Genomic DNA, 72,089 nt, shown 5'->3' on the forward strand with positions numbered 1-72,089 from the left:
TTCCATAGCAATTCGTCTGGTCTTAAACAGACAGGACCTTCTGAACTCATATTCCCTTACGTCACTGCTTCCGTTACATAGAGTGGTTCTTTTATTATAGTAGGGATCGAGTAAATCTAAATAGAAAAGGAAAAGACGGAGGTGCTTTATTGTAACAAAACATTTCAAATCAACGAAAATTCAAGAATGTCATATTTGTACAATAGAGCAATTTCCGGTAAGACACTTGGTCGAAACAGTGTAACAGCTTTTTCAGGCCATCCCCCCTGAGAGGTTTTTCCTGGGCTTTGCTCATTCACATCAGACAAATGTCTACCTAAAGAAGAGGTAACAGGCCGCTTTCTTAGTTTCCCCAGTCCTTTCTTCCTTCCTCCTTTCCCAGATAATGTACTTGTTGAGAGATGTCAACCTCCCTAATACGTTACGAGCTTAAGACTATACATACCCATAATGTTCAGAAATATGTATAAATAAACAAATTACACAATAGAACACGCTTTATGTCAGTTTACGTTTTAGTTTATATATGTGTTAGGTTGGTGCAAATGTAACGGCTATTTGACTTTTGGTGGAAAACTCGCCTCAACAACACAAACAAGGGATAGACTAAGCCAGAACGTCTAACGTCAAAACTCAGTACACATTCAGCAAATAGATTGGGGTACTGAGAAAGTAGAGACTCAATTTGTTGTTCAGCAGCGTCGAATGAATATGCACTATGGAAAACACGGAATTGAGTCTGATTTTTATTTACAAATCCCTCCAACAGAGACACTCTGCTCAGGAAGCGAAAAGAAAGAAACAACATTAAGGGGCCATCCACATATTACCTAACGCTATTTTTGACCAATTTTTATCCTCTCCCTCCCCTTGTGACATTCCGTAACGCAAGGCGGAACTCCTCCCCCTTTGTTACGTAACACTTTTTAATTGTTCTTTTTTTCACCGATTTTGCTTATTTTGCGGGTTATTACAACAAAAATCTATGTTTAATGGTAGAACTTTTTATTACAAAATGCTTGTATTCTGAATATATTTCTAGTGCTTTTCGCCAACAAATCAAAGCATTAGAAAATGATAGTACCGTAATAATATTTTAACCTCATAAGGTTGTTTAAATAACCAGCTTTAATTCTTCGAAATTGCATAGTGTCGTTATCCCATGGAGATCGCACCCATCCTCTTAGGTCACCAAAGAATGGCAAAGAGAAAATACTGCCGAAAAATACAGGTGAAACAGAATCTAAATAACTGACATCGACTTCATTTTCCGGGATCCAGGATGCTTCGTGTATTTGAAGTTCCCCAGTGTCGACGATGCAAAAAAAAACTCTTCCTCGTCGACCACAGATTTGAAGTGACTGCACAAATGCAGAAGCAGGGAAATCTTTGAGAACAAGTTTCGAGCATATTCTTTGAACTTTGGACTTCAGTTTACCTCTTTTCAAAATCTTCTTGTCCTAAATCAGTGCCAGAATCCAAATAAATTCGATTTCACCAGAAATATTCAAATCCAAAAGTAAAAAGAATTAGCACGAGATAAATATCAGACGAATTAGGTTTCTAATCCACGTTTTGGTCCAAATCGTGTATTGTTCGGTCGCTGAAAATATTATTTCACGCACGCGAAACCCCTTACTAGAATAAAGTGGGATAATGATTCAAATCTAAAGTTTTAAATAATATTCTCAGAAATAGCGATGCGAGTGGGAACGCGAGGGCATTTTCCAGAGGTGGTTACGATCACCAACAACTAACTCCAGAAAAGCGTATGCCGTAAATGCAATTTTACGATAGCGTCGAAACGGAGTTTATTGTATTGTAATACACGAAGTATTCGTCACCACTTATGCTGGCGTCTAGTAGCGTCATCGAATCCCTTCTGCATGGTTCAGTTTATCAACATGTACGGCAGTGCATGGCAGCCAAGTTCCGCGAATAAAATCAAAACTGGCCTGCACTGCCGTAAGCATAACCCTATTATACACGAACAAGAGTTTTGGGTAAAATCGCCGATTTCAAGCTTTGTAAAAACGATTCTATTAAGGGTAGAAACATGAAATTTAGAATTTAAGGAGATATCGGAGAGATGTACTCATATGCCAAATCTCAAATTCCTACCTTCAACCATGTTTGAGTACTGGGCCCTTAAAATATGCAGTTTTCAGGCTCACTGACTCACTCATCAAATTGATTAGGCACTTTCCAATGAGATAAAGACGAGAAACTTCTCATAAAGATACCCTATAACAACATGAGTATGGGAAAAGTCCGAAATCTTAGGAATGTGCTATGGGAATTTTTTATGTGCAAAAAAACTGTCCTTAGCCAGGAAAAAAAATAGTTTCACTCACTCACTCATCAAATTGATTAGGTACTTCCAAATGAGACAGAGACGTTAAACTCTGCACAAAGGTATCTTATAACGACTTGAGTATGGAAAAATTCCAAAATTTGCGGATTGTGTAATGGGAAAGTTCTTATGGGCAAAAAACTGTCCTTAACCAAGCAAGAAATCGTTTCACTCACTCACTCATCAAATTGATTACGTACTTCTCAATGAGATAGAAAAGTGAAACTTTGCATTTAGGTACCCTATAATGACTTGAGTGTGGAAAAAGTCCGAAGTTTAAGGAATGTTCTATGGAAAAGTTTTAATGAGCAAAAAACTGTCCTTAGCCAGGAAAAAAATGGTTTCACTCACTCATCCAATTGATTAGGTACTTCCCAATGAGACAGAGACGCGAAACTGCGCACAAAGGTACTTTATAATGACTTGGGTACGGGAAAGGTCCGAAATTTGAGAATTGTGCTACGGGAATGTTTTATGTGCAAAAACTGTCCTTAGCCAAACAAAAAATCGCTTCATTCACTCACTCATCAAATTGATTAGGTACTTCCCAATAAGATAGAAACCTGAAACTTTGCACAAATATACCATATATAAATGTGAGTATGGAAAAGTCTCAAATATGAGGAATGTGCTATGGGAAATATTTATGGGCAAAAAATGGTTTCACTCACTCACTCATCAAATTGATTAGGTATTTCCCAATAAGATAGAAACCTGAAACTTCGCATAAAGATACCCTATAATGACGAGATTATGGAAAAAGTCTTAAATGTGAGGAATGTGCTATGAGAAATTTTTATGGGCAAAAAATACTTTCACTCACTCACTCATCAAATTGATTAGGTATTTCCCAATGAGATAGAAACGTGAAACTTTGCATAAAGGTACCCTATAATGACTTGAGTATGGAAAAAGTCCGAAATCTGAGGAATTTTGCTATGGGAATTTTTTATGGGCAAAAACTGTCCTTAGCCAGGAAAAAAATCGTTTCACTCACTCACTCATCAAATTGATTAGATACTTCCCAATTAGACAGAGACGTGAAACTCTGCACAAAGGTACCTTATAATGACTTGAGTATGGAAAAATCCGAAATTTGAGGAATGTGTTATGGGAATTTTTTTGTGGGCAAGAAACTGTCCTTAGCTAAGCAAGAAATCGTTCTACTCACTCACTCATCAAATTGGTTACGTAATTCCCAATGAGATAGAAATGTGAAACTTTCCATAAAGGTACCCTATAATGACTTGAGTATGGAAAAAGTCCGAAATGTGAAGAAGAGCTATTGGAGTTTTTTATGGCCGACAAACTGACTTAGTCAAACACAAATCGGCTCATTCTCTCACTCATCAAATTGATTAGGTACTTCCCAATGAGATAGAGACGTGAAACTTCGCATAAAGGTACCCTATAATGACTTGAGCATAGAAAAATTCCGAAATGTGTGGCGTGTGTTCGGAGAAATTTATTTAGTGGCGAAATATTTTCTTAGCTAAGCAGAGATGGTTCATTCTCTCACTCATCAAAGTGATTAGGTACTTCCCAATGAGATAGAAACGTAAAACTTTGCATAAAAGTACCCTACAATGACTCGTGTACAGAAAAAGTCCGAAATATGATTAATGTATTATGGGAATTTTTTATGGGTGAGAAATATTCCTTAGCCAGGAAAAAAATCGCTTTACTCACTCGCTCATGAAATTGATTAGGTACTTCCCAATCAGACGGACACGTGAAACTCTTCGTAAATGTATCTTATAATGGCTTAAGTTTGAACAAATTCCGAAATGTAAGGAATGTGCTATGGGGAATTTTTCATGGGCAAAAAACTGTCCTTAATAAAACAGAAAACTTTTTATTTACTCACTCATCACATTGATTTGCTAGTTCCCAATGAGATAATGACGTGAAGCTGTGCATAAAGGTACCTTATAATAACTTGAGTGTGAAAAAAGACAGTAATGAGAAGAATGTGCTATGGGAAATTATTCATGGATTATTTTTCATGGGAAATTTAAGGAATGTACTATGGACGAAAAACTGTTCATAGCCATTAGGTACTTCTTAGTGAGATAAAGATGCGGAACTCTTCATAAAGGTAACCTATAACGGTTTGAGAATGAAATTTGAGGAATTTGCTATGGAAAATCTTTCATTGGCAAAAAAAAAAAAAAAAAAAAAAAACTTTTCTTACAATCAGAAATCGGGAACGATTCCGTTATTGAACACATCATGTGTATAGTGATAATGTTGTCAATCGTCCGAGTTGTCGAGTTGGTGCCATTCTCGCTGGTCTATTGGCTACCACGTGCGCCGTTGGTGTATGGGGCCCTGGGTTCGTTTCCCGGTGGATGAGCCTTTGCAATCTTAATTCTCCTCGATGTTTCTGTGTTCGTGTCCCTGTCGTTCTAGGTTAATAGGAAAACGAGCTAAGGTCACTGAGAAAAATTCGCTACCCGGACAGCGTTATAGGGTACACATATACGGGATCCTTATGTTTACTACAGAAATCAATACTTAACATACGTTATCCATATGCTACATACGTACTGCCCTGTTTCCCGCTTAGATGTTACACAATGTCGTTGCAGAATGTCTGACATCTAACAGTCTTCCGAACATTACGTACGTCAGCTATAAGTTACATACGGCCATCTGTATGTGAGATCATGACCGCCTTCATACAGTTCTTTCGTTCGTGCGGAAAGTACGTTTATTCGGAACACTTATACGGAAAGTATGTTTAAAATATACTTTTTCAGTTATACGTTTAGTGTAGGTTAAGTCCAAAAACTACAGGACTTGCACATGTAACCAACGTTTTTACGTACGCCACACATTTTTTCTCAGTGTGCGAGTAAAATAAGTGAAAGCTATTAATAAGTAGTTAAGCAAGTTAATAAAGCATGTTCTGTGAATCAGTTAACTTTTAAAAACGTGAGCTAAGACACGTACATACTGCCGTAAATTTCGTGGTTGGAAACCCAGACAAGGAAAACCAATATTCTTTTTCTTTTCTGGGTGAAGATTTTTCCTTTATTGCAGTCGTTGGTATTAAATAGATATTGAAATTAATTTGAAAGTAAGATAATGTTGAGGTGAGAATATTTGAAATTAATGAAGTTTTCGAAGAAATGGGAAATCCAATTGTTCGAATTTATGTGAGTCTAGCAACAAAATGTAACCGATTTCGTAAATATATTGGTACCACGAGTTATATTATGGTTACCACAGTCGTTATGTAAAAATGTACTTGATGCTTCGTGTCTCTATCTGTGAACAGTGTGCGAATCTCTTTCGTATCAGCCTTTTCATCAACAGTGATTTTCGTGCTCTTGCTCTTCATATTTCCTGAATTTGCCCTCCGGGGGTTCGCCCCCACACCCCCGCCTTTGCTCGGCCTACTTCCTCACACCTCTTAAGCTCAAAATTCCCGAATTTCAAGTTTCTTTTCCTATTTCAACTATCTAAAAGGTAAGATTTTGTATTCCAGGAAAACATCTATTTAAATAACATGGGGATTTCTTCATCTCCCTTTAGACTCCTTAAAAATTAAAAACATTGACTTTTAGCAATTTTTCTGTAGGTTAGTCTCGGGAGGCTACAATCGTGCCAAATTTCATCCTTCTAATCCTGCCAGAAGTGCCTAAACATTTTGGGGTGTAGAAGACGTCCAATATAAATAACATGGAAAAAGTTTTTCTGTTCCCCATAAAACCACTCTACAGTTGGAAATTTTTATTTTTATTGACTTACTTAGGTAATCCTAATGAAAACGTTCAAGCACATCGAATTTTACGTTTGTATTGCAATTTCAAGTACCGAAAATATAAGGCCAAAAATGGCTAATTTAAATAGCATGGGGAATTTCTTCATCTCCCCTTTAGACTCCCTAAAAATTAAAAAATATTCACTTTTGACAATTTTTCGGTCGGTTAGTTTCGAAAAGCTACAATCATGTCAAATTTAATCATTGTAGCCCTACAGGAAGTACCCTATAATTTTGGGGTGTAAAAGGTGTCCCATATAAATACCAAGGGAAAGATTTTTCTGTTCCCCATAAAGCTACTCTAAAGTTGGAATTGTTTATTTTTACTGATTTACTTAGGTAATACTAACGAAAACGTACAAACATACCGAATTTCATTTTTTTAATTTCAATTCCAAGTTCCTAAAACATGAGATTATAGGTAAAAAAAAAAAAAAGACCTATTTAAATAACATGGGGAAATTCTTCATCTCCTTTCATCATTTCAACTTTCCACGTCAACCGGAAGCACCCCTTTAATTTATGTCAGTCATTTAGTTTTATATACAATTAGGATATGTTGGTGGCAAATATAATTAAGATTACAAGCTTTTTGAAAGGTGTATATCATTGGAAAGGAACCCCGAGGCAGTATGAAACTGCACAACATGCGCGTCACGTAATGTACTCAGTAATTTCGCAATGTGGAAAGGTAGACAACAACTAAGTATATTGTAACACGAGCTGTAACTAGTGATGTAACAGCGAGGATTCAGCATCCAGAGTTTTGAGCCCTGTTGATACTCTTCGTATTTAGGTAATGAAAAATGAGATATTAGTGATCGTGATTTTGCAGTTCAGGTAAATGAATTAGAATCTCGTTTGGACATAACTCTCTGACAGATATTAAATATAATAAATCCTCCCCACTGTTCTAGTGGCTAGCATATGCGTCTTTCTTGTACAGGGTCTTGTGTTCGATTCCCGGTGGGAGAGCCCTTGGGAACTAATGTTGCATGTGACACATTATGACTCCTTTTAAAATGTACAATTTTAAATTTAAATCCAGCAATATGCCACAATTGAGAATCCCAATATACGACATTGACATGGTAAACTAGAAAAAGAAGTGAAATATCAACAAAAACACCAGAGGTGCAAAAAGTGCAGCCAAGTTCGTCAGCCTCAAAAAGTGTTGAGATGAGGATGGATGAGTCAAGTTCCTTGGTCACTACATCTGAAACGAACACTGGAACTTGGCGCGAAGTGTCAAGGAAAATGATGTTAAGCAACCTTAGGGGTAGTGGTGGTGGGCGTGGTGAAGAAAAATATATATATATATCATAGAATTAGATTGTTTTTGAAGGAGAAAGAATACAGATAAAGTGTAAAGATCAAATTTTCATGCTATATCAATTATTCCCCTGTTAAACAAATATAGTATTATTCAGAAAGTGTACATATGTATGTTGAGCTAGGAAGTCTTTTCGGGTGTGTCCGGCGGAACCCGGTGGAACATCGTGGGTGCACCTCTGTTTTCTAGCTACTTCTTTTTAAGTATTCTTACTTGGTATTCAATCTGTGTCTACCGAACTAAAAATAACGCACGCCAATTACCACAATACTCAGCAGCCTTAAAAGTATTTATTAGAAATACTCAATTCATGTCACACATGTCTCTTCAGAAATTGTCAACATAAAGAGAGCACAATGCAATAACGAAGGTTTTCTTTGTAAGGTGGAGATGCTTCTCTTTGTTTGACTATTTGATAAAGCAACAGTACTGCTGGTATACAAGTTATAAGAATCTCAGAGGAAGAATATACTGTATATCGGCAGCAATAAAAAAATATGTATTGACAATATAGTAGACACCCTCAACATCACTAAATCTGAACGTCTTGTCCGTTTTCATATTGTTTTAAATTTTTAGCGTACGATAATGATTTTGTATTGCATTTGACTTAAAGCACATATTACATTACTGCCTGCTATTCTGTTCTCTAACCAGAGGTAGTCGTTAGGGAGGAAGTAAACCTCGAACAACCTCGTCACCAATAATATGATATAATTACCAAAAAGTTTCCTGTTCGCAAAACCTCTTCGATACGAGCAATGAAGAACTATTAAAAGCAAAGAGTTCACTTTCCTTTGAAGAAAGGGAACATAGACACAGACTTCGAGGCAAATTAAGGTCTAAATGTTCACTTTGAGAAACCTAAAATTACTGCTGTGGAAACCCCTCATGAAGCAATAGAGCTTCCTCGCAAATATACTTTTAGAATATTCATTTCATATACATTTTCAGAGAAAAAAATAACGGTATTTTTTTTAATTGTTAACGAATTTCATTAACAATTATTAATTAAAAATTAACTCTTGGAAAATTTAATAGATTAAATTAAAATTAACAATCATCATCATCATCATCATAGGTATTCTGCCTTTATTGGCAGGTCACTTGCCGCAGCTGAGAAGCTTCCATGCTCCACGGTCCTCCGCTAACCTTTTCACCTTCGCGTATGATCTTTCTGTTTTAATATCATCCATTAATTGTAGTCTCCTTCGCCCCCTCCCTCTCTTTCCCGCCACCATACCCTCTAGGACGTCCCTCATGATACAATCTCTTCTTAGGCAATGTCCCAACCAGTTTCTCTTCCTCTTCCTAATAATATCTAAAAGTGTTCTTTTCTCACCCACCATTTCTAACACTTTCTCATTCGTTTTCCGCTCGACCCAACTAATTCTTTCCACTCTTCTCCACACCCACATTTCGAAGGCTTCAAGTCGATTTTCATCACCTTTACGTAATGTCCACGTTTCCGCCCCATACAGTACAACACTCCACACGAAGCATTTTATGAGTCTTTTTCTCAACTCTTTGTTCAAGGTCCCACAAAACAGACTTTTCTTTCTTTTAAAGGCTTCTTTCGCCATTCCTATCCTTGCTTTTATTTCACTTTCGCATTTCATGTCATTACTAAGAATACTACCCAGGTATCGAAAACTATTCACTTGTTCTATTTTCTCCCCTCCTACTTTTATATTTGACACAGACCCCTTCGTTCCAATCACCATGGCTTTTGTCTTTCTAACATTTATTTTCATCCCATATTCTTCAAAGCCCTTTCTCATTTTTTCTAACATTTTATTGATTTTCTTTTCAGATTCTGCAACAAGCGCCATATCGTCTGCAAATCTTATGCATCTAACCATTCTACCTCCTACCGAAATGCCATCATCATCATGTAGGCTCTTTTTCACTATCTCTTCTAGATAGACATTAAATAGTGTTGGCGAGAGGCAGCATCCTTGTCGAACTCCCCTTCCAATTGCACTCTCTTCCGTCAGTTCTTCCCCTATCCTAACACTTACTTGTTGGTTCATGTATAAGTTTCTTATGAGTCTACTATCTTTCCATTCCAACCCCATCTTTGTTAGAACTCCCAACAACAATTCCCAATTCACGCGGTCAAAAGCCTTTTCTAGATCAATAAATACAACATACATCTCTTTCCCTTTTTCTATAAATTTTTCACCGATCACCCTTAATAATCCAATAGCATCTCTTGTGCCCTTACCTCTTCTGAACCCGAACTGCTCTTCCTCAACATCTTTATTTGTTCTTCCATATAACCTTCTGTTCAGTATTCGGAGCAGAATTTTAGCTGCATGAGATATGAGACTAATAGTTCTATAATCTTCACATCTCTTTGGGTTCGATTTCTTAGCCATCGGTATCATGATCGTTTTCAGAAAGTCTCTTGGCCATTCTCCTGTTTAACATTAGGCCATTGACCCCATTAAAATTAACAAAAATCTTAATTAATTAATTTAATCATTAACTTTTTAACATCTTAATAACGAGTCTGATGTATGTATCTTTTCATATCAAATACTGCCTCTTTTGCTTTTAGTTATTGTTTCCTATGAGGTTTAGAGGTAGCTTTGTAAAGCTATAAAATTTTTCATTGTTTTCTTCCCACTGTGGACATAAACTTTAGTGTATGCCTCTACGTTTATCATATAATCGGAGATAATTGGATGCACCCAGAAACGTTTTCTTTGTCTTTTATTTTCCTTCTTTGATAAATTAACAATTTTAACCTTTAAACGCCTATTAACACAACCCTGTGTCATGGGTTTAAACTTTCATAGCTCAGACCCTAATTAACGCACAATGATAATTTTGATATCAATGTGTTCGTAAAAGATGAAGCTTTCCACGGACATGCACTTTATAAATAATATAAGGGTAACAATTGTAATGAAACTTTCAGAATTTAGCATTGATTTGTTAAACGTTATAAACTCTTTGTTTTCTTGATAAATTAGGTACAGTAAAACGTGTTGATTGTTAAAATGTCGAATTATGGGTTCTTAAGATTAAAATGTCACTTACTGCATCCTTACAAAGATGGTCATGTGAAAGTACAAGCCATGCGAGTTGTATTACGAGATTTTCTCTTACAGAAATTTGAGCAGCATTATTTTATTTCTCAATGTTGGTCTCTGTCGATTTGTATTTTTAAATCTCGAATCAGTTTTATGTATCTCTTATGAAATAGTAACTCTGATGATTCTAAGGTTACTATTGCATGGAAAAATAAAATATTAACGTGTGCTACAAATTTCAAAGTGAATTAACTTAGTATCTTAGAAACTTTTTTATGCTTGGGGGCAGACCATAACTCATCTAAAATTTGTAACACCGTATATTAAGACAACTCAAGGATGCATTTTACTAATCTTCTTAGGATAACAAATGAAATAATCAATTTCTTTTGGATATGTTCGACATCACACCACAAGCTATCACGACTCGAAATGGTTTTAATTATAAAAATCTCCTAAATCGTAATGGCACAGAAACTTGACCATTATGACTATCCAACATCGTAAATAAATGTAATACTCACAGGTAGTTCAGCTTTGATAATCTTCAATCGATGTATTTTCACTATGCGATCTTAATTCCAACTCCCGAGTCCACCCTCCGTACTCAACCAGCATAACCCCTTTCTGGGATTCAGATGCTTCCTGGTTATAGCGTAGAGCTTAGCTCAGGTCTATTTATGAAATGCCTAACTTCGTTATTTCCGTATAGGAAAACTTCTTATAGCTTTGCTGTGATGCCTACGTTATCTATTTTTATTTTCCTAAACAAATAGTTTGAGTATCGCTTCTTTGTTTTACAATAAACAGAATAAATTTACAAAATACATGTTAGTATTTTGGGTACTTTACAATATATTACGATTCTCAATAAAAAATCGAGAATTTGAAAACTATATAGTAAGATTTTATTCGAACTGTAACAAGAATAAGAAAAAATAACAAATAAACTAAATTAGGGATCCCAATGACATTGTTTGGACATACTAGTTATTGTTAAGAATAAACATCATGATATTTTTATTACATCAAAAGATATAGTGACGTATTTTTATCTGTACAGTAAATACACACCGGGGCTATTACGAACTCATTTCATAGCAATTTTGACATATACGGCGGTTTATTTCCCAGGGTTTAATTCTTTCTTCTTATCAGTTATTTTGAGGAAAAACGATATCGCTCGTATTTTACTTTTATTGAAAATGTAGTCTATTCCATCATTACAGGTAGACAACTTTCAATACTGAAAAGAGAGTCCGTAGAAGAATGGAGTTCACTTAGCCAAAACAATTTTCGAAGGAAATTTTAATAATGATGAATCTCTTCGTATGATGAATCAGGACGCCACTGAATGTCTATATTCAACGTTATGTGCGTATCCTTACTCTGTTGATGAAAGCAATTCTTTTTTTTAGATTAAGTTATTCGTATCACGCAGCTATTGAATTGCTTATGCAAGAGGATTGCCTACATAAGTAAATGTATATTTACCTGAAGACGATTTATGGGGATGTTATAATAGTCATTAGGAATGTTTTATGTTTAGTAAAAACGATTTCCTACGTCAACATCGGTGACTGATAAAAATCCTCAACGCTTGAACATTGTTTCAACACAATTGATGATTACAGCTCAGAATATTGTTGAAGCATGAACTTGTCATTTGAGTGTGCTCAGGTAGCAACTTTTAACTTGGAATACCGTAAAGTTGCCCGAGGAGAATTCCAAAATAGTTTCCAGTTATTGATTAAAGAAGGTGAATTGAGATGTATACGATAGGGCTACATCCAAATATGGTTGTCAAATTGCCCAGTATTTTTGCCAGGCTCAACTGTATATTTCAAGATTTAAAATACAATTATTCTTTATCTGTTTCGAGGATTATGAGCGGATGCAGATAGTTTTACTTTTCAGAGTTGATTACCCTAAACCCAAGGAATGGAGTTGCAGTGGTTCTTCATATTCTAGTAGCTATTAGGTCAAGACAGAATGTGATTTAAGATACACTGAGTTTCGGGTTCCATTCGCGCTTTCTGTATGGGTAATAATAATGTCCGGGACACTACATGTCACACACTAAATGAGTTATTGGAAAGAATAGTCAATGGAAAGGTATTCATTCCATTTAGAATCACTACGATAAAGCATCGCAAGGCCATTGTCCTTCATAACCCAAATGAACGATTCGTGGTGCCTTGTCCGCCTTTGACCCCTGATTTGACCTCCGTGAAAAGTATGTTTATCAGTGGCGGATCTAGGGGGCGATCGGGGCAATGCCTCCTCCCCCAGAAGAGGAAACTTTTTTTTATTTTATATATAAATAAAACCCATCCCAGAGTTTGGAGCTCTTAAAAGTAGCTCTAAGTAGCAGTATTACAACCCACTGTCCCCCCCCAGAAGTCCGTCCTGGATCCATCCCTGATGTTTATCCCATGAAGATCAGATTAAGTGGTTTTAAATCCATCGGCTTGGAACAAGTAAACAAGTTGTGAAGTCATGTGCATGACATGAATGTTGGGAAAGTTTCCAAACGAGATTTCACAATAGTATCAAAGTATCGCTTAATAAATTCGCATTTACAAGATCTTGAGCTAAAAGTAGGTATGTCTTTTTCATCAGTTGACTGTCAAAGTTATAGTAACGGAAAAAAATGTTATTTGCTCTCTCCACCTAAGGTATACAAGAATTAAGTAAAACCACACGTGTTTCGATTTTTCGAATCACAGTTATAGAAAACCATTTTGTAGTCTATCTTAACAAAATAATAAAACTAGAAAATATCTTCTGGGTAAATATATCTATCCATATTTCTTAAAATGTTATGAAGTTCTTTCTCTTTTCAATGGTTACCGATTTGTTTATTTAATTTACAAATGGTGAATGCAGTTCAAATAACCTATAACTATATAACCTGTCAAATATGACTAAGCTGGAATAGGACAATTATGTTGTTCAATATGACTTAGAAGACTGGACAGTTACTTTGTTGTATCTAGATTAACTTATCTATTTCTTTAGAAATCTAAATAAAACTCTTTTGTGAAATATAAATTAAAATACGTTTTTATTTGCTTATTGATTTCAATTTCGAAACAATCTCTTCGCAAAATAACAAATAACATAAATGACCTATAAATATTTACTTCTATAATTTATCACTTTTTCTTTTTTCTTTTAAACTGCATCAAAAGTAGTTGAACAGAATGGCAAATACGGAGTGTTTCTCAAACATTGTTTCCACATTATTGAATATCGTATCCAAAATTTTTGCTGTGTCACCTTTGTTTGAAACACAAAACCGTTCTTCTGCTAGGTACTATGCAATCTGTAATAACATTTATCCGTTACTTTTGTTCATCATCATTTTATCTTTCGTAGGTAATCTAACTATCTATTCGTATGTTATAATAAAATCTGTAAGAAAGTTAGGGATCTCGACTATGTTCATATCGCTTATTTTAATAACATTACTATGTTTCAGCAAGCTCATTTCTGCTGTTGGATCTATGGTATTTTCATTGTGGAAATCCTCACAAGTTAGTACAATTACTGATAGACTCGACAAAATAGGTTGGAATTTAGGATATCGTAATAAGCATAGAAGAAAATTTTGTTTCTGGTTTAGCACTCAAGTAGTAATTATTGTGATGTTTATTATTGGTTTCTCTGTGTTTGAGTGGTTAAATATGCCGAATAGTCCACTTCTAATTCGAATTCAGTATGCTTTTACCAATATTGTGGTATTTCAAGGAACTATTATATACTTAAATATCTTTAAGTTGCTATCAGAAATTAAACGACATTTTCAATACATCAATAACAAACTCTTAGCAGCAGAGAATATTAAAAAAATATCCAAGCAAAAATTGTTCTTTATTAGGTATCCACAACACTCGTCTAAATTCTCTGCAACAGAAGTTACTAAGGATACACTCATTATAAACAATTTTAGGTTTCTACGTAGCATCCATGATGAATTGTGTGATGTAATTGTTTCATTTAATTCTTGTTATGGTTTTCTATTGCTATGCCATTTCACTGAAATATTCTTCTACATTGTGTGCGGATTACACTATATTATTGTCGCATATCAAAGTTATGGGAAATATGGCAACACTGCACTCATTATGATTTGCGCTTGGTTAGCGCTTTGTACCTGGAAGCTAATAAATGTAACACGGATTTGTTCTGCAACTGTTAATGAGGTAAGTGTTATTACAATAATATTACTAACTAAAAAAACTAACTTTATGTTCTATGGAGCCCGGAAGTTCAATGCTGCGTTCACAAAAGCTCTCCACTGACTTCTATCCTTAGCCAACTGGATCCAGTTTCTACTTTGTATTCCTATTTCTGGGAGATCCATCTTAATATTATCTTTCCCTCTACGCCTAGGTCTCCCTAATGGTCGTTTTTCAATTGGACTTCCAGTTGAAAGTTTGAAAGCGGTCCTACTTTCTTTCATTCTGGCTGCATGACCTGCCCATTTGAGCCTCCTAGATTTGATTACCCTAACAATATTTGGTAAACGGTACAAATTATGTAGTTCCTCGTTAAGAAGATTCCACCGTTCTCCATTCCCGTTCCTCCTGGGTCCGAATATTCGTCTCAGGAAATTGTTCTCAAATACTTTCAGTCTATGTTCTTCCCTCAGAGTAAGAGACCGTATTTCGTAACCATACAGAACAGCACATGATTATGGTTTTATATATTTTAAGCTTCAAATTCCTTGACAGAATTCGCAACGACAAAAGATTTTGAAGTAAATAACAACGCGAACTCTCTTATTTTAGTCGGCATTTAATTTCTTCGTGAATATGATTTTGGTCTGTTAATATTGATCCTAGATTCAATAATACTACTCCATATGTAATTAATTTACGACTAAAGAATACCTCAATACTTCTAATCGCTGCTGAAGAATCAATGTACTGTTTATACCGGAAAGTACATCTTAGAAGTAGTGATCTGAAAGCATAGATATGTTGGATCACAAGAAGAACACATTTAACATAATTAATATCACTACAATATACAGTATGTCACCACTTATCGTAAGAGGAAATAATTACAAACAACAGTACATTTCTACATGAAGAACATAAATTATAGTAATATTTCTCCTCAATTCAGTGCTATTGATTCAATGTTGCAGTGAATTATTATACGAATAATCTTCAAGAAGTGATCAGTAAATGTCCCCGCGTATTCGCTTCCCTTTCTCCCTTCTTCGTAGGCTATACATTTACATGAATAAGTACAAGTAAATGATATATTTGTCTTCTCTTATACAAAAAAACAACCATATACCAATTTTCGCACTTTATATTAAACAGTTAGAAACAAAATGTGCTAATAACTACAGTATGCGGCAAGATAAACAGTACGGAAATTCGCGTACAGATTGTGTGCAGGTGAAAATTGGTATGAACTATGAGCGCCAGATTGTGCTTATTTGTGTGTGGACTAGCGTAGTGTGCAGTTGGCGCGAAGGTAATGTTATTCTCAACAGAGAAAAAGGTGTTTGTTGTCGAGCACTATTTCCGCTCATACGATATGGGACAGTATCTCACTGCAGGAGATAAGCGCACACGCCTACTGTATTGCTCTGGAGCTATGGGATATAAAGATTTTATCAGCATCACATAATTCAATAATGAAACCCATGTGTACCTTGATCGGTACATTAATCGAGAGTTGATTATTGGCCCATTCTTGTATGATTTGTGCGCGTCTTGCCGCACCAAAAATCTGTCGTTACAACAAAAATGAATGCAGCAAGACAAACTATTGCCCACACTGCAAATGAGTCACTTGTCCTTCTGCCCACGAGAGATTGGACATCTCTTGATTTTGCGTGAAATGGATTTTGCATATCCTTCCCACTTATCTGATCTCACGGCTTTAGATGACTATATGTGGGGTGCTGAAGGAAGTAATTTTCCGAATAGATAACTCCTTACCACTATACTGGAATTAAGAGAGAAGATTTTATCATTTGTTTTGTCGTTCCAGCAAAACACTGCATGTTTATCAATCTACAGTACTGCTATGAGGACTTTATGGGACATAATTGTCAATATATTGAACACATGATTTACAGGCACGATTCGTTTTAAATTTCCAATATGTTTTGAATAAGATTTAGTTGACATCCATTTGACAACATTTCTTGCATTTCATTATCTTATACAACAAATACAAAGGTTTTATTTTTAGTAATGGCAACACTGCTATACATGTACTCGGGAATAAATCAATCCATTATAATTCATACCAGCAGTAGATTACTTGCCGACCCTCCCTCACAACACATGAACTCACCTGCCCTCCCCTCCATGCGCGAGCAGCGCCAGCAGTTAGAAGGCAATTCTGAGTGAGTGCTCGTGTATTACGGTCACGCTGCGTGAATTCTCGAGGAATACAGTAATGATTACGAAGCAAGATCAGAGAAGCTCGTTAAGAATTGGATGCACTAGAGGTAGGGATGCAAAACAATGCTACGAAGTATTGAAAGATGTTTGCGGTGCAACTGCATTACCATACCATACAGTAGCAAGGTGGGTCAAAGCCTTTAATGACGTACAACAAAATGTCACAGGCATTCATCGCTCCGACCATCCTCCTGTAAGTGAAGATGTGCAGAACGTGAACGCGTTAGTGCTAGCGGATTGGAACGTCACGATTCGTCAATTGACCAATGATACAGGACTAGCACATTGGATGGTACTGAAATTCTGAAGACAAACCTGGGATTGCGTAAAATCGCCTCAAGTTGGGTTCCACATAATCTGATTGAACAACACAAGTGGCTGCAATATGATACCGCTCGAACACACTTGGAGCGGTATCAATGTGAAGGTGAGGTCTTCTTGCAGCGGATCATTGCTATTGATGGGACCTGGACCAGAGCGTATGAACCACTGCTGAAACGGCAATTAAACGAGTAGCGTCATCCTCGGTCACCGACAAAAACAACAGTTTGGAATACCCCAACTAATGTGAAAGCTATGCTCATCATTGCATACGACTGAGATGGTAATCATAAACCACACCGTCCCCCAAGGACACATCGTTAGTGCAGAGTACTACTGCAATAATTTGAAAAACAATCTGCGAGCAGCTGTAAAGACGAAAACGACGCCACTTCCTGACGAACTCACCCAGCATTCTGCATGACAACGCAAGGGCACATTCAGCAGGTGCAGTCACTAATTTGTTGCATTGTTGGGGCTGGGAAGTGCTGTATTCCCCCCTGTATTTTCCAGATTTAAGTCCCTGCGACTATGACCTCTTCCCGAAGATGCCCTCCGGTCCCAACCTGACAGGATTGTCTTTCGACCACTGTTGTGCTTTGCAGATGTCGTTTACCCATGAATTGTGTATGCCCTCGTGACACAGTGCCTTTCGATAAACCCACAATGTTCGCCACTATTGCCACTCAAGCTCCAACCAGACGGGCACCAACGATCATGCCTTTTTGGTAGTCTGTCAGGTCGCCCATTTTACCCCACCATTTTCACAGCACGACACTCACAGGTGAACTGGTTACTGCTGACAGAAGAGGAAGGTCCACTTGACACATTGAAAACAAAAAAGCGATCGGCAACCGCAACACGTGTTGTACGGTGGAGGGCCAAACTTACGTGTCCTGTATGAAGTGTTACAGTTTTTTGTTTACCCCTGTATATATATATATATATATATATATATATATATATATATATATATATATATATATATATATATATATATATATATATATATATATATATATATATATATATATTGCAGGGGATAGACAAAAAATGAAAGTGACTATGTTTGTGACCTAATGACTCTTGAACCACTCGACCAATCTCGATAAAATTTTCAACATGAGGTTAGGCCAGGGATGTTTTTTTTTTATCATTTTTCTTTGACTGTACAACGAAGGGACGGGGGAGATATATAAAATTGACCGAAAGTGGCCGATATTAGTGTCGAATCCTTAGTTTCCGCGTTCGCTGAGACGAACGGTGACACTTCCAATGCCGTTTAAATCCAAATTCAGCCCCCAATAGTACTCCTAAGGGGGGATGGTGACGTAAAAATAATTGAAAATGACCAATATTAGTGTCGAATTCATAGTTTTTGGGGTTCCTAAGTTGATGGGCGACAGTTTTGGTACCCTTTAAGTCTAAAATGCATTATGTTAGTAACTGATAAAAAGAAAAGCGTTATGAAACAGGTTTGTCATGTTTTCCAAGGAAACAAAACAAACACTAGGAAGGAAACAAAACAAACAGTAAGAAAGCGTAACATTTGCACAAAAAAAAAAAAAAAAGATACAAGAAGTTATAGCACGTGTTTATCTCATGACATTTATCAAGTAGGTAATAAAAATTAGAATTCCCAGTGTTATAAATAAGAATAACGAAACGACAAAGTGTATTATTTCATCATTCTCGTTAGACACTTTGTTCTCAAGATTCAGTTGATACTGTTCGTATGTGACATTTACGAATTAGTGTGTAACTTGCGAGAATATCACTATCGATTCGTAACAATTTCTGTTGTAACATTCCATGTAATGTAATAAAGGACTGAAGAATGAATACATAGAGAAACCTAAACAACGTTCAAGTTCCATTCTGTGAAGCTTCTTTGATCTCTCAGCAGTTGTTCGTGGAAAGAGTATTTGTATAATTTGTCTTTTTATTCGTCAATGTAATTTATTAATCAATTGTTTGTTCTTGATTCTGGTACGTAAACACAGTGGTTGATAACGAATCTTAAAGACATATTTGCAGAAAATGAACGTTAAAAGAAAATAGGTAAAAATTGGTACTCTAGAAATGGCAGACAATGTGTTGAAAATTCGTTTCTACTACATTTCATTGTTATACTACGTTCTGAAAACACTGGGGATTCTATCTCATTCTAGAGTTATTTCCGAAAATGAATTCTGCTTTTCTTCATCCAAACTTTCGAAACTCTATTGCTTATTATTGTATACTGGTGTCGCTTTTCCAATTGTTTATCTCTTACAGGATTTATTCTCTGATATGACACAGATAACTAAAGACGTTAAGGATGGTTCCCTTACTTACGCTGTAGTTGTTGTGCTCAATTTTTTATCTGCTCTCATATCTGCTTCAGGGACTTTGGTTTTCTCATGCCTACGTTCGCAAGATTTTCCAAACATCTTTGTCGCTTTGTCTAAAATAAAACAGAGGCTACATTGCAAGGCTATCCCAAGAAAACTATATTTCTCACGGTTATTCTTCCAAATAATTATACCTACCGTTGTTATGCTTGCTCTGGGCATTTCCGAATATTTAGTTTATATGCCTGGCTTCAAGAATACAATTAGGCGAATTGCACTAGCCTCGTACTATATTTTTCAATTTCAAAGCGTAATGTTTGAAATATTTCACTTGAGCGTTGTTCTAATGGCAAAAGATTGTTTCTCAGCTCTTAATAATCAGTTATCTCAACTGGTAATTATGAAACGTTTAATTCCTTACGCACAAAAGGAAACACGTCGACCAAGATTCTTTACCAGAAGATGGTATCTCACCGTCTCTCCACCTGTTTCCGAAACAAATTTGAAAATGCCAAAGCCCTATAGTATCTGTTTTAAGTTGCAGCACTTTCGAGAGCTCTATGGCGAGTTATGTGAGACAATAGCTACAGTAAATGAGTGCTGTGGAGTTACTCTCTTATGTCATTTCGTTGAAATCTTCTGTAATACCTTATGTTATTTATTTTACTCATTTTATGTTTCTATCAAAATGGATCTGCTGAATGAAAATACTATCCTATTTTTAAATAGTGTCTGGGTGATTGTATATTTTCTTAGAGTGACTGCAATTACCAAAATGTGTGAAGCAACAAGTAATGAGGTAGGTTTTCAATATTTATGGAGTTTCATGATGTAGATTGATAAATGCATGATATACGTACTTAGATAGATAAGTACTGACTTACCCAGGAATACAATTTATTCCTGTCAGTAGTTCATAATCAGACAAAACTTTCACGCAATAGTGAATATTTTCAGGTTTCTGTCAGTAGGATCACCATTTTGTATTTTGCTGTGTATGTGGTGCGCGCGTTTCTCACCATTGCCACAAATGTACTCTCATACTGACTGATTGATCAATGTTCAGGCCGAACTGATTAAGCTAAAAACTTGGTTATCAATGATATTAAAGTTACAAATATTCCGACTTCTCTCTAACGTATTCGAGAATATTGAACGGAAAAATTCCATCACCAAGACTAAAGTACTCTTTGTTGATATTTAAATTAGAAACCACTTACGCTATATTGTATTTAGTTATATATATGTAAGTGAACAAAATCGCCTCAGATGTTTCTAAAAACTCGTAAAAAAATTATTTACGTAATGTAAACAAAATCATATTCGTCCAATCATGCAGAAAAAACTTAAACCGAAGATTACGCTACCCTTTTCGATTTCCCCTAGAAAAGCGACTTATACCATATTATAAAGTATCCAAAATTGAATCGCAACTTTTGTAATTTTATTTTGGATACTTCATAATATTATAGAATTGTTAATGATATGTTGATTCATTAAACAGCTTACAAAGAAAATCGTAAGAACCGTTTTAGAGAAAATAGCAAATTTTAATTTTCACCTTCCAGTAGCCTACTCTTATGTTGGTGGTAGGAAGAAAATTCGAAAAGTGATTCTAGAGTCTTATAAAAACTTTGGGCCTTATGGAGAATCGTTCTGAAGGGTGATTAGTACCACACTAAAGAGTTCGACTAACATATGTTTCCTGCAATAGTCAGGCCTTTAGTAGAAGGCCCTTTGAGTTTAAAATTCTATCTGCACATGTTGAACGAGATCTAGGCGACTGTACATACATAGGGACTAACGAACGGATGAATGAACCGACAAATAGAAAATAAAAAACTTTTTTCCTTCATATAGGGCCATAAAACATGCAAATCATTTTGCTTTGTTATTTATAATTTTAGTTTAATTCATATCGTATTTGTAAGAAGGGAAGAATGCTTTATCTTTCTTTACTTTAACCTCCTTTTCTTGACCTTCCTTACAAGAATTACCTTTCTGATATTTTCTATATACCTAAAAATGAAAACAATGTTGTCTGTATCATCATAACGAGAAAATAGCTGAGCTGTGTAAAGTGAATATTTCAAAATAGTTAGCACATTGGCTTGCGTCGGTGTTTTTACTTTGATTAAGACGTGTATACTAAAAAGGCTAAGATGGCTCAAACTTTATGCCAAAAATAGAGTATGTCACAAGCCCCTCAACTTAGAAATACAAATTCGGTATATAGGTTTCTCATTAAAAATGAGTGGACACGTATCCCAATGTTATCGAAAATTGCACTTTTAAGGAGCGAAAGAGTGATATTTCTACATTTTTTACATTCAAATCAAGGTTATGCGTCTCATCAACATGGGAAAAACTCAACCTTTGAAATTAATTCTTGTATTGTATGTATGGTATGTTTGGTATATTGACTACTGTATTCACTTCAACAGGCGCGTATATCCTATACTACAGTAGTATAGCTTGAGTAACACACCTACTTGTAAAGTTTCGACTCCTTCTCGGTTAAACTCATTTTCTTATTCAGTCAATATCCTAGACACAGAGACCATCATGTTTTCCACACATTAAATTTCATATTCAAGTCCTAATTTTTCTCTTCACCTTATCCTTTACATCTCATGTAGTACGCTCGCTCCAGCTACTTTTGTTAGCAGAAGATTCATTGAATGGCTTTTGTTTATGATGACTGGATAGTTTGATGTTTTTGGGACCCAAATCTAAATGTGAGCGGAAGAATATAGTAGTGTACTGCGTTGGTCCTTACTGGGAGAACTGATATCTAAATAAATAAATGTAGCTTCCCTAAGTTCCCCATGCTACATGTTTTGTGCAGAACACCAGGTATACTTAATATAAGTACTTACTGTATTATTCAAATTTAGATCATATATTCAATTTTTCACTTTCCTATCTTTAAACATTTTTCATCAATTTCAGGCTAATAGAACTGGAGTACTTGTACATAGATTGCTGAGGAGAGATATGCATCCAGAAGCAAAAGAAGAGGTAAGTATTTAATCTTTAAACCAAGATTAGAAAAGCACAGCTAGCTATTAAAATTGTAATCTAAGGGATGTGAGGATTTACCAACGGCGAACTTGGTATTCAGATATTTTATAGTAAAAAATTGGGTTGATCACATTTACCACTCTGTGCGATGGGCTTCTTATTGGCATATGCGTGATGCCCATTTACAAACATCAAAAGTGAAACCAGGATAGGTTCCAATACATCCAGAATGTGATGGCATCTTCTTAAGGTTCCATTAATTCAGATTAGATAAAAGTGATAATTTGATCCAATAGAATTCCATCGATGCAGAATGCATGCCTTTCCCTCTTTATCGCAGTCGTATCAATAAATAACGATACCACCATCATGGTGCTACTGACTAAAGTCAGATTGGGCGGAGAAAATTCTAAACTTCCATTGAGCCAGTCATAAGCAAATTTCTTAGGATCATTCCAAGTTCACAAAATATCCTCTCGATTGGAGTTATAGAGGAATTTTGGGGATACTTGAAGTCAATGTGTTTCTTCTTCCTAGAACCCCTGATTCCCAGCTCTTACCACTATGACTACTTTATAATCAACACAAACACCTAATTCTCAAAAGGTGCTCTAGCTCTGTTATCCTGCAATTCACCCACGATCCAAGATGGAAACCTGCTGATAAGGCTGCTGCATGCGCCAACCAGGTATATTTCAATCGTTTGAAATAACAATAACGGACAAACGCACTTCCACCACGTAACCGCAGCTACCTGTTGTTAATTTTGTAACTGTTAGTAGAGGCCCTAGCCAACTCATGTGATGCTCGGCAGAAATGCGCTTCTATTTACATCACCATAATTCCATATTTTAGGTATTCCTTCTAGTGTATTTAATTTTCATGGCTAGGGTGTATAAAGTAATTTCTGATGCAACGGAAATAAAAAAACAAACGGAAAGGAAATTCAAGATATGCATATTACAGTAATCCAAAAATATGTGAAACAATATAAATTGGGACAAATGAGGTGACTACGGCTTAGAAGGGACACAAACGAATAGTTGCATCAGAAGAACATTCCATTTCTTAAAAATGTGAAATACAATAAGAAGTTAGTATTTTAATAGACTTCGAAACAAAGAGATTTTCAATTTGATCCATTTATATATACACCTACATCTGTCTATTGAGACCGTAGTGGGTTAATGGTAGAGCTCTCACGGTTTCCGGTTTGAAGGATCTAGGTTCAACTTTTTGAACATAGTCTCTGGAAGGCAGAAGTGACTAAAAGTGTACAAAATTGCATCTGCTCGCTCAGAAGCGTAGAACAGATACGTATAAATAAAACAAACATTTGCAATTACACATGGCCAATGAAAAATCAGACTAAATACTCTTACGTTATGTGGTTCACCATTTGTTATCTGTCACAAGTCCAGGTTTTTGTTGGCAGAAATGCCCAATACGGGTGTAGTTATCGTGAACAGTTACACAGGCCACAGAGCATGCACCTATCCTGCGGATTAAACTCTAAAGCAGCTCCTGTAGTAAAGCATTCTTTAAGAAGCACCCTCTCCGTGGTGGAGGCGTCAAAGTTGCAATTCGTCGTCTCATGCATGATCCCAGGGCATCCCATGCATGATCCATAGTATTGAGATCCGGTGACCGCACTGGCAACTAAAGACGTGTAATGATCTCATGCTGCAGGTAATTCTTCACCAATTGTGCTCTATGTGAACGTGTATTGTCAACTATAAGACGAAAATCAGTCCACATGCAGCACAAAACATATGGGCATAGTGTTCACGAATGATGTTCCTGTTGATTTCGTATGCTTCCGTCCGCTTCTGGACTACATAAAGTAGTGTAGAGATACTAGCATGATGCTATGGTAAGAAGGGCTTTATACCTGTCTCTTTCAACATTTTGGTGGTGATAACGTGTTCCTGGTGCCTCTAAAAAACAGATGGTGAGAATTAGTCTCCAAATTGAATCGTCACACGTCATTCTAGAGTATACTATTACACTGTTCTGAGGTCCAATCACTGTGGTTTATACAACAGAGTAGGCATGCCTGGCGCTGCTATTGTGAGACAGGTATGCACCTGGCGGTCCCGTCCGCTGGGCATACAATGTTAATTCGTGTAACCACTGGTATACGGTTTCATGTGTTACATGGATCCCAGAAGCAGCTGCAACGTCTCGAAATAGTGTACCTGCTGTGGTGTAGTCGTTGTACTCTTTGTAGTAGTGTATTCTTTATAAGGCATTTAAGAACATCACGGCACGCGGTGTTGTTGCAAGTCGGCAACCTAGAACATGCCGACTTTCAATGATTTTACTAGCCAGGAAACGACTCCACAGTCGTGACACAATACTGCGAGGAACACTTTTAAGTCCCTATCCATGCCCTGTTGACTGCTCTATTTCTAATCTATTGATGATACGACTGCGCATTCATCATTCATATGTATTCTTTGAGTCATCATGAGTTCCTAGGACACGTTCACCATGACCGATATGCACTGCACACTCCGTAAACCACAATGCACTGATCACTGTTCTTCCTAATACGGACATGCTTCGTGTTATCGAAGTCATACAGGGTTTCTCTGTCGCTAAAGAGTTTGTACCTACGTCATTTCAGTCAAGCGGGCCAGACGGACTCCTGAGATTCACAGGATTAATACGACATAAATGCTATCTTTCATAATTAGAATTTCATTAAGTTTTGTACTTGATTGTATTTATGGGCATAATACACTTATACATTAACTCTTTCAAACTGCGACTACATATGTCGGCGTTATCAATTGTCCATTTTGCATTTTCCATGTCATGTTCGACGACAAGGCATGTGATGCCGTGTAACAACGATTAAACCATAAAGCGCCATGCTCGACGTGACATCTATCATCACAAATAACGATAAACGACTGCACTTACGTGAGAACTATTCATCATCGGGAATTCCAACTAACAGTTAATTATTCTGAAATTAAACAATAAACATTTAAATGATATAAAATACACCTTTAAATGGTAAAAACGGAAAGTGTATTTCTCCTTCGTAAAGAAAAAACAAAGTATTAAATCACAAGTAAGGTATTGAATACTATTACATAACTTAGAATTTTTATCTCCTTCTCAAACCAAGTACTAATCTGGAATTTTGCCATCATTATTCAGAGAAAAGCTACAGTATGATCCTAAACTCGTGGGACAATCTTCCATTGTCACAAGATGGAAGATTAGTGATCATTATTTATGGAATGGCAATCGTATATCTGATTGATGAAATTAATACCGCAAAATACATTTGTGTTGGGTAAGATGTGTTTAGTGTGAATGTCCAAATACACTGGCTACTATAAAAAGAAAGCCTGGTAAAGTTTCCTGTAGAAACAATGGTGCTACTAGTTGAATTATCATCGCAAATTATACAAGTATGGTAGATTCATGGACAAAGGTAACGAATATATAACGAGGCAGTTTGGCAATAATTTCTACAATGACTAATAGCTTTTAATTACATATTCTGTGAAGATTCTCTACATTTGACAGTTCTTAATGGTATATTTTTAATGTGTTGTAGTTACATTCACGGGCGGTCCTTTTATAGTATGACAATTTGAATGAAACGTATTCTTTCGCGCATATGTAATGAAGCATCTTGTTCATTTAAATAAATGTGATATGTAAATAACACAGAAGATATATGATAATATATGCATCTATAAATTACGAAGCGTACGGACCTTTTATATGGAAAGAGAATGTGACGTACAATGAATCATCTCCACTTTTTAGAATGTTTAAGAAATGCTAATTTGACAAACAATATAATTTGCCTTTAGAAATAAAATATGCAGATCACACACGTGTAAGATGTTAATATATTTTTGTTGAATTTATATGCATGACATCTCGCATAGTATACTTCACAGCATGGCTGCGGTTGTTCGAATGGGGCAAAGAAGTTCTAGGAGTTTCGAGGTTGCTCTCAAGATTAATAGAGTTATATAGATACCGATTCATTAGCATGATCTGTACACGTACGAACAGCACTAAACCTTTTGCTTAACAGACTTTGTTACTTATATGTAGCTATAAATTGTGTAAGACGTATAACAGGTATTTATAAAGTATATGCTAAGAAGGAAGTTATATGGGACAGGGAGCCATGACACTACCGGGAATCGAAGCAGGAATGTTACACGTTGAAAACTATACACTAATTTTTTATGCTCCCACTGTGGACTTTTCAGTTATACGTAATTAAAAATGGTATAAACTTTACTGTGTAAGAACAAACTTATATTCAACAGGGAGTCAACAGAATCCAAGCCGGGAATAGAATTTGTTTTTCACATGCAAAGCTAATGCGTTACATATATGGTTGGGAACGTTAGTGCTACTTTGAATATTATATTTTATATTTTTGTAATTTGAAAAGTCGTAATACGGTAAGTAACTATTTGCATTTTTGTTTTTTTTCTTTTCTACGTCGTGAATTAAATATAAACTGTTATAATCAATAGAAGCACTGGAGAATAAAAACCTATTTTCCTGAATTGTTTGCTGTTGAAATACAGCGGAGGTTTTTAGCGTAAAGGATTATAGATTGGTTTTAAAACATGGATTTAGCATAATCTTTGAAGCTTAGTACAATTGATGAAAATTATTTATCATCTTTGCCGAGGACAGAATTTTCAGCATTGCTGGAAGTGACCGTGCAATTTCCGCCATTGGAAACAAAAGTTAGCCCGTCTAAATTGGATTTATTGACATCTTTGCCGGGAGATAGAGTTTTTACAATTGTCGGAGGTGACTCCAGAAATCTTTGCTACCGGAAAACGTTTTTACAGCCCAAATTGGAAGCACTGGCATTTTTACTGAGGGAACAGAGAAGTTATGTTGCCAGTGGTAACCGCGCAACCGAAGGCACTGGAAATATATACAGGGTGTTTCAAAACAACATCGACAATATTTGGGAGTTGATTCATCACGTTAAGATAAGACAAAAATATATAGACCAATCTGGATGCACAAATGCTTCCTTTCAAAGTTATAGGCTGCCGAATACAGGAAAAAATGAACTTTAAATGTCCATACCTCCAAAACTATGGGACCTACCGTAGTCGAGTCACGACTTTACTTAGGAAGTAATATGTGCCCTATCCAAATATCCACGTTTCAGAATCCTAACGTACTTACGCAACAATTTTTATAGAGGGAGTTAGGCAACGGGCATATAATTTGAAATACTCACAAACTACCTCTATAAAAATTGTTGCGGAAATACCGCAAGGTTCTGAGACATGGATTTTTGAATAGGGCACATACTAGTTCCTAAATGAAGTCTTGACCCGGCTACGGTATGTCTCATACTTTTGTAGCTATGGACCTTTACAATCCTTTTTTCCTATTTTCGGGAGCCTATAACTCCGAAAGGAAGCATTTGTGCACCCAGGTATACTTCATGTGTTATCTTGGTGTGGCGAATCACTTCCCAAACTTTGTCGGTGTTGTTTTGAAACACCCTTTATATCATTTTTGATACATTTTCATAGTGGAGGAGTTCTAGTTGCGTAATTGTTTGGTAGAAATTAGCAGATTTTGTATGTTCTTTGCGGAATTTCAGATTTATTTTGTTGCGTGAAATGACAGCACTTTAGCTACATATAGTATTTGTGAAGAATTATAACATTTAACACAATACCTAACTGTAGTGTTCTAACGTGATACATCATAGTAATTTGCCTTTCTTGGTTGGAAGAGAGGAAAAAAACTTGAATGAATTGAGTCTTCTCTTCTATAGATGTTCGACATACTTAAAACAAGGATGTATTTCGTTTCAGAAGTGACTTATTTTATGGAGAGTACTATTTACTATTTACGAAGATTTGGTAAAGAACATTTTATAAGGAAAGAAACATATTGTAGGTAAATAATGTTGCCAGCGAAATATGGTAAAGTTAACGGATGAAATTCTGAATATGGAATTAATTTTTTTTATAGTAAATACCACCATAGTCGCTTAGTTATATATATTACGAAAACGGAAGAACTCCGGATGAGATTCTGAATATGGAATTAAATTTTTATCTAATTGCATACAAAATACGTTAGGTTGAAGGAAATGGATCGAAAATAATTTGTGTTTTATTAATGAAGTTGATTGTTTGACTGAAGGGTATTTCTTTTAACACTGAAAACCTTCAATTGTTTTCCGCTGAGAGTTTAGTAGCGACTATGCGTATACAAATAGTAGATTAGTAAAGGAGATATATGTAATAACAGGTAATGCACGTTAGAACAATTTTGGCATCATCTGAACACTGTAGGTAGTGACACTAATAGTCCGTTTGTTTTTATTAGGATTAGCTTTATATACAAATTGAAATATTTGATATATAATAAAAGATACCACTTGGAACAGTATAGCTTTTTTACATTGTTTGACAGCGTCAGGTAGAAGGCAAGCAGCAGCACAATTGGCGACAATTATTAGCATGACTGTGAACTAGGCGATTAGCCTGACGGAGGGACCGGTAAGTTTTGTGTATATAATAATGAGTATGAATATTTGACTTTGGCACCTAGAAGATTATGCAACCGACAATTTGAAAATGTGTTGAGGGTTGCATATGATATTTACAGACAGCCTGATACGATTTTGTATTTTACTTGAAGTGTAATGAATATTTGTGTGAACTAAAAGTGTATTTTATTTATAGATGTTGTTTCTAAGTTAGAAAAACAAGAAAATATTCTTCTAATGGTGTTACAGCCGCTAAAAGCGAAATAATTTAATACCTTCTATTACCGGTAATAGCTAATATGTCCTCCTTTTTCAGTTGAAATAGGTGTGTCACTTTAGTCTTTCTTTATAAAAAATTTCTGAATTTCGACAATTTTGAACTTTATTGTAATTGTTACAAAGGCCTTAGGAAATAGTATTTTAATGTTTTAGTTATCTGCATATACAGTATAGTTATATTTGTGAGTGAATACATGACATACCGTTATAACAGATCAGAAGTGTTGTACTCACGAAATTAGAACCTCCTAAACCTTAAAGTGATTATATTGTGCAGTTTGCACTTACTGAATTAAATTTGGTAATTTAAGACGAACTGTTGTGGTCTTTACCCATTGCAATTGTATCGAATCGAAATACTGAACTTACTATTTTCTGTAATTGGGGAGGGCTGCTGTTTAAAGTGGAATTTGAGCCATTACTATTGGTTGTAACGAGAAAGTATGTCTATTGAGAACTGTGGATTTCCTTTTACGCAGGTGAAAAGTAGCCTGTGTTTAAGATAGCATTACGAAAACGAATGTTTGTACAAGGAATTGAATAATTGCTCACACGAATGTCCATTTTAACTGTACCTGGGACTTGAAATAGATAAGTAAATTAGTAAATTATATTTTCAAGTGGTGTTGAGAAGATTTTATTTCGTATTAGGTTATCGACTACATGTTTGGATTCATTTTTAATTTTATGTTTTATATAACAAGATTATAAAGAATGGCATATTAACAGTAATATCGGTTCCGAACCACAATAGGGACAACTCCAATGCAGTTGATGGGTATATGAACTGTTATAGAAGATTAGTATCAAGCAATAGTATCAAGCATTTTTTATATTATCGTAACTACAAGAGAACTGTATTATACGATTACTAGTATTTTATGATAAATTACCTGATATAATGCCGTAAGTGTCAGTTTTCGGACACAGTGAGGCATTGGTCTACTTACCTCTGTTTTAGACTATTATATTAGGTTACAATTTAACGAAACATCTAGTTAGCAGTTTGAAGAATACGCCATAGTATATTATTTGACCAATTCAATTGTTTGTAAGTCTTCAGCCGTGCAAAATAATATGTTAACTTTGTTAAATGTTTAAAAATGGATTACAATCGTAAGATCAATTGGTGTGATTACATTGATATTTAGTTTGAAAACTGAGTATTTAAAGTTTGTTAATTTATTATGTACTGTACACAGGCAAATGTTTCTATTCATACTATTTTAAAAGTATTCATAATACAGTTTCCAATGATAAGAAAAGTTAATCAGAAAAGTTAAAAACAATATGTAGTATAATTTCCTGCTTCAAAACCATCTGGAATGTAGTTTGACAAAAAGAACGTTAATAGCAAAATATTGTAGTAAGAGAAATTAATGCAAATTTCCTTTGTATACTCCTGCATTTTAGTGTACCAGCAAAGTTACGAAAAAAGTGTGTAGTATTATTTCCAGCTAGAAAAAAGTGGTTAGAATTCATCTTTGCTAACAGAGCTGCTTTGATGCGATATGGAATGGAGTCACAGAAGTCGTAAGTGGTAGAAAGTGAAATATTACACTATTCCGTGCGCACTGCATTATTTAGTTTTATGAGAGAGGATTGAGGCGGAAATTACACCGGACTCATGTTTTTTTTAACTAACCTCACAGATGATTAATTATGTTCAAATCCGGGAATTAGGCTATGTTTAATTTTATCCAGATGTTTCTCAAATCGCATCGTAACAGTTCCAGTTTTGTGAATGGACATATCTTCGTGGAAAATGGTATCATTACTCGAAAACAACATCTGGATTAGTAGATGCACATGTCCCCCTAAAATGGACATAACCATATGCACTGACGCAACCGGTAAAAGTTAGCACAGGATTTACTGAAAACCATGATATTGCATACCACAACATTACAGAGCCGATGTCATGTTTTATGGTTGGACGGAGACAACGCGAATCGTATTCTTTTCAGGGAGTCTACTATAAATAAACAAGACTTTGAAATAAGGTGAGCAATGATTGTCCGATTATATTTGAGAATTTCCATCAATTACCGGCCCATTTTTTGTATGCCCGCAGCACCACTGGAGCTTTCCTAGAGCGAGATGATTCCATATTAACGGTTTTGTCATTGTAATCTAAATCCTTATATTCGTGTCACGTAACACACAATTGATGAAAGAGTGTGGACGATAACACTAGGGTTGATTACATTTAATTCCACCACAGCTGCAGGCTTGATGTAGTGACAATTAGTCTTAAATGCTTAGCAGGACCTGTTACTGATGTTTTTTTCTACCACTGTTTCTCTTCGTTGATGCGGTTTTTTGTTAACTTTTGCTACTAAACTCTCGGCGGAAAACAATTGAAGGTTTTCAGTGTTAAAAGAAATACCCTTCAATCAAACAATCAACTTCATTAATATAACACAACTTATTATTTTCGATCCATTTCCTTCAACCTAACGTATTTTGTATGCAATTAGATAAAAAATTAATTCCATATTCAAAATCTCATCCGTTAACTATACCATATTACGCTGGCAATATTATTTACCTACAATACATTTCTTTCCTTATAAAATGTTCGGTACTAAATCTTCGTAAACGGTAGTGCTATCCATAAAATAAGTCACTTCTGAAACGAAATGCTTTTTTCATTCAGACTGTATTTCTAGTACAAAACATTGTGCCCGGAGTTCTCCCGTTTCCTCATACATTTTCGTTACACCAAATCTTAATTGCGTGCTTTATTCATCCGTCTTATTTATCCGAGAAATATAATTGTGAGGCAATAAACTTAGAAACACAAACACACACATAGGTTTCCCTCCGCAAACTTAATTTGTTTTCGTTTAATTGTACGTAAAGTCACAACTAACTAGTTAATAAGGAATATATTTTAATCATAGCATCCAAACTTCCTAACCTCATATATAACATATTGTTTCCTAAAAGATGAAGAAAAATATTCAACTTAATGATCCTTTGTACGAAAATTCTGAAGGTCAAACACACACACATACATACAGAAACAGAAATAAGACCCTTGTTAGCTGTTACAGAAAACATAATCAGCAGTCGCTGCTATTATATCATCGTTTTCTTAATATATTTTATATATATATAACTTAGTATATTTATATAACTTAATATATTTTATATATATATATATATTATATATAACTTAGCGACTATGGTGATATAATGACATAAATCCACATGAATTACATTCTGCAGACATTTCAGAGATGTAAATTTCCTTTTAAACAATACAAAACAAGGAAAATTAACATAAAATCCTCGGCGACCTTATTCAGTTGTACCAAAGAAAATAAAAGTGACTTTTCATTTTTTAAGTATGTCGACCATCTATAGAATAGAAGACCCAATTCATTCAAGTTTTTTCCTCTCTTCCAACCAAAACAGGCAAGTTACTATGATGGATCACGTTAAAACACTACAGTTGAGTTTTGTGTTAAATATGTTGAATTCTTCACAAATGCTATATGTAGTTAAAGTGCTGTGATTTCACGCAACAAAATGAATCTGAAATTTCAGAAAGAGCACAAAATCTGCTAATTCCTACCAAAGAATCTCAAAACTATAACTCCTTCTCCACTAATATATCTTAAACATATATAAAACTTAGTATTTATATGAAAATGTATCCCAACTAATATATATGTTCCCAATGCCTTCGGTTGCGCGATTACCACTGGCAAAATAACTTCTCTTTTTCCCTCAGTAAAAAATACCAATGCTTCCAATTTGGGCTGTAAAAAACAGTTTCCAGTAGCAAAGATTTCTGGAGTCACTTCCGGCAATGGTAAAAACTCTATCTCAATACATCCAATTTAGACAGGCTAATTTATGTTTCCAATGGCGGAAATTGCACGGTCACTTCCGGCAATGCTGAAAATTCTGTCCTCGGCAAAGATGATAAATAATTTTCATCAATTGTACTAAGCTTCAAAGATTATGCTAAATCCATGTTTTAAAACCAATCTATAATCCTTTACGCTAAAAACCTCCGCTGTATTTCAACAGCAAACAATTCAGGAAAATAGGTTTTTATTCTCCAGTGCTTCTATTGATTATAACAGTTTATATTTAATTCACGACGTAGAAAAGAAAAAAACAAAAATGCAAATAGTTACTTACCGTATTACGACTTTTCAAATTACAAAAATATAAAATATAATATTCAAAGTAGCACTAACGTTCCCAACCATATATGTAACGCATTAGCTTTGCATGTGAAAAACAAATTCTATTCCCGGCTTGGATTCTGTTGACTCCCTGTTGAATATAAGTTTGTTCTTACACAGTAAAGTTTATACCATTTGTATTACATATAACTGAAAAGTCCACAGTGCGAGCATAAAAAAATTAGCGTACAGTTTTCAACGTGAAACATCTCTGCTTCGATTCCCGGTAGTGTCGTGGTTCCCTGTCCCATATAACTTCCTTCTTAACATATACTTTATAAATACCTGTTATACGTCTTACACAATTTATAGCTACATATAAGTAACAAAGTCTGTTAAGCAAAAGGTTTAGTGCTGTTTGTACATGTACAGATCATGCTAATGAATCGGTATTTATATAACTCTATTAATCTTGAGAGCAACCTCGAAACTTCTAGAACCTTCTTTGCCCCACTCGAACAACCGCAGCCATGCTGTGAAGTATACTATGCGAGATGTCATGCATATAAATTCAACAAAAATATATTAACATCTTACACGTGTGTGATCTGCATATTTTATTTCTAAAGGCAAGTTATATTCTGTTTGTCAAATTAGCATTTCTTAAACAATCTAAAAAGTGGAAATCATTCATTATACGTCACATTCTGTTTCCATATAAAACGTCCGTACGCTTCGTAATTCATAGCTGCATATATTATCATATATCTTCTGTGTTATTTACATATATCTTCTGTGTTATTTAAATGAACAAGATGCTTCATTATACATGCGCGAAAAAATATACGTTTCACTCTAATCGCCATACTATAAAAGGGCCCGCCCGTGAATGTAACTACAACATTTTAAAAATATATCATTAAGAACTGTCAAATGTAGAGAATCTCCACAGAATATTAATTAAAAGCTATTAATCATTGTAGAAATTATCGCCAAACTGCCTCATTATATATTCTTTACCTTTGTCCATGAATCTACTGTGTATGCGACGATGTGTAACAATTTGTATAATAAGTATGTGTAAAAATTTGTCTACAATTCCAGAATGATCCCAAGAAATGCCTATTTTACAATTAAGTGATTTTATGTATCGTTTAACACGCCCTAAGAGCTAACATGATCTCACGTGTGAGTCTATGAATACTAAAGAATTGAGTGTTCAGAAACGGTCTAAGTTCCCGGTTTTCTTTCATGATTATTCTTGACACAGCCCATCACCGAGAAGGTTTTCAGTGTTATCGGGAGAGATTGCAGTGTTGAGGCAAGTGAATGGTGTTGGTAAACGCGATTAGAACACTTCTACCTCTCATACAATGACGGTCGTGTGGGTATTAGTACACGTGCAGGTTAATCAGATAATTTAGTGTATGTTTTCACTCGCAGCACAAGATATACAGGGTCTGTCCAGAAAGTAAAGAGACTCGCCGTCGTGCGGCGCTCCAGTCGGAGTCAGCGCGCTCCCCGGCAAGGGAGTTTGTGGTGGGGGGTTTGAGCTAAGCAACGCACTGGACATCAGTTCGAGTTTGATGCAGTAAGGATCACGCCTGGCGCAAAAGCTGTTTTCGAGTTTTTGGCACAAAAAACACAACAAATGGAGCACTCGCATTAATGTTTCATTTCACCAGGGCAAAAATGCTTACAAGACGTTTGCCTTGGTCAAGAAGGCTTACAAAGGAACGCCCTATCAAGAGCCCAGGTTTTCCGGTGCTTCAGAAAGTTCAAGAATGGACGGGAGATCAAAGTGAAAAATCTCCTGAACTCCGACTGTCGTTTGAGTGTAAGCTTAATCGCCGAAGACCTCAACATGTGCAAAACAACGGTTCACAAAATTGTTTTTGAATATCTGCCATAACCAAAATACAAAAACAGCTTTTACACCACGCGTGATCCTTGCTACATGAGAGCTCGGACGCGACTGATGTCCAGTGCGTTGCTTAGCTTAGAGCCCCACTACAAATTCCCTTGCCGGAGAGCGCGCTGCTGGCGACTGGAGCGCCGCGTGATGGCAAGTCTCATTACTTTTTGGACCTACCCTGTATATCTGCTAAAGAACACACCTGCTAAAATGAAAATAAATTATAATTCAAAGAAAAGAAATATTATTAGAAAGAACTTATAAATAGATATAGGTATCAAATTATTAGAACACCAAATGATACACTGATGAACAGAGTAAATGTAAATATCAATTCGAAAAATCTTGAATTTTCTATATGCGCAATTTTTCAGGTACAGCAAAATATTGCTTCTAATCTATTAAGATGTACGCTCAATTTTCTTTCTTGGGAGCGGTCTAGAAGTAGAATTGGGCGGTGTTATGCAACAACCCACAAAATTTAAAAAATGACAACTCTGCTGGAGGGTTCGAACATACGTAAGGAACATACTTTAAAAAAATCCTGATATCGCGTTTGGGATCGGTCTGCCATCTATGAAGAGAAAAGTCAACCCACATAATATCTTATGGGGTCGACAAACCCATGACTGCGATTTCCCCAAAACTGACTCGTTGTGAGTTGAATGGTTGTTGCATAACACCGCCCAATTGTATGTATCATTGCATTTCAAAGAGGACTAACCATTGCATTTCAAAGGGGAATGAAAATAAGAGTCCTGATACTGTATATTTCACATTTAACTCTTAATATTCTATAATACTGCAATGTAATTTCAACTCATCAGTGTATATTAAAAACATTTAATATTAAAAATAAAAGAAACAAACAAGATGAGGTTCCGTGAACGCACTTTCAAGAAAGTGAAATCTAAAAGTGAAAGTTGGAGTGGCTTGAATAATATTTTGATGGAAGCAAGACGCCATAGATTTCTAGAAGTTATTTTTAAATTAAATCAGATGTTTGTGAAAGAGAACGTAGGAAGAAAATAGAAGTTTTCTACCTGAAGGTTATCAGGAAGAAAATATAAATATTTGGGTCTTCATGAAAGTAAGAGTTTTTTTTGTTTGTTTGTTTATTTGTTTGTTTGTTTTGTTTTGAAGAACGTCATGCGGAAAAGAGTCAACATGTCTATATTGACTTGCTTGTTTTGATACAGAACTAAAATATTGACGGAAATAAGAATTTTGAAAATAGACATAGTGTCTGATATTTTGATGCAAACAAAAATATGTTTTGACGGAAATAATTATTATGAAAATGTAAGGCATTTCGTTATGAAAATGCTTATGACATACACAGAAAGAAAATAGAAATGTTTACGGAAAATTTGACATAGAATTTTGAAAGTTATTTTACAATGAAATTATTGTTATCAGCCTAGTATAATTATTTTTGTAGAAATTTTGAGAGCGGGTGACGTCAGCCGTAAAGGAAAATAAAGCCAAGATGCGTGGATATGAGTTGAGGCAATGAAACATAGATGATTGTTAGCAATGTTATGAGACTTATGCGAATTAGAGTAATTAAAAAAAACTAAACTATCTTACTTAAACTTAGGTAGTAGAAACATGCTCTTATGCTCATTACTAAATAGATATTAACTTTCATGAAAGCTGCTTATTGCAGTAACTCTAGATTGGAAATTAATTGACAATTAAGCACTATATTTGGAGAATAGACTACTGATGCAGTAAAAGGGCATGTAATAACCTTTATATAATATAGCGTTTCTTAACTAATAAAACTAACTTAGCCTACGGGTGCTGCTTATGACAGCAATATTATTAGCATCGAAAGAAGTTCGAGACTTCTGTATATACAAAACTTTGATTAGTATTGGAATAAATGCGACTTATATAATACGTAAGTCATCTTATTTAGATATATGTGTGTGTGTGTGTGTGTGTTTGTTTTTGTGTATGTGATTATGCTAGCTAAGGATTACTTTAATTCGTCTATATTTTAGCATGGAAAGAGCTTTAATCTCAATTGCCTGCTAATGTTTGAGACAAGAATTATTTATAATAAGGCGGACCAATAGTCCTCTAAATAATAGATGAGTTCCAGTGGTCTACTTTATTTCTTATTCTATGAGAGTTAGAACTAAAGCTGCTATGTAACGCAGTATTCTTTGCATGGAAGAAAGGAGGTAGCACTTACCTCTAAGTTTATATATATAGTAGTTAGTTATAAAACATAGTAAAATGAATTTGAAAATAATTTTGCTAGTGCATATAACTCAATAGGCTCTGTACTCTAGTTAGCCGTGTAAGTAGAGCATAGCATTATACACACACACACACATATATATATATATATATATATATATATATATATATATATATATATATATATATATATATATATATATATATATATATATGTGTGTGTGTGTGTGTATATATAATGCTATGCTCTACTTACACGGCTAACTAGAGTACAGAGCCTATTGAGTTATATGCACTAGCAAAATATTTTCAAATTCATTTTACTATGTTTTATAACTAACTACTATGTTAGTGGATGAAAAGGGCCACTAAAACTTAGCAGTTAAATTTTGTGATATTACTCTTTTTGTATAATTTTGTATATTATATATTTTTTTGAAGCGGGCGGGCTGGGCTGGGGGGACTAAGCACTAGACGATCACGGCCTGTCACGCGGGAGACCGGGGTTCGATACCCCGCTGGGGAGCCATGTTCCGTCTATAAAAATAAAGATATTGTTACTTTTATATGTTATAATATTAAGAATATTAAGATATCTAGGAATGTTACTTATGAATATTAATTATGAACATTACTATTGAGAATATATTTATGCATAGTGTAATGTAATGAAAAGATTTGATGGTATAGGCTGTGGTCCATACTGACAAGGATCCAATCTAAGGTCGACTCACGATGCCTGTTCTGACTGCTCTATTGACTGATCCAATAACTGATCCACTGTTTACCATCTGTTTAGTTTAAATACCCTGTTTTAGGCTTTTTACCTGTATAAGTTCCTTATTTTGTTTTTGTATTTTGACATTTTCACTTTCATTTTTAGATTTCACTTGCTTGAAAGTGTGTTTATGGAACCTCAGCCTGTTTTTTTCTTTTATTTCTAATTTTAAAAGTTTAGGGTAAGTAAATTCACATTTATTTTAACAAGTTTAACAGTCCTTGCCAACATATCACTGTACATTTATTACTCTGGCATTAATTGAAGGGTTTGGTGCAAGAAGGAGGCAGCTCCACTTTGTCCAGTATGTAGCAAATTAAAACAAAACGTTTTGGAGCTGCCTCGGTTTTCACACAAACTCCTCCATCTGCCGCATTTCTTTCGAATTAGCGGGTGGAACTGCCTCATTCTTGTACCAAATGAAGCGTCTTTTATTTTTATTATTATTATTATTATTATTTTATTTTATTTTATTTACTTTTTTTTTTGGATATCACACCATAGTATTTTAGATAATTTGGCACAATTTAAAGTACAACTACATGAAATTTTAATAATATATTGGCAAATCTAGCGTTTGTTCAAACTATCGTTTTGCCTACTATTATAATTAGTATTGATCTTATTTCTGGATCAGGGATGAATTCAGGGGGTAGCCCGGGGGGAATATTCCCCCCGGAGAAACTCCCAACATTTCAGTCACAAAATGTAGAAATTACTTCATCCAATTATTTGTTTTTCTTTCCGTGCACGTGCAGACGAAATCCGATCTCTCAATATACATATAAATTACGCAGATCCATTCTATATAAATATTAAACATTAAACATCTAAGGTAGAATACCAAAATAGCCAAGCGCTATGACCGAGTTTGGCACAACATAAAATTGTCAACTGTTGAAGGAAGGTTTGTATTTTAGTAGGTACTATACTCTCGCCCTATATTATATATTAGTAGGTAGCACTAGACAGATTGAAATAGGAAAGGAAAGATAGGGAAGATCTTTCGATCATTCCATATGATATCTGATGTCAGCAGACTTCAGTTCTTGAAAATGTACAGTTCTTGCATTATTTGAAATACAGCGCCTAAATCCCATTTCTCGTATCGGAAGTAACAGATGTAAATGTGTTTTACGATTGTTAAAGTAAACACACCTTTCTTTAACTAAAAATAAGTCAGTTAAAGAGTGAGATTCAGAGGGCGTCATTTAGAGGGATCAGGGAGAAACAGTTATCCCTCCTGGGTTAGAGATTTATATAGAATTTATCAATATAATAGTAGTATATAAGTGAAAGATTGCAATTGAAGGTGACGAAGGAGGGGCAAGCGGGCAACGGCCCCGAGCACAGAAGTAAGGTTCGCACGATTCGGGAGGGAAAAAGAAAAGAAAAGAAGGAAAGAAAAAAGAGAGGAATGAAACATATGTGCACATGTGGACATGTGCACATATATAAAATGAAAGGAAAAAAGTAATAAAAAGTGCTCAAAGCAGGGTTTACTTTTTAAAATTTTCTCACCTTTCGCAGCTGGTCTGTCAACCTCACTCATATGTAGGGGGTGCCGTCGTATACTCTCGCCCCAAGCACTGATTTTTCACGACACGGCACTAATCCTACTGAAGATTTCGTAAACTAAACTATTGATGTGTATGCAGTGAAGAAACAAAGGCTAATATACTTGATTAAGAATCAGAAGTGTGAGAAAGAATGATTACTTTTTGTTAAGATATTCCTACGTATGTTTGTTTTAGAACAAAAAATATTTGAGTTGATTTAAAAAAACTTCTACATTAGTAACAAACAGTAACTGCTGAATATAGGGAAAAAATAACTAAAATAGCTACTGTAAATAGCAGTTAAAGTTTAGTCTAAAATATTTTTGCCAGTGTTAATTTAATGTTTTAGATAAAATTAAACGATTGTTTTCTTTTTTAATTATAATCTCACATTGAATATTTTTCAGCAATTAGCTAAGATGTGCATGTGAATGGAATTGTTAAACATGCTGCTTTCTTGCAAAAAAACAGAAAAACAACCCCCCCTCCCCCGAAAAGTTCACATTCTTCCCCGGGTGAAAATGTCTGAATTCAACACTGTTCTGGATTAAGTCAGTCTTTTCATTTAATTTACACAAGGTTGGATTGAGATAAGTTAGTTCATTTGTTAGTTTTAATATATTCAACTCGTATTAAGCAAGTTATTCAGATCGTACTATTCATTTAATCTTATTTCAACTATGTATTTTCAAAAGAGTATGTGTTTGCTCCTAATATGCCTTCGAGGCGCACACTGTCACACACATACCAGGTTCTCTACATGGTTTTTGATCTCAAGTATTGATAAGCGTTTATACATCAGATAAACAACATAACAGTTAAATACATATTAGTAGCTTTTAAGAGCAAGTTTTAAGCAATCTTCTTTCTTTACATTTATATTAGTCATTTAGCTTTATACATACTGTATATATATTTTTATAAGTATAGATTACATTTGTTTACAACATTATTAAAGGTATATACTTTATATTCTGTATATAGTTTACTATTGTTATTTTACCTATATTATCTAGTGTGCGTATTTTCGTTTTTCTAAAAACTAAGATGATACTACATACTGAGAGACGAATTTCATTGCACAAATATCGCTAATTATTGTCAAATTAATTATATACATTCTCATAACCGGTATGCTTTGCTAACACGGTGCTGGCAGAATTGAGTCGAAACATACTCACTACATGTGATGTTTTTGGGGTGTAGGACATCGCAACAGTTTGTATTTGAATTTCCTCTTTTGTCAGTGTCTCAATGTAAAAATATTCCTGAACATTAGACGAGACAGGAATTTTACGGAGAATATTTGGTCTTCTTTGGAGGCGGAAGACTAATATTCGTGCTTATAGTCAAATTCAATACACAATGAAGATGCTAGAATTTCTTTCCTTTAGAACTACCTGACGCATCATCATCATATCACATTACTAACATCTCGTTATTCCATCCCATCCCATAACCTTTTAACATGGTGTTAGTTAACCCATTTCCTTTATTAAAGAAAAAGATAAAACAACAATAAATAAAAACAAAACAAATCAAAATAAAATAAAAGCCTGACTATAAGGTGGGCTCATTAAGTTGCTCGAGGGGAGCGTGCGGTGGGAAACTCTAGGGAAGCCTATAGCGTTTATGCACTACTGGCAGAACTTGCTATGGGTGCGAGGAAAGGGAGGAAGAAATGGGTGGTCTCGTGGAATCAATCTGGGGACTAGAGGTGCTGGTGGATGGAGGCATAAGGGAATTTGGAAGTAAGTGTAGGCTTATGATTTCACGAGAATGTGCAGTTTGCGATTGAACATTTCGCGTCAAGCGTTTGTAAGACTTGTATGTACATCAAATATCGTTTGCAAAAATAGAATCCCAAGAGAATAATAAGTAAAAGGGTTAAAGGCGTTACTGTAAGGATGGTTAGATCTAGGTAAGACCTGGCATTGGAGGGAGTAGGAAGCGAAAATGCAAACACCGCATCTGAAAAGAAATAACATCATAAATGAGTGTTTAAGGGAATTTCTTAAGTAATGGAGACAGAACGTGTTATAGTACATGAAAGGGTACAAAACTGTTTATATAAGCCAGCTACTGTAGGGAAGCGTATATGATGCAAACACAATGTTTCTGTATCTAGCTGATGATTAATGGAGGGAATACGACAGAAAATGGTTTCTCAGAGAATTTACAGGCGAATACATCGTTTTCAGATAATGGGATAAACGTGGTAGAATTGATGAGAGCATACTGGTATTTGGACTGAAGCAAACATGGTTCGTTGGGAGTGGCTACAGGAAAAAGAGTAATTTTAAACAGACGAAGAAATTTTGAAATGGGAATTATGGGGATTCTTAGGGAAATATAAGATGTTAAGGGGGTTATTTTGCAAGTGGTTATGGGAAGGGAAGAGGCAATGCAATGTAATTTCAACTCATCAATGTATGTTTAAAACCTTTAAAATTAAAAATAAAAGAAACAAACAGGCTGAGGTTCCATAAACGCACTTTCAAGCAAGTGGAATCTAAAAATGAAAGTGAAAATGTCAAAATACAAAACCAAAATACGGAACTTATACAGGTGAAAAGCCAAGAAACATGGTATTTAAACTAAACAGTTGCTAAACAAAGGGTCAATCATTGGGCCAGTCAATTCAATCAATCAGAACGGGCATCGTGAGTCGACCTTAGATTGGAGCCTTCTCAGTATCGACCTCAGCCTATACCATCAAACTTTCCTGTAAGTACTTTATTAATTATGCTAAGAAGCAACACACAAGAAGTTCGTGCATGGAGGTCTTCCTCCATGACAGGCGTAAATTGTTAAAATTTATAAGTTCTACATTTATTAATTTGTAACCCTTTCTCTATGTAACTAGTTTCAGTAATAATTGAGATGCATCTGAAGTAGTATTGTCTTAGCAACAAATCCTTTTTTAAGTTACGAAACAATACGTACAAACAAGATGGAAGAGACATCAATTTTAAACAAAGTGGCAAAAGTAGTTGCAGATTAGATGGACATACTGGAGTCAGATCTTTTAGAAATTGACAAGTGATCACTGGGTAAAATGACAGTTATATTATTCTCCAACCATCTTCAATAAAAGCAACCACCACCTGTTGATCCGGTAAATGTCTTTTCATCTAATTTTTAAAAATTTCCTATCCAGTTTATTGTTTGCTGCAGACTATGCTTGGTATATACAAGGACATAATTACTCTATAGTTAGATATTTCATGTATGTGAAGCACAGACATTTCGATGGACTTAGACGAGTAAAAGATCAAATGTTTTCAATTTCATAGAAACGGATCACACTGCAAACATATGTAAGGTTTCTCAAGTTTGAGAGCACTCATCCACTGGAACCCTTACATATGTGCACGCCCTTACGTACCTAAATTTAAGATTTATATTAGTTTTTTTAACAGTGAGATAATTTAAATATCTTGGGCCTTATGCAGAGTTGTTCTGATGCCTGATTAGTGTCATACTGAAGAGTTCGACTAACATATGTTCCCTGTAGTAGTCAGGCCTTTAGTATGACGCTAATCATACCTCAGAATGAGGCCGCATAAGGCCCAGGCCTATACATCTTTTATCTTTTCAGCTTCAATTTTTTGCATCGCAGCTGCTCCATGAAAAGGCAGAGTTCACAGCATGTGGATTATTTACCATAAATCTCTCACTTCTTCATTCGGTAAGTACAAGTACTGTTTAACTAAATTCTTTTCAAGTTTAGTGGAATTTTATGGGAAAGATAAAACGTTCAGTACCTATAAATCATGAATGGGCAGGGATAAAAGGATGAAATAAAAATGAAATAGGAAAATATCAGTAGTTTTATTGAATGGAATGCTCTGCTTGTTCCACAGAGTCTCCTATCATGGGGCCTCGGGAGTTGCATGAGCATTTTAAATTGCAAAGTATGTCGTTTGACATATTGGTGAAAGAATCGTGGAAGAGCAAATATTCTTTGTAGGAGAAAGTTTTCATGTATTACTCCGTTTATGAAAAGACTACTATATAACTGTGAGACCTGGCACATTCAAATGAAATTTGATACGATTATAAATCACTAACAACTAGATAAAAGTTTGAAATAAAAACTGAAAATGGAAACTTTCAGGGGGTGTATTGAATTGAGCACCCTACTTTGTGCACAGGGTCCCATACACTGAGAAAAATCCGTTCTCCGGACAGCGGTATATTGTACAAATATACGGTATCCTCTTGCTTACTATAGAAATCAATACGGAGCATACGTTATCCGTATGATACATAGGCACTGCCGTTTGATGTTACATCATGCCGTTGCAGGATGTATGACATCTAACAGTTTTCCGTATATCACATGTATATACTTATGTTACCTTCGTCAGCTATATGCTATATACGTCCATTTGTATGTGAGATCCTGACCGCCTACATTGTTTCATACAGAAAGTACGTATAGATGGAACACTTATACAGAAAGTATTATAAAACATGCGTTTTCAGTTATACGTCTGGTGTACGTTAAGTCCAAAAACTACAGGAATTACGCATGTAACCTATCTTTTTAAGTATGCCACCTACAATTTTTTTTCTCAGTGTAATATGGAGTACTCGGTTGTAACTCGTAAATTTTAAAGGACAAGATATTAAATTTGGTACATCACTGAAAAGATCATGGAAAAAGAAATGTTTTTTGTTAATTTATTTGATGTAGGACACAGTTTATGAAATAGGTAATCTTTATCAGTGAATTCTTACAGACAAAGTTCACAGTATAATGATGGCCAGTTTATAAACGGTACCTCATACGAAAGAATCAACAAAACTTGTTAGCTTTTTCATGGTCTTTTCAATGATGTATCAAACACCATACCGTTATAATTAACATTTTCAACTGACTCAATGGGCTATTTCTTCTTTATGTAATTTCTAATGGAAATTTGAAACAGATTAAGGGCTCGTTTTGGAATGCTGTATCTCCGGAACGAAATTTAACAAACCAAAGGCGAAATAACTTTATCTTTGGCAACACCCCAAAAGAAAAAGTCCATTGGTATGAAGTCTGCTGATCGTGGTAGCCGTTCAACTGACCCTCGTCGATCTACCTAATGATTGCATGATTCGTTGTCGAGAAATTCGCCCATTGTTACAGCATAATGTGGAGGAGCTATATCTTGCTGTAAATAGATGTCATTATTATGCGGTCGATGTACTTGGAACAATAGTATCCGGTAGCATGTTAAGATACAGGTGCGGATAATAGTTTCGTTAAAAAAATAGACTCAAGTCCCAGTGACTCCTTTACATCAAAAGCTCGCCCCAAAGGTAACCCCAGGTTGAGTGAATTGTTCAAACATTACATGGAAATTTTCTGCCCTCCTATATACACAGTTGCCTACTAACAGTGCTTGAAGGATTAAAACTCGCTGCGTAAGACCAACACACTTTTCGAATGGTTTTATCACCTTCTTTGTTTAAATTCAACATTGCAAGTAGAATTGTAATCTGCGATCTGGATCATCCTGTAATAATTCATAAAGTATTTCGGCGTATACATTTCCAAACCTAAACGTTCCATCAGACGTTTCGAAGATCTATGGAAAATGTAACACAAATGCTGACAAAAATGTGTGTGGAACCAATAAAAGAATCATTGAAATCTTATTAATGACTGTAGAAAATGATGGTAGTTCAAAACCATTAATCGAACATAGCAACATTCAACAGTATTTGTGAGGAAAATGTTTGGGTATGTCAGAAATTTTAAAGCCAGTCATGTCAGCTGTAAATATATCAGAATGCATGCGTTCAATCATCGTCAATTCAACTACTTATTGAAGAGATTAGAGAAAGTGATTTAACATAATCTTATACTGCAGTACGCTGACTTAGTTGCGGAAAAGTTCTAGTGCAATTGTTTAAGATCCGTACAATAAGCGAAATTTTGCTGAATGAAAAGAATCTTTCTCTGGAAGAGTTACACAATGAATTGTTGAGGAAGTTATAATTTTATACGGATTTAACAAAACGTATGGATGACTTTAATTTAAAATTACAAGGACAAAACCAGCTTCTGCCTGATTTATACGCTTCGCATTACGTCCTTTTGACAAGAAATTGTGTTTCAATCCCAATTGAAAAAAATGTTTCACGCATTTTGATACATAACAAACGTTCAGTCAGCAAACTGAGATTCCATTTCCGGTTTATTTTGCTATTGAAGCTGTGAGTACTTTAAAAATAAATTTTGATCCCTTTTTTCAAATTCTGATGCAATTGCAAACATCATCAAGATTGTTTCCAATTATTTTGACACAGACATAGGAGCCCTCGCCCCAGAACTTCAAATGATTGATTTGCAGTAGCGATATTTTTGAAGAAAAATAATTAAATTAACCATTGCTGTAATTTTATAAAATTTTTGATTGGTAAACGGGATATTATATTATTGATTATCATAACTAGGGAAATAAAGTAAAAATGACCAAAAGAGCAAGATAAAGTGGGTCAAAGTTCTTCTACCTGTGTTGTTATTGAACATACAATACAGTTAAACCGTAATCTGTTTCTTAAACTCAATGTAAAGCCATTGTAAACACTATTGTAAATAAATAGAAAATAATTTTAAGCGTAACTAGGTAAAATAATTTGCAACAAATATATACGTATGGTTTATTCAGTCTATGAACGTACCTGTAAGTCATTTCTTTTCTTCTCAGTTTATTTCTTTGTTGCATGGTCAAAGGGACTAAAGTAAAAAATAATCATCTCTTAGAATAACCAAAACAATCCTCAAAACATGTCAACACAAGCCCTTAATACCAACCAAATATTAGGAAATATGACTACCAAATGAAATATTCTGTTTATTTTGTCAATACCGCATCACAAACTAGAAACAATCAAAAAATAATCCAAGCCTCTATAACCATGCACCAAAGAATGTGACTTTGACAAACACATTTTATAACGTTCGAATTATCTTCATTTATTGAATTTATTTAACACCAGTATTGGTTGTTCACCATAATTTTTCGTTATTTACTTATTTATTTATTCCAGGTGGTTGCTGCAGTAACAACGTATTTGGTAATTTTGATTCAGTTTCAATCGTCGAGCAACTCATCGCAATCATCTAAGTTCCAGTTTGGCTACACGAATGGACAAAGTAACAGCACAGATTTCACTCCCACTGTATTTACAGCAAGTTAGATTAGGAATTGGAAACACTTAATTTCACAATGGAATATGCCTATGACGGAAAAAGACGGTCTGTTTTTCCTCTGATTTCTTGGTTTGGAAGTAATATAAAAAGAATTATAATGAGCAAATTATGATGTAAAATTTTACGTTGCCACAAAATGTTAATTCTTTTAATCATACTGTTCAATATCACTGAAATTAGATTATAAACCTATCGTACATTTCCTTGAAGCTACAATATCGCGGCTAGCAGAAAATATACATGAATTAATAAACTGAAGATCTCCCAAGTATTTTGTTTTCTACAAACACATATGGCTAAGTGGAGGAATTGTGCGCGGCGGATAATCGTGCGCACCGCAATTTCTCATATTTGGAATACCATTAGCAACTCCAATGAGGTGTTGGTTCCTAGGTGCTTCTAGGCGAAACACTGCTGACACGACCCAGTGGGTTTAGTGTTGATGAGAAGTGAGCTAGACGAGACGGAAGAAAATTCCTACTTGTGTTGTTATTTACGAGCTGTGGAAAATAAGGAGATAGCCCTACATTTTGCATCTTATGACATTAAAGTAGGTATAGTGTGAAAGGAAATTCCTTTCTGTAGAACATACTATAATGAGGTTGCCCTGTCGTTCAATGTTCCATTGTTGCGAATAAAGTTTATTTCGACGGCACATATGCGGTAAAGGTGCGTGCAAATGCACATGACTCACCCACCATCACCCCACCCATTCAAATATTGTGGAACAAGTTCTAAGTTCAATTTTCATCATTTTTCATTACACAAAGAATTCCTATTCGCAAGAAACTTTGTAAAATGCTGTCGATTCAATACGGAACGATGGCATAAAAATTAGAGAAATAGAAAGATATTACAACATACCAGAATCAACATTAAGAAAATATTTTATGCTAAACCTGCCATCAGTACCAAGATTAGGGAGGCATTTTAGACATTTGCTATGGTAATGATATAGATAAGATGGATATCAACTCTGACGGCGCGATTATTGCGGAAGAAACAAACTTATATGTGAAGAATGTGGCAAATACAAGGATCTTTGGTACAGGTGCGTAATATGTGCATCCTGGAGTCACGCAGAATGCACTAGTTATGATACTGCCAAAGATTATGAGTGTGATGTATGTGTGTCCGGATGTTCAAATTAGGTGCTTCATTCCTGTAATACTGCAATTTCTTCCAGTTCGTGTAGCCTAAGTTCAAGTGGAAGTTAGTAAAAGCGTTTGTTAAAGAAAGACCTATTATCTACACGTTTCTTATTTTACTTGACTACTATTTCAGAGTAATATTAATAATGTGTGAATTACAACTGCATTCATGATTTCATTAACCTTCGCATGTCCAGATTTGCTGCGCACCATTACCCAGCCTTTTGTCCCCAATTACCCCATGTGTGGAACCTTGAGAGCACACACATATTTTGTTTTATTGCAGTCTAATTTCCCTATGTTTAATTATACACTTAAACTAATATTACTGTGTGACGGTACAAGGGGGAAAGAACCTATTCAGGTAATTACTATTTCTTTGTCTTCATTGTCAACACCACACGAACGTATTTGGCTTGGGTGCGCATAATTCCCCCACTTTCCTCTACAGCTTGCAAAAAACACCAAATATTACAAATAAAGCAGTTATCATTACGAATTTTGTTTCAATTTAGTTCATAAGTTGCTCTAAACATGTTACAACTAGGATTGAAAATGCTGTTTCTGAAAATAAATAGGAGCATCACAGATTATAGTATTTTCATTACACTAAGTCCTATCGACCACATCACAAACGATATTACAGCTACTTAACTCATGCATACCCATTGATACTGAAGTTTCATTTCAACTCAATGAAATAAAATATTTTCTTCAGGTTATTTTGCACGTTCAAATAGTTTGTTGCTAGCTCAATGGATGGCATCACCGTCAGCAATGTTGCTATATGAGAAGTTACATAAATAAATCATAAACAAAGCAAACAAATAAAGAATTCATCCAAAATCTTGTCTTGTCTTCTTCACAATTATCGGTGTTCCTTATAAAGCATCAGCTATTATAAGACAGTATGCTTTTAATGTTTATTATGTTTTTTTTTGTTTTTTTTTTAATCAAATCCGTGTCTTCTTTGTCATAGCTGAATGATTATTTTTTGAAGCTATATTGCTTATGTTGATAGTAGAGCTAAGCAAAATGAACATAACAATACCTAGGGAATGGTATTTGTCAATTTTCCTTATTATTGATTTTTGCCATTGGAAACAATTATAATTCGATTATTCTCATTCAAAAGTCAACTAAATTTTAGAACACCAGAAACATATCTAGATAATTTGTTGTGACTATTGTTGCAAAACGGGATCCAACTGTCTCAAGCCAGTCTTACTTTATAATGAAAAAAGAAACACATACCTTCACAGCCAAGGCCGTCGCGTGGGCGGGGCGACCAGGGATCGCCGGGACGTCAAATCAACAAAATTCAAGGAATTCAGATTATGATGATAAATATTTTTAAAAAAAATAATGTTAATTCAAATATTTTAATAATGTTCAGGCCACAGCTAAGTAAAATTTATTTAGTTATTTATTTATTTCATAAGGACAACACAAAAGGCCTAATGCCCAGTTATAGTGTCGTGTATATAATTATCTAACATAGACTATTATACATACATTATTATACATACATAAATATAAATCTTTTAATTATGCAGAAGTTATTCCTGACAATTGTTTTGAACTTGTTTTGGACATACATCTACTACATGAAATCTAATCATTTCGTTATATGAAGCACACGTCCTCCACAGAGTAGACTTATGTAATATGTTAGTTCTTGCTTTTCTACAATAGAATGTCCCAGTGTTTGCTGTTCTAGTCTTACCCATTGGGACACGTAATAATACTTCTGAACTAATTCTGGACAGTCAATTTTACCGTACTTTATGAAAGAACAATATATCAAACATTTATATCTTTTTTTCTAATGTTTGAAAACTAAAATTCGTTACTAAGTATTCATAGGGGACATAGTTTGGGTAGAAACCGGTTTTCTTGTATGCAAGCATTTAAAATAAATTAAACTGTATATTTTCTATTGCATCCGAGTATTTAGTGATGATGTCCAAACAGTACAACAGTATTCTAATTTGACTTCACGTACCTTATAAATGTTGATTCTGTTGAAATCCTGCTCTATCCTTTAAATTAAACCTGGGTTTCTATATGCACTACTCGTTATTGCGTCAACGTGTTGAGCAAAGATTAATTTGCTATCAAATATAACTCCTAGATCTTTGATAGTATTTGGGGTAGACAAGGAAGTGCCACTTATTGTATACGTAAAGTTAATTGGATTTTCTTTCCTCGTGAAAGATACAGATTTACATTTGGACACATTCAGGATTAATTAATTATTATTACGCCAAATTTGAACCCTTTGTAGATCCTATTGAAGTTTCACGCAGTCATCAATTGAACTTAATTTGGAGTATAATTTGAGACTGTCGACAAGAAGAACTTCAGAAGTTTTAATGCACAGAGGAATATCATTAATATCAAGAAAAAAAAAGGGGACCTAGATTAGATCCTTGAGGAACCTCCGATAGAGTATTGAACTTGAAAATTACCGGTAATGTAAAACGTCGTCGAGAATCGTTCAACTGCAACTCTCTTCAGCCCTTTGTGAGAAGAGGTTTCTTTCTAATCTTGGAATTTAATATTTGTATCGTTATTTGTATATTTTATGCTACTACTATGTTGATATGTAGCAAGTTTATATTATAGAACAGCACTCGATTTCAATAATTAAAACCATGTTTTCATTAACGTTTATGTTTTAACTACAAAAGCCATTCACTTAAAAAAATTGACATAATATCAACTTCTTATATCTTACATTATGATCTTACATTCATATTTAAATCTAGGAGTACAGAATAAACTCTGGTTGTTACTCATAACACACTGGGGGATGGGGGCGCCTGGAAATTCTCGTCCCGGGCATTTACAACCCACGCGACGACCCTGTTCATAACAACCAATTAAATTTTCAAAACCGTTTTATATCAAACAGGTAAATATTATTGTTTATATGAAATTCCTCAGTCCACCCGAAGAGTTTGAACAGGTAAATAAGATAATAAGTAAGGTTCATTTTCATGAAAAAGACTTCGTTACTACGAAACTTTTAGAAACGTATGCTTTATAAATTCAACCTTACTTGCTTGAGGAATTACGTTAAATCAAACTGTAGTCCAAAGAAAGACATATTTAGCAGTTGTCACAAAGCGAACTAATCTGATTAGTGCGCAAGAAATGAGCACGGATGCTCTCGATCCTACACATTTCAAGACATGAAACAAAAATTAGATGCAGAGAGAAAACAAAGAGAGATAATTAGTTTTGCAGACAGTGCAGAAAATTTAAGAAGCAAAAGAGTGAATACGGAAAAATAGTGTAGCAGCATCAATTATAGTTAGGAAAATCGCTAGTCACTCGTTTCATATACACTTTCTATCACATAATTTCTACTGGCCTGCATTTAGATTCAGCAAGCAAAACTTAAATAGAAGAGAACAACACAACGAAGCTCTTAAGAAGATAACGGAGCAAAGTCGAGAAAAATTAGGCAGGAGATTCCTCTTGCCTCGGGTACTGTTTGTTGACAAAATTGTGTACTGTTTTCTGTATAAAGGCGCTATGCATTCATTTTATGTTTTACAGAAAATGAACATCGCTGTGATTGCGGGGATTGATCTGTTAACGAGGGCAGGAATACAATCGCATCTTGGTCATAGTACCTAAAAGTTGCTGGAGAGAAAGAACTAAGTTCCAGAATCAAAGCACAAAGAGTTGAGTTGATTTTGAGTTTAAGCGAGGCTATATGAGACGGTACCTACTGATTAACGTGGAATCCGAACCACATGAGCTCCCGTCGGGAATCGAACCCGGGTCTCCTGCGCCAAGATGCGTATGCTAACCGCTTAGCCATGAAGGAACTCATCAAAGCACAAAGAAAAGTTATTATTAGCGAAAACAGTTGGTCCGGTAAACAGGTGCCAAGATATCACCTTCACCAAGGAGCATTCTTCCGAAAATAAAGAAAGCATGTCGTGGCATAAAAACAAGAACTTTCTGGAAAAGAAAGAAATGAAAAAACAAGTCGGAAAGCAAGGAAGTAAAGGCTACTGTGGCAGGTCATTTTATAACAACGAATTTCAAGGTTAAAGCTCCTAGTAACGCGAACCGCTCAGTGAAACCAATTTTAAATAAATCGGTCCTATTTGTGGACACATTCACTTTTCTTAGCTGTGCCACAGAAAGAAACAGATGGAGGAAAGGTGGTTGTAAATTTATGAAAGGTTTTTTGTATCTTTCTGTTGCTTAAGTTTCGGCAACCTCCTACAAGAGTACATTTGTGAATGTTTGTATTCAAAGAACTAGACAAAAATTTTAAGTGTTTTCTTTTATTACATCTGTGATCATTGGAAGGGACTTCCTCCATAAAATTGAAATATTTGTTGCGTCAAACGGCTGCTGTGTAGATGATCTACAACTATTTGTATTTTTTTATTCTGAAAAGGAAAGAAAATATTTCTACTGACTGTGCTTTATGCAAGAAAGCCACGATTTTGTTGTTCAACAAATCTCACGAGTTGTTATTAATGACGCTACCAAGCGAAAGCTGAGGTAATTTTGCAGAAAGACACGCTTTCAACCACATTTAATTAAGCACAACATAAATGTACCCACCCCCTTCACAAAGCTAGGATTTCTTCCGTTAGATAAACGGAAAGTGTTTTAAGGAAAATGGAAAGAGACAAAATTATTGTAGAAGCTAAAACAATCTACTTATATTAGTGCATGGATTTTACATAAAAATAGAAGTGGAAAAGACAAATTAATTTTGGACTCGAGGATCATTAACTGGATGACGGAGAAACAAGCTTATAGTCTACTTAGTATGACGGAAGCTATTTCGCATTTAGAAAAACTTTGTACCTTGATATCAAGTTAGAGAAAAAGTCAAGATTTTTACATTTTTAACTCATAAGAGCTTGTACAAATTAGAAGGTGCTACTCTTTACGGGCCTTGCGGCAGAGGAACTATTAGAAATTTTAGATGATGGTACGTTGTGTTTTTTTCTGAAAGTTTAAAGACAGCTGTTACATGAACTGCCTTTCCAAATATTCACTCTCAGCAAAGAAACAAACATTACAGAGGAGAAGGAGAACCCTATAGATTTCAAAGATTTTGGAAACGGACAACTGCAAAGGGCAGATTCTCACCTTTGGAAGCTGATTAGCTTAGTGTGAGGAAAACAAGAATTTCTCGAAAAGCAAATTTACGTCATCTCCATCGTTTGATATTATTCAACTTCGAAAATATTTAATGAGGAGAGTTAAAGGTAAAGAAAAGGATGTAATGTGAATCCCTGAGAAGTTGCGGGCAACAGCTCGTACAGTAGCCCACACAGAAAAACGATCAGGATATCCATCATCTATGAAGCCTTTACATAAGATTAGAAATCGATTCTTTTGCAGAGGTGTGGATAAAAAGATGCAACGGCTTTTCTTCGAGCTTGCATTCCGTGCAGTATTTATAGAGAACAAATAAAAATATTGGATTCATGAAAAGCAATTTAGCTGATGATCAGAACCAAGTGTTTTTTGCGGATAATCTCAGGCAAGTTGCAAACACATGAGCTGCAGGATACAGATACCGTCTACTTGTAGTTGATGCTTTTACTAGATAAGTGGTTTTTACTCTTAGAAAACACATTAAAACTCATGGTTGAATGTATTTTCACATTCTTCTCCGAGTTCGGAACTACCAAACACTTGACAGAAAATCATAGTATCTTTAACCTTTAAACCACTGGATTTAAATCACTGCAACCCCTCAACTACGTTATTTAAGCCATTTCGTAATGTTGGACAAAAAAGTATTTCGTTAAATATTATCTCTACTTTCAATTTCAGTTATTTACATATACGTCATTTTTATTGTTTTATGCATTGTTAGTATTGTTGTTACTGTAAATTCCCTTTTAGAAAAGAAAATTATTCCCACACCCCTCCTCAAATATACTGATAGGAAGAATATGTGTTTAATATACCTTAAATTCCATTATTTGACGTCACAATCCATGTAAACCTTCCTTTCAAACTCCTGTTTTTACTCTATATAAAAATACAAAATGTGTCGACCAGTGGAAAATAACATGAGTTAACACACTTCTTATATGCATCATAATTGAACAAAAAAGACAAGAAACAATTTTATCTACTCACTTTTGCTCTTCACTGTGAATCATATAGGGCCCATACACTATCAGTTTAACAGAAGGAAAACCTGATTGTGATGTCAGAACTGAGGTAAACTCTGCACACTGAAGGAATCCGTTCAGTCCAGTCAGTTCTTCATGCTGTTATTTGGACTAAAGAACGGTTATTTCGGACTGAACAAATGAACCATCTTTTGCTACGATAACTGTGCTATTAACTGAAGGAAACACACAGTTCTCAGTTCAGGTTCTATTATCATGGCAGCTAGTAAAAGTAAGGCGTTGTTGGTTTTTATTGAAGCCTACCGTGCTCATACCGAACTTTGGGACATGCAAGGTGTGAATTACGCGACTAGGCATAAAAGAGGGGAATGTATGTTACTTACAAAATTAAATAGTTGGAACAGCCAAGTGATATTGTTATTTAAAAAATAAACAACCTACGGTCGGCATTTAGGAAGTAACTGAGGAAAGTGAGCGAATTCAAGAAGTCGGAGACTGGAGATGAGGAGTGTACGTTCCAAAGCTTTAGTATTTCAAGGAATTGCACTGCACAGGAACTTAGTAGTGCACTGCACAGAACATTTGATGAAACTCAAGCAACTGAAGGACTGAACTCAATTAACTGAAGGTACTCCACACACTATCAGTTCAGTTCATCGTACAACAGTTAACTCAGTTTCTAGCTCAGTTGGACTGATCAGCTAAAACTGATAGTATATGGGCCCTAATATGGTGACTACTGCTCAGATAGGCTATTTTCTGCTATGCCACCAAACAAAGCTGTCGCCCACGTGCACATGGTTCGCGCATCCTTCGCACTTATGCAGAGTGTTTGTTTTTCCCTCCTATATCAGGAAACACAATACCTGTGGTTCTCTGCATTTATGATTGCATGTTCCACTGACACTCTGGGGGTATAGATGTTGAGGGTAAAGGGCCTCGTCCTTTTTCCGTCAGTTGCCTACGGAATATGCTGTATGCCCATTTCTTGTCCCGTCAGTTGAGTTTATTAGGAGCAGTCTGTTTACAATAATTTAGTTTACCGAATAAAAATTGTTTTTGGTCCATTTTCGGGTTCGTCTATCAGTACTATATTTATAAGCCATCTGGTTCGCCCCAACCACGAACCACATATATCGGTTATAGTCCTCCGCTATTTGTGGTTTTGGTGCACGCCTATCGTCGTCAATGACCTTCCTTCAAAAGTGGGTACATGCATGTTTGTCAACATGTGGACCGGTCGTTTGTCCGTCCAACATAATGCTGTTATATCCTCCTTAGCTCTCATGTGTTCTCTTCTTTATCAAACATAAGTGCTCTACGCATTTGTTACAGTTCCAGTGTGATTTTTCCATTTACCCTTCAACTTTGCATCAGGTTTTCCTTTTATTTAGAAAGTATTGGTAAATGGTTGACTGAATTCTTTCGAACTTCCTTCGATGGTCTCATTTCCTAGCGACTCTTCGTTGCAGGGATATCTTCTGTAGATGTTCTTTTCTTCCTGGTTTTTCCGATATTCACTAATGCATCTGCTACTCTCAATCCAAAATGTAGCAGATCAAGAACATCTTTCTTTGATACGTTTTGTTTTCTGGCAGTTTTCTTCTATTCCAACCAACTATTTACAAATGCTAGATAGACAGCATGAAAAATCATTTTCAGTGTCTATTTGCGTGATTTCAAATTTATCCGATAAATACTTATCAGAAAACCAAGTTTATCAACCCCTCCCATTGCTGCATTCTGGTGTTTTACTATTTTAGTCCTTGGAATGTCTATATATTTGCACTCCTTGCTGTTCCCATCGTTTTGCTAAACCGTCATTGTCCTTTCCCACAAATTAAAAGTAAGTACCACTGGTCTGCTATCTATTTAACCAACACAATTTTTCCATCTCTGCTTCATATCACTGAATCCTTTTGATTTCTTCCTTATTTCTTTATCAGCCATTTGTAGAAGGTTGTGAAAACGGTTAATACGGACAGTCCCAGTATATTCTTGGATTGTAATCTCTCTAATAAAGCGAAAGAAGTTAAATAATCGTCTAAAACAGTCGCTGGTTCTTAGCGATATGTGTTTGCATAGCTTCCAAACAATGGCCCCTGAATGACCGAATGTTCGTAAAGCTTCCTTATCAAGTTTGGTTGTTTCATCCTGATATACTATGAAGTCATATGCAATACTACACCTTCCACATAGGAAATCAAATTTCACTCAACATGGGTGAGGTTTTAGTTTCGTATAATTTTTGAAACAGACCTTACCCTTAAAGGGACAATTTATTCGTCTATATAGAGATCTCGTCCCACTTGTAGTTCAGTACATTCTTCTCTTACAGGGTCCAAAATAGGTCTTACTTTCCATAATTTGTCATTATTCGATGTATCACGATCCAGGTTATTTATACAATAAAGATGTTTTTCTTAGCTTGAAAAATATGTTTTATGGAAACACCGATATATGAAGTAGAGAACCTTTACACAATCTCACCCGGGGTATATTCAAGCAATCCATGATTATGTACAACACAGATAAAAATTTATTTTCCTACTGCATGTAAGGGTCATATTATGGCCATTTTGGATAAAATATCAATTTGTCATTTTAGCAAGAGGACTAAGTAACTCATAATTCATTTCAACATCCCATTCCATAGCAGAAGGATTAAATAAAACAATCCTACGTCACTGAATATTCTTCTTGTCAGTCAGGTTCAAACCAAAAAAGTCCACATCATTCACCGAACCCTCAGATTCAGTTTTTATTTATAAAAATTAAAGTAGTAATTATGAATACAGCACAAAATATATTTCCACGTTTAAATTCTCCATTCTTATCTGTGCCACCCTTGAAAGCGCCCCTGAAATAAACAGCAGAATGAGATACTGTTTACTAGCCAAATCTTGTATGCGTATACCTAAAATGGCCAGTATCTACCTTGAGAAAAGTCACCTTCTTACCAAAATTTAAAATACAAATGAGAAATAATTAAGTCCTCCATTCTTACCAGCGCCATCCTTGAAATTATCCCTGAAAGCACATCTACTCTTATCAGTGTCAAACGTAAAGCCGCCCCTGCCCCGTGAAACAAACGGAATGAGATACTGTTAAAACCAACATCTAAAAATGGAAACCATTTAACCATCTACCATAAGAAAAGTATCTTTCTTACCAAAATCAAAAAATGAATGAAAAATAGTAATTAAATTTTCTATTCTTACCAGTGTCACCCTTGAAACCGCCCCTGAAACAAACAAAATAATGTTTACTATATTCTATACCTACAATCTTATATGTTGCATACAACGCATATTTTTAATAAAAATGCCCATAATTACATGTCTATGTGTAATGGAAAGCATACTTTGAGTCACAATATCCAGGATGAAGGATACCCGATTTCAAAAACATATTGCAAACAATAGCAGCTGTTGTCAATATTTTAGTACGAGTTGTCTTTTTGGAAATTATATATGATTTCTTAAAATCGCAAGTAAAGTAGAAGAAATAAAAAATAATAAATACAGAGGTTGTTCAGCCTACGTTTGGCCGATTTCGTTCCTTCCCCCTCCCAGGCAGAATGGATTCACCCTACCTGGCTCGTGGCGTCCTGCAGTGTTGTGCAGTGGCTTCCTGGGAACGGAATTGTTTTTCCGCGTGGACGACAATAACGCACAAAACAGGACCATTGTTGTGTGTTGTGTTAAATTTGTTTCCGAGTGTGTGGGTTTCCGTTCTGTGACTAAAATGCCGTCCAAACTCAGCCGGTTTTGGGAAGGATATGTTGCGGCTCTTTATGACGCCCACTTTAGTGTTTCTGTCATTAGAAAATAGTGCAAGAAGAATGGTTGCAACGTCAGTTTAAGTGGAATAAAAAATGTTATTAAAAAGTACAAGGGCAACGAAGCTCCACCATTTGGATCACCAACGAAGTTGCCTAGGAAGCGGGAATGCACCAAGACCACCTCCACCATGCAGAGGAAACTTCGCGAAATGGCAATGCAAGAAAATTCGCCAACACAAAAGTGTATGGTTAATCGTCTTGACGTGTCTTTGGAGACTATGAGCCGGACGTTACACCATCAACTCAAGCTGGAAAAAGTCATGAAAGCTCGCGGCCATCTTCTCACGGATGCCCACCAAAAGGAACGAAAGTGTAACGCCCGGAAGCTGTACGAACGGTATCTGGCAAAACAAAGGTGGATGTACGTCGTAACGCTTATGAAGCATGGATTTACCTTTCCGACTGCGGCAAACCGAGAGAAAGACGCCAAGAACTTCAGAAGGTAGGTCCGTGTCTGTAAAGAATCCTTCCCAAAAGGGTTCATGGTCGTTACTGGCTACTCTTACCGAGGTAAACTGAAGATTCGCAGGATGGCGAAGAACTGCAAAATAAATTCGCAGTATTTTCAGGAGCAGATGAAGAGGCAGGCCGATCTACGAGCATGAGATTCCAACAATGTACGAAAAAGACGCCAATCTGGTGCGCATTCACATGGACAAGCCCTCATCACATACCTCACGATCGTCCCTCGTATTCTACAGGAAGATGGAGGACACAAGTGGTATACAGGTGATACTTTTCAATTACGTACCTGTTAAATCTCCAGATGCAAGTCCTATGGACTATTGTGGATTTGGATTGCTGAAACGGACTTTGGGAAAATGGCGTGTGACAACTGTGGAAGGACTTTGGAAAGCTGTGCAAAGGGAATGGGACAAGATTCCCCTCCCAATTCTTCAGAGAAGCCTATTACAGTGGAAATTACGCTGTCGGGCTATTGTTAGGAACCAAGGGAAACACATCGAGTACTTACGGACCTGGCACCATGGATTCTTCTAAATTTTTAGGTAAGTCGAAATTGGCCAAGTGTAGACTGAACAACATCTGTATATGCTCTTATTGCAGCCCTAACTAAACATTACATGTTCTTATTGGACAGGTGTGATGATAATTATGACTGTTTCATTGCCCAAATAAATAGTGAGGGGAAAACCATATATATATTTGTGTTGTGTATTTCTCACTTTGTGTAATACTTTTGATAAAGTGGATAATTTCAAATATCTAGGATCAATATTAACAGAGGAAAATCATATTCACGAAGAAATTAAATGTCGACTAAAAGCAGGGAATTCGTGTTACTATTCGGTTCAAAATCTCTTGTCGTCACGAATTCTGTCATCGCGAGGAATTCGAAGCTTAAAATATACAAAACGGTAATCATGCCTGCGAAACATGGCTGTATGGCTGCGAAACATGGTCACTTACTCTGAGGGAAGAACATAGACTGAAAGTATTTTAGAACAAGATCCTGAGACGAATATTCGGACCCAAGAGGAACGGGAATGGGGAATGGCGGAAACTTCATAACGAGAAACTACATAATTTATATGGTTTACCCAACATTGTTAGGGTCGTGAAGTCTAGGAGGCTTAGGTGGGCGGGTCATGTAGCTAGAATGGAAGAAAGTAGAAACGCTTTCAAAGTCTTGACTGGAAGACCAATCGGAAAACGACCATTAGGAAGACCTAGGTGCAGATGGGAGGACAATATTAAAATGGATCTCGCAGAGATTGGAATACAAAGTAGAAACTGGATGCAGTTAGCTAAGGATAGAAGTCAGTGGAGAGCTTTTGTGAACGCGGCATTGAACCTCCGGGTTCCATAGGCCATAGAGTTAGTTAGTTAGTATTTCTCACCGAAATCTAATATTGAATTGCATAATTATTTATTTACTCGCCTTGAAATTAATTGTCCTCAAGGTTGTTCTGTTCTCCTGATTGGTGATTTCAATTTATCGGAAATACACGGTACGGAATTTAATTTTGAAACAAGCTCTTCTAAATGTAAGAATTTATATCAATTTATGTGTTATTACAATCTGCAATCATTAAATAATGTGACGAACGAAAATAAACATCTTCCTGGGGGAAAATTAAATTATGAGGGACGCAAACTTTATATCATAATGATGAAATAGCCAATGCTTTGCACAGTATTTTTCGTCAGTATATGTGCCAAATACAGGTGTCACTAACATTCCTACAAACAATTTATTAACTTACGTAAATAAAAAAACTAGAGTCACTTGGCATTGAGGAAATCACTCAATCTGAAGTAGATATGGCAATCAAAAAAATTAAAACCCAGAACTGCTGTTGCCTCTGATGGAATACCTCCATATATTATAAAGGGGTGCATAGATGCATTTACACATCCGCTAAGGATTGCATTCAACCTCACTTTAAAAACATGTTTTTTTGCGGATAAATGAAAATCATCTATAGTTTGCGAAACACCAAAAACCAATAACAAATAGGAAATAAATAATTACCGGTCTATATCAATTTTACCGACTTTTGCAAAGATATTTGAGCAAATCCTATACCGACCTCCGGATCCTATACCGACGTCCTATACCGACCACATTCAACCCGTAATATCACCATATCAACATAGCTTTATTATACACAAATCAACAACAAGCCTTGCACTTATCATAGACTTTATAGCAAATTCCTTAGATATATGATATCAGGTTGATGTAATATATATAGAATTTGACAAGGCGTTTTACAGAGTCAATCACAAAGTACTATTAAATAAGCTAGATGAATATAATTTCTCTTCTTCCTTGATCAAGTTCTTTTCATAATATTTAAATAATCGTAAACAAACTGTTATCTTCAAAGAATATAAATCAACTGATTATATTGCATATTCTGGAATTCCCCAGGGCTCTAATCGAAATCTGTTATTGTTCCTTTTATTCATTAACGATCTCCCTGATCATATATTATTAAGTAAGAAATTGTTTTTTGCTGATGACCTCAAAATATATGGTAGGATAAAGACTATCCACGACTGTCTCAATTTACGTGACATGGAAAATATTACTAATTGGTGTTCTCTTAACAAACTTCATGTAAACATAAAAAAGTAACATTTTAACGTTTACCAGAAACAAAAGTCAAATAAAATTTAATTACTCAATGAATCAGATCTTGTTAAATAGGTTAAATTCAGTAAAAGACCTTAGAGTTACATTTGATACGAAACTGACATTTAATAACCATATAGAGAACATAGTTAATGAATGTCTTAAGATGTTAGGGTTCATAATTAGTACTGGAAATGAATTTAACGATATTACCACTCTAACAAAAATGTATTATTCCTATGTCTGATCAAAACTGGAATATGCTGCTGTGATATGGAACCCATCACAAAAGCAATACCACCACCAACTGGAAAAGGTCCAATCTAAATTTATCAAATACTTGACGTATAAGACAACTGGAATCTATCCATATTATGAAAATTATCTAACATTAATAGACAACTTCTGAATCCCTACACTTGAACAAAGGCGAAATGTAATAGATATGATTTTTCTCCATAAAATAGTACAAAACGAGTTTAATTGTACGGATCTCATAGCAATACTAAATTTTCATGTCCCGACACTTAAAACTCATCCTGATAAATCTAGCCTGTTCTATTGCAAGGAAGCAAGGACCAACGTATTATTGAAATCACTAATCTGGAGAATGTGTTCTACTTATGACAAAATATGTATCGAACACAAAGAAAATTGACATGTAATATGAACTCTATGGTTACGAAAACTATTGTAAATGTATTATAATACACTAACACTATAATTGGGCTTATGCCTGTTGTGTTGATGGCAAATAAATAAATAAATTTATAATGCTTACCTTCACTACTTTCCGCATGCTTCTGCATCGCCCAACTATGATGTCACTGTACCATCAATGTTGCACAAAAGGGGACATATTTTGAATCCAAATGAAAAATTAGGTGTCCAAGCACGAGTACAAAATGTCATAACGAGTGCAGTGTAAAAATTTGTTTCACAACAATTCTCTGAAATTAATAACCATGAAAATGGACACGATGGTCGAAAGGGCTAGATAAACTATCATGTCGACAACGTACCCAAAGAATCACAAACCTCCTAAATTTTAATACTAAACCTTTTTTTTAATATATTCTTTAAACATCACTCCCTTTGCACAATACCATGACCTCATCGATAACAAGATGTTCAGTGGGACTACACCTTACCAAGGATCGTATCAAAGAGAGAGAATTTTATATTCTGTCGTAGTCAGGTCCCTAGGATTCGGAACTTGTTCGATGTGAGCAAAATGACACATTTCAAAATATGAGTGAAACGGTCACGTAGCATAGAATTTGAAACCACGAACAGTCACTGAAGCCACTTTTCCCAGTAATCACTAATTCTGTTCTTTTTGTTATGTCCCATTGAAAAGCACACTGCAAGAAATGTCCAAATGTCAGAGGATGTCACTGGTGCCCTTTTCTTGTCTGGGTGTCTCGTGAGATACTTGTGTTATTTGCTTGTCTCATTGCAAAGTATAAATTTATCGTAAAGAATAAGCAGAAAACGTCAAAGGTGTCGAACCTTAGGTTCAACAGTCCCACCTAGTAAATTGTAGTACAGTAAGTCCAACGTCATTTGCTTGTCTCGGTCTCCAGACTAGCTCTTCTTGCACTTCTTCTTGTACTATTGCCTACCTTTCTCTCTTCTCTCATCTTCACTGGACACTCTCCTGCACCCGCACCCTCAACCTCAAAATCGTAGTGGGCCACTCGTGTCTGGCTCATCCTCTGACTCGAAACCGAAACGGTTTTCCACCTCTTTCGACAAATCTGGTCTTATCGGATCTATTGCGAAGAAACCACGCAACGAAAGACTGAAAGAAACCACAAAAGAACCAAAAACAACTACATAGAAATAAGTCACGTCCCTTCCGCTATATCTCATTTTTATAAACTTTCTCCCCAAATCTGCTCTTGCAATTTTCCTTCGAATATAATACATGAACGCCATAAAAAAAGTGATAAAAGCTTTGCAAAAAAACTTTTTGTTTCCAATACGAAAAGGTTGTCTGTATAGTGTAGAGTGTCTAGACAGAAACATTCTCTCGCACACACAAATGGTAACTTCTCGTAACAATACTATTAGCAGACATTTTCGAAATGAAAACAACTGTTCAAACCACTGACACAACCATGTGCCAGGTGACAACGGACATCAAAACGGATTGTAGCAGCTAGAAAGAAGACCACTGCAATGAAAATTACGTCTGAACTCTATTCCGATCTACACAACCCGGAGTGCTACAGGAACTTCATAAAATGAAAATTAATGGCAGGGCCGCTATCGCCAAACCCCTGGCACAGCAGTAAATGCGAAGAGACGTATCCATTGGTGCAAGGACCACAAGGCGTGGATTCATGAGCAGTGAAAACACGTAATGTGGTCCGATGAATCGACCTTCACTTTGTTCCCAACAACCGGTCGTGTTTACGTATGGAGAACACCGTCGCAAGGCCTATGATACAGACTGTCTGCTCTCAACTGTAAAGCATGCGGTTGGTTCTGTTACAGTATGGGCAGTGATATCGTGGTTTTCTGCAGGTATCATCATAGCCCTGCATGGAATGATGAATGCTAAGGCGTATGAGTCCATTTTGGGGGACCAGGTTCTACCCATGGCCCAAATATTTTTCCCTAATGGTGATAGCATCCACCAAGATAATTTGACACCCTGTCACGCTGCAAAAACGGTGAAATCATGGTTCGAGGAGCAAGACCAGGAGTTATCACACCTCCCCTGGGTTCCACAATCACCAGATCTGAACATCATTGAGCCATTGTGGTTTGAGTTAGAAAAGCGTGTTTGGTCCCATTACAATCTCCAGCATCCCTTAAGGAACTGGAGCATGTTTTGGAGAAACAATAGTACGAGGGCCATCCGGAAAGTAGTACCCGTTTGCGCCACATGCGCTGACGACTCGGGGAGCCGCTGGGCAAGGTCAGACCGCGTCAGTGGCTTGTCTGCCTGCTCTGTGCGAGGTTGCGTGATGCTAGTAGTGCCTGTGTTATGTCTGTGCCCGTTTATAATGATTAAACGAATTGAGAACCCCGCCAGTTGTGAAGTGAGGGTCGTGATTAAATTTCTTAATGCACGAAACGTTCGACCTTGTGAAATTCATCGCCAATTAAAGGAGGTGTATGGAGACAATGTGATGGACGAGTCATCTGTTCGGCGCTGGTGTTGCAACTTCAACCTGGCGAGGGAGAGTACACACGACGAGGAGCGTTCAGGGAGACCATCTGTCTTTACAGACGAACAGCTGAGGTCGTAGACGAATGCGTGAGGAACGATCGGCGCGTCACAATTGATGAACTCTGTGAACATTTCCATCTCTTTACGAAACTTAAAGACTTTCTGGCGGGAGAAAGATTTGACAGCGATGAAGAACTTAAACGAGGCGTGACTACGTATCTCAATACGCTGGCAGCGGAGGACTATGACGCTGGAATACAAAAACTCGTCACACGGTATGACAAATGCCTCAATTTGTTTGGTGATTATGTGGAGAAGTAGTGTAAAGTATCCTCTTTCCAATAAAAAATGTGTATATTTGTAAATATGTACTACTGTGTCTTTATTGCACAAACGGGTACCACTTTCCGGATGGCCCTCGTACAAAATTCCACACACGAGGATTCAAAGGCTGTATACGTCCATTCCACGTCGGATACAAGCTGTTTTGAATGCAAAAGGAGGCCCCACACCATACTAGGTATGATTTTCACACTTTTGCAAACGTTTTAGATTTTTCGTGTTACCCCTGTATATATATATATATATATATATATATATATATATATATATATATATATATATATATATATATATATATATATATATATATATATATATATATATATATCCGTGTAATGTCGGTTCCTGCCACCACGGCATGGCGCGTCCTCAGGTTGTGGATCGAGGAGAAGACCTCTAGATATAGAGGTTAGCTGCGAATATACTGAATAAGCAGTCGCGGACAGCCGACTAGGAGTGGTCCTCCAGCTTGGGCGTTTGGGTAGGGCTAACAACTTCATCCTGTAAAAAAAACACTTGTTCATAAATATTCACAAAAGCTTCGGACAAGGATTGATAACTTGGCACGACCTCAGGAAAAGAAAATGGACATGAGATTTGGAACATGAAATATTAGGAGTCTTTATAGGGCAGGCGCGTTAAAATCCATAACGTGTGAGTTAGAGAAATACAGGATGGACGTTGTAAAAGTTCAGGAAGTTAGGTGGGATGGAAATGGATCCGTGAAATCCGGAAATTTTACGTTCTTTTACGGGGAAAGAAATAAAAATCACCAGTTAGGAACAGGGCTTTTCGTTCATAAACGTATATTACCAGCAATTAAACGGATTGAATTTGTTACTGACAGACTTTCTTTTATTACTCTTAAGGGACGGTGGTGTAATATTATTGTTTTTAATGTACATGCCCCAACTGAAGATAAGGATGACGATATAAAAGACAGTTTTGTACGAAGAAGTGGAACGGATATTTGACCAACTCCCGCGATACTATATGAAAATTCTATTAGGGAATTTCAATGCGAAGGTAGGACGAGAGGGTATTTTCAAACCGATTATAGGGTACGAAAGTCTGCATAAAGAAAGTAATGACAACGGTGTTAGACTCGTGAACTTTGCAACATCCAAAAGCTAATCGTGAAGAGTACAAAATTCCCATATCGCGACATTCATAAATACACTTGAACATCACCAGACGGGAAAACACATAATCAAATTGATCACGTTTTAGTAGATAGAAGAAGGCAATCTAGCATAATTGATGTCCGGTCGTTTAGAGGGGCTGATTGTGACACTGACCACTACCTGGTAGCAGCGATAATACGACAGAGGTTATCGTTGAATAAAGGTAATATTCATTGTCCGAAAACGGAGAGATTTAATTTAAAGAAATTAGAAGAGAGCCAGGTAAGAGAGAAATACCAGATTGAAGTTTCGAATAGATTCTCGGCTTTAGAAGATTCGGAGTGCACTAGTGTTGAGGATACCTCGATTGATAGCATTAAAATTTCAGCAAAGGAAAAATTGGGACACGCGGAAATACGTAGGAACAAACCATGGTTCGACCAGGAATGCATAAAACTAGCAGAGAAGAGAAAACAGGCACAATTACGCTGGATACAAAATCCGAATGAAATAACTACACAAAATTTCGCAGATAGCAGGCGGGAAACTTCCAAAACTTTTAGAACAAAGAAACGCGATTTTCTGAAAGCTAAAATTAAGGAACTTGAAGATAATAGTAAAAATAAAAACATCCGGGACATGTATAAGGGAATCAACGAATTTAAGAAAGGCTATCAACCTCGTGCTTATATATTAAAGAAATCTGACGGTACAGTTCTCACTGACACGGATAGCATCTTAAATAGATGGAAAGATTTCTTCGATGATTGGCTTAACACGCAACCAAAAACTAGTGTACATGGAGAAAAGGAGATACACACCGCAGAACCGTATATTCCAGAACCCAACCGAATAGAAGTAGAAACCGCTATAGAGAGATTAAAGAAACACAAATCTCCGGGTGTAGATGAAATTCCGGCTGAATTAATTTTAGCTGGAGGCGAAAAATTGTGGAACAAGATACACAAACTCATTCTTCTTATATGGAACAAGGAAGAATTGCCACAAGAGTGGGAAGAATCAATCATTGTTCCAATTCACAAGAAAGGCGACAAAACTGACTGTAACAATTATCCAGGCATTTCTCTTCTGTCAACATCCTATAAAATCCTTTCAAATATTCTATTAGCAAGACTGACTTCATACGCAGATGAAATTATTGGAGATTATCAGTGCGGATTTAGACGAAATCGATCAACTATCGACCAAATATTTACCATTCGCCAAATACTCGAAAAAAAGTGGGAATACAATACCCCGGTGTATCAGCTATTTATTGATTTTAGAAAAGCGTACGACTCGGTTAGAGGAGAAATATTATACAACGTTCTTACAGAACTTGGAATACCGAGAAAACTAATTAGGTTAATTATGATATGTTTAAATGAATTTCAAAGTAAAGTCCAGGTAGGAAAACTTTTGTCCACGAGCTTTCACATCGAAAATGGCCTGAAACAAGGAGATGCGTTATCGCCATTATTATTTAACTTTGTTCTGGAATACGCTATAAGGAAAATCAAAATAGCAACCAGGGCCTAGAGTTGAACGGTATTCACCAGGTTATGGCATATGGGTCGTCAAGTCTAGGAGGCTTAGGTGGGCGGGTCATGTAGCTAGAATGGAAGAAAGTACACCGTAGAAACGCTTTCAAAGTCTTGACTGGAAGACCAATCGGACAACGACCATTAGGAAGACCTAGGCGCAGATGGGAGGACAATATTAAGATGGATCTCGCAAAGATTGAAATACAAGTAGAAACTGGATGCAGTTAGCTAAGGATAGAAGTCAGTGGAGAGCTTTTCTGAACGCGGCATTGAACCTCCGGGTTCCATAGGCCATAGAGTTATATATTAGGCATATGACTTTTTTCAAATTGAAAAGTGTGGGGTGGCAAACAATGAACATTTCGCTGCAAACCTCGAAAATGTCTTTGATTTTGTTTAATGGTAAAAAAAAAAAAAAGCTCCCGCACCTACATTGATGCTGTTTTAGCATTAAAAGAAAATTCGCCTACTTACACAGTCTGCATTTGGCACTGAATATTCTATACAGTACATTAGTAAAATGGTTTTAAATTTATGAATTACTGTTAATGAACTTGCTGTTGAGATATTTGTCACTTTTGCAAGTGTTGTGATCCTCTTGCATCACTTTCACAGCTCGCTCGGCCACCACATTTAAGCGAGGCACATCCAGCACAGAACGTTCTTTTACCTAGTGAGCAGAAAACACTTTAAAGCTTTAGGGCACTTTAAGTCGGAGATAGCAGCATGCAATTCATTGTATATGTCCTCTGTATAGCAGTGGCGGAGCCAAGGGAGGGCCAAGAGGGGCCAGGCACCCTTGCTCAAATTCTTGGCCCCCCTTGTGGCCCCCCCACACAGAATGATGCTGCTATAGGTCGACAAACGGTGAGTTGGCAGTGGCTACAAGTGAAACTACTTCCAAAACATCTCTCGACAACAAAGTTACGAACTGCAGAATAACGTTGCAATAATCTGCGTTCCAAATAAAATAGCTCCACTCGTTTTAGTTTGCAATACGGCAAGATCTAATTCACGGAAATCTGTGGGGTGCTTGCATTAACCTCACCACCTGGACATTCATTTTAACCTCTGTCCCTTATCTAGTTATCTCCTTTGTTTTTGACAAAGAACCAGAAAAATAGCAAAATCAGTCGGCATTCTCATTCGTTTCAATGTTGAAAGTCATACTAAAATATGATATACTTACAAATAACATACACTGAAGTAAAACATTACACTTGTGCTGGACGAAAGAAGTCTTCGTACACTAAGTAATTAATTTCCATTGATTATGGCGACATAGCATCCATTAAATAATTTGGTATTATTATTATTATTATTATTATTATTATTATTATTATTATTATTATTATTATTATTATTATTATTATTATTATTATTATTATTATAGTTTATCTACCAAACAACTATTTATTGATTAATAAAAATGATTAATCAATTATATTTAGTTAGGTATGGTAGATGACTTCAGAGTATATTATTTACTGACCGACAGTATCTACGCTGTCGTATCTGTGCATAAGAGGTAGGTTCTAATATTTTCTTTGTAGAAGTTAAGTAAAAGAACCTGTTTTACCTCGAAATGCTTAATTACAATTTTATTTACACAAAGAGAATTCTAACATATATAAGATGATATTAATGATGCTATTTGCATATCTGAGTTACTTGTCACAAAAACTAATTGCGCTAGAAAACTAAAACTGGAAAGCTCAGACTTTCTCAGCTAACTTTTACAAGTCGTAGCAATTGAAACTCACATGAGTATATGGTAACCTCTCACCCGAAGTCCAAGGTTAATCTCTTTGCACATGGCTAAAAAACGACGTCTCTGTTGCCTCCGTTTTCACTCTCCCCCTCTGCCAGCCTGAATCCCCATTATATTACCAAATTTTATCAGTCTTAATTTCAAATTAAGTGCATTATGGATTTTTTTGCAATTAAAAAGTCTCATTAGTTTCTCTCACCGTTGTCCCATAGGACAAGTTATTATAACAAAGGAAAAACATATTAATGGTTCCTCTTGATTACTTTTCAAGGCTTTTTCTTATAATTCACTTAAGCACTATCACTTTTTTACAAATTATCATATCCATTTATTCCTCTTTTTTTCATAAAATCTGTTTTCAACACATTATATTATCATGCGGTATTAAAACATATCTGGAACTTGTGATATTTATTTACCTCCACCATTCCATCCGGAAAATTAGTGTGATCTGTACACGATGGAAGGTTTTCGGGCCGCTAAAATTTAGATTACTGGTGTCATGCTATAACTTTGAGTTTCACCTTATCTCGAGTAGATGCAGACATGTTGGAAGGTTTGATCCTTGTAGATACACTAGTTCAAACGCTGTCGAAGATGAGGTCTGGTGAATATGACTCTCAACGAACAATATTCGAACAAATTTATCAAGAATGTTTGCTGATGTGCAAAGAAACTGGTCTCGAATTCCAGAGCCGGAAACAAATAGAATATAGAGGTTCCTCGTGGAAACGAACTAGACATCCGCCATCGAAATATCACAAATTCATTTTGGATATTCATTCCTTCATTGGATGCAGAAAACGAATTTTCTAAAGATAATATATCTATCAAGAGACATTTCTCTCCCTACTATTGATAGACAATCACTGATATGGAAAACCGCTTTGTATCATGTTGCAAAATCATCAGATAAATCACCACTCTACATCCAAAAAGTAAAAACTTTTTTAAATTGCAACATTGTCAATCCTATGGCCCAGCATTACGGAGTGATCTGTCAACATTAAAGTGAGAACTCAAAATCCTCGCAAACACAATTAAGTTGTATGAAGACGAGAAGAAAACCAAAGCTGATTCCTTAACGAATTTCGTTGATCTTTGTGTCTACAAAAACGCATTCCTAGAAACCTACAAGCTAGGTATCATCTCTGTGACTATCAGTTTCTAGTGCTACATGTGAAAGGATTAAAGACTTGTATATGCAATTCAATGACTCATGGTAGGTTGATAAACTTAGTTTTACTTTATTTTGAGAAGAAAATTGCTAAATCGTTAGATCTTTAACAAGTTGTGGATAAGTTTGCTGCTGCCCACACGAATAGAAAGATCCTCTTTAAGTAGAGGCATGAACCTATAAGTCATTTTCTTTAAATGTAAAAGTGTGTTTGCTTCTATTTAAGTCAACCAGCTACACATATTTTAAACGCCGTGATTAAATAACTATTTACTTATATTAGAAATCAATTGCATTAATGAATCCTAGTTGTTTGAGGTACTAAATTCTTACATTTTCACTGTTTTCAAAAGAGTAAAATCATGAACAACAAAGATGGAAACATTCACCTTGAATACACACACACACACACAAATATATATATATATATATATATATATATAATTTTTCATTCATTGGAGACGGCCCCCTCAAAATCTTCTTGGGCCCTTCATTGGCCCCCCCTGAAAAAAATTCTAGTTACCCTACTGCTGTATAGTGATGAATTGAAAACCATACCTTTGTCCATCTAGTTGCGATGAAGTCGCAAGTACGTTGTAGCTGATCTCTCCATTTTGGAAGAAGGAAAAAGGAAACCATGCATAGATTGCACGTGACTTCCATCTAAAGTCTTTCCAACCTTACAACAAAGTAAGCGTAAACAAAGCAAACTGAATTACTCCGCGGCTCACACGTGCTTCGGCAGCGAGAGACGTGAACACCAAGATCTTTCTGCTAGCTTACAGTCGTCGCATATTTTCCAAAGTGTTGGTAAATAATTAACGGACTGACACTGACAACTGCTATGTTGGAGATATATATTTTCTTAAATCCTTATACAAACGAGATTGTCTCTTTTCCTGTTGTTTTCTTTTGTGTTTTATAACACGAGACGAAAATGGATTATTGTCACACATCGTTGCTATGAAACTCTGCATTTTACAATAATTTTAAATGAGTGGGGAAGGCGCGTGAACGCATACGCATGCGTAGTAAATACTATATGTCCAGATACGAGTCAGGTTGAAATAAAGCTACATCTGTTGTTAAATATTATATATATTGCGCTTGTTATTACAAAATGTAGGATAAATTCAGATATTTTTATTTAAAATTATTATTTTAGTAGGGATTATATTGCGGTAGGATACTAGTGCACTGAGACCAACAACCAATCACTGGTCATTGACAAACTGGTGGTCAGGTGGGTTTGTTTACATCTACTTTTTTCTTAGGCTGGAAAGAGAATATCATTGTTGAGGAAGGTAGCTTCTGCCAGTTCAATTGAGGCCACTTGTTCTCCTTCCGGTAGAAATTATATCCTTCGCGAGGTTCAAATAGAAACCGAAAATCATTTCCCCATTCTGGGTTTTCACGTGGCGGTACCTTTCCTGTGCCAGAATAGTTTTCTTGTAAGTCCTCATACCCAGCCAAAACATCTT

General features: G+C 35.7%; 1 protein-coding gene across 1 annotated transcript; it reads left to right on the top strand.

The window, feature by feature from the left end:
* The first annotated feature begins 22,540 nt into the window (after positions 1-22,540).
* LOC145665728 (putative gustatory receptor 28b) lies at positions 22,541-47,998 on the top strand. Its single transcript, XM_081732871.1, has 3 exons — positions 22,541-22,608; positions 43,626-43,715; positions 47,075-47,998. Exons 1-3 carry the CDS (start codon positions 22,585-22,587, stop codon positions 47,222-47,224), a joined length of 264 nt encoding a protein of 87 aa, XP_081588997.1. The 5' UTR covers positions 22,541-22,584; the 3' UTR covers positions 47,225-47,998.
* Positions 47,999-72,089: the final 24,091 nt, after the last annotated feature.

Source organism: Thermobia domestica, chromosome 12 (assembly GCF_964235325.1).
Source record: "Thermobia domestica chromosome 12, izTheDome1.hap1.1, whole genome shotgun sequence".
NCBI lineage: Eukaryota > Metazoa > Arthropoda > Insecta > Zygentoma > Lepismatidae > Thermobia > Thermobia domestica.

What these genes read in the sequence shown, in the direction of transcription:
- LOC145665728 (XM_081732871.1), top strand. Translation starts at nt 22,585, where the DNA reads ATGCATCCAGAAGCAAAAGAAGAG. An exon ending in ATCCAGAAGCAAAAGAAGAG is followed by an intron (nt 22,609 to 43,625) that starts GTAAGTATTTAA and finishes TTATCTTTTCAG; the next exon opens with CTTCAATTTTTTGCATCGCA. An exon ending in ATCTCTCACTTCTTCATTCG is followed by an intron (nt 43,716 to 47,074) that starts GTAAGTACAAGT and finishes TATTTATTCCAG; the next exon opens with GTGGTTGCTGCAGTAACAAC.